Genomic DNA, 72,089 nt, shown 5'->3' with positions numbered 1-72,089 from the left:
TGACCTATCCAAGCAGTAAGTACAGTGATGCTTCTTTGTTCCAAAAAAATTAATTTAGTCTGCAGAGATCACGGAGTGATGTTGCATGTATCTGCATGGCACAGACTTGGTCTTCAATGATGATGCCTTGGCATTCGAAGTACAAATTTTACTCGTAGGTGCAGTTTTTGACGCTAAGGAAGGCCGTTTTTTTTTTTTTTGTCCGCTGAGATTAGAAGCCTGCGCCCAACCTACAAGAAATCAATAAAGAATGAATAAGAGTAAGGAACGGCAGCAAGAATAAGTTGTCATGCTGAATTGTTTTGAAACGTCAATACTTTGCCAGCAACGGGTGCGTGACTTACACTTCAGTGCCCAAAAAAATCATCCCTAACCAAACAACTTGAATAAAATTTTTGATGTGCGCTATGCAGTTACCCATGCTTCAATATGTATGGTTGCATCAATTACCGATACAGATTTTATTTCAACTGTCAATGTCAACAGAGCATACGCAAACACAGTTCCGTCGCTGATTTTTTTTTTACACCATGTCGCCAAAAGTGTGCAGCTTAGAGGATGTCAAATGCAGGCTATGTGTGATGTGGCATGATTGAGCGAGACAGGCTTAAAGTAGGCTTTTCTATATATTACATATCTTAATACAAATACTATATGATAGTAACCAAATATAGGCGTGCGCAGGACTCCCCTTCAGGAGGGGCCTTCTTAGGTTATCAAGGAGGGGGGGGGGGGACAGCCAGATCCTGCTCCCCCACGTACACGCCTATGATAATACCAACAGCATATGACATCTCTATTAAGGCCGCTAAATTTATCTCAACCTCGAATTTCGGTTATCCCAATATTTCATAAATAAAAAGATAACGTAGCATTTTAACATTTTTCAGCGACTCTCTTTCTCGTGCAAATTTATTCCCGTAGCTTCCTACATCTCCACCCTTATTCACCAGGAACACAACGCACACTCATATTGCAGGAGTAATAACATATTTGTGCTCACTTCTAGTATTATTATTACGTGTGTTGAACGTCCTATACTCGGCTGCATTGCTGGCATCAAGAAATTAGCTTCTTACAAAATGGTACCGTACCTTAGTGAGCAAACCTGTCATTTGATCTATTAGCGAATTGACACGACATGTCAGGGAACGTTACAGAATTACTTACCCACGGATTCAGTTTCCAGAGACGAGGCTCAGAAGGGCTTTCCTGTAGTCACCCGAGGTGTCACTCTGCGTTGCCGAAATAGTACAAGTGTCAATATTTCCTAAAATGTGGCTTTAGGCCGCGATTGCGTGAAATAGGTGCACAATAGTTCTCTGCCGCAATAAATAAAGTCAAGTCAAATTTTATTTACAACATGCACGAAGTACAATGTGGAAGGCAACACTACCAAGAAAGCTGTGCCCATGCAGCTTGACGAGGCCAGAAGGCCACCACCAAGCAACAGCAGCAGTGCACACATGGGCACTAAAAACAATACTTTTCGTTGTTGCAAATGTATACGTGTAAATAAATGGGTACGCACTCTGAACAAGTTATAATTAAACGTATGAAAAGTGAATAATGTGACCACTAAGAAAGTATTGTTCTGCTACGATGTAAAGATGAATATGAAGAAAAGCAGCGGTAAAAAAAGATAAAGAAGAGACAAAAGAAAATAGAGCATGCATGCGATGAATACATTGTAAAAACATTGATACAAGGTAAATGTGCAAGCTTTACGCATAAATTTGAAATTTATCAAAGAGAAAGACATCACGTAAGTGCTTGCGTGGTAGTGACGTTTCTGTACTTGCGCACTTCTGTAATTGAACTGTTTGGGCACATTGTAGCTCAAGACTTGAGTGCAGTAGTTTGTTCGATGGTGCTTTATGAACCACTTTTTGGGAGCTCGTGTTAGTCGGGTGTGTGTCGCTCTACGAGGGCTAACAAATTCTTTAGAAACTGCGCGGTTTTTTTTTTCTGTCGGGAAGCCTACCCACATGGGCGAGAGTTTTTCAATGTATTGGTAATAAATAAAATACTTACAGTACAAAGCCAGCTCTTATGATGAGATGGTGTATATATAGACGCAAAAATATTGCCTGTTTTTTTGTTGTTGTTGTTTCGCCTTATTTGAAATCTGCAGCCTTTTCTGCACCAGAATCAGGCATTTGTTTTTCTGAGTGTGTTTTTTTTTCTCTGAAAATGATATATTTCAGAACTTGTGCTGTGGCCTACAATGCCCCCAATCTTACGTAGCAACAAAGTTCTTGCAGTTGAGACATTGTAGCCGTATGGAGAGGTTACAGTTTACAAGCGGGAGTGCATTTGGCACGTTCAGAAAATAATGGGCTCAGAACTTCAAAAATGAAAGAAGGCAGAGGCATGAAACTTTATGTCGAGAAATCTATATATCGCCGGGGATGTCTTAGGGGTGTCATCATTGGCAGGCTCGAAACCTTTCGCCCATTAAAAAAAGAGAGCCAGCTTGGAGGACATCTGAAAAGCTCTACTGGCACCATATTTTCACGTGACACGAAAGGATGCCAATCCATCCAATGGCCTTTGCTCGATGCATGGACGCCGAAACTTGGAGTAAATTCAACAAAACCCAGTTAAATGGTGAACCATTTGTTCTTCGTGAAAAACACTTTCCAGCATCTCGTACTGAGGCTGTTAAGTTAAAATATCTGGAACAAGCTCATCCCGAATTTCTTGCTTAATGCATCCGTGGGAAAGCTGAAAACCCTAACGTGTCGTCGAATCGTCTGGCAGCCCGCTCCGAAAATAGTTTTCTTCGGACAACGAACAATAAAAATATGCGCTCATGATGCTGTGCTCACTTTTAATGATGGCAATATAGTATATGTGAATATGATGAACCATTATCTCATCTATTTTTAGTGCCTAGGTGAACGCTCTCTTCAGGCCGTCCAGCGTGCACTCTGCCTTGACATCAGGTCAAGTAAACATGCTACTGCGTCAGTGCGTTTAAGTGTGTACAAGCGTGTTTAAGAAGACACCCCAACATGGGACCAACCGTAGTATAGAAGGCAGAACGATTTTTCCCGAGGCGGCTCCAACACCTTTGCTGTTACCTACTCTGCACAGATGACGTGTTCTATAGTATTAGAAGCGGTGGCGTCCACAATACACCCACCTGTATGAAGCTTTCGAGCGTAGCCTTGTAGTTTCTGTGGAATTCCTCCTTGATAGGGATCATGTCGACTTCACACCGGGAAACTATTATTCTAATGAGCGCCCTATCGTTAGTTCCAAAACCCTGCAAAAATAAAGCGAGTGAACACACGTTAACGTTTTCACTAGTACAGCTTAACAATGAAAGTATCTGTTATGTATTGGTATCTACACAAACACCTTGATTTTCCTACATATCTCTCTCATATACACACTCAGAGATGATGGAGCAACTGCCGTGTACACGTTTATAACGCCGCGTACATCTCGCGGAAGCAGCACAGTTGTGGCACAGTTGAAAAGATATTTTTATTGTTTTTACCTTATCTTGACTCTCATGAGAAAGCAAGCTCATGATTGCTAATGAATAAGGCTCTTCAAACGTCCATTGTTATTTCATGGCTTCCACAGTACTATACAGTTTCTTAGTTAATTCATCATTGATTCTCCCACTTTTTAAACAAATTATTACTTCTCAGTGCCTCTGAGAGGCCTAAGAATATTCACTATTGCTGAGTGTGAAAGCAGCGGGCGGCTGGTTTTTTTTAGTAAATGCAGTAATACAATAGAAAAAAAGATTACACTAACGAAATTAGCAGATGTATGGTAGTTAGTCATGGGTCCTGGATGTGGAGAACAGTTTTTTCCACCTGAAGTCTCACGTTAGCAGGAGTGCTTTACCAAGCTGAGGCGTGTCAAAGAGGAGAGATGCGCAATGGCGCAATCATTGAGGTGGTAGCCTTATAGGCAAAGCTTTTTTATATATATTTTCCCGGGGCCTTAAGCAATTCACTGCGGTACAGCCAAGACAGCTACTTACTCATGAAGACGCAGTATATGGGAGTTAAAAAGTCGCAGAGACGCTGTTATTTCGGCAAAGCACTTCGTGTTATGACTAAACTCCCCACCCCTTTCCTCCACTTTTTAAGGAGCCCGGCATGCTATTCCTCATTCAACGGCTGCTGATAAGTATGCACAGTCACAAAAAAATCAGTTTTTTTTTTTTTTGTTAGCCCTTCATAACGTTTACCATGGTGCAACCTCAGTATCAGAGCAAACGAGCAGGTTTTGTTTAGGTCTTTCTGGGAAACGAAAAGTCATCATGAAAATGTATGCGAGAATGATATATGAACCTGTCCGTAACGCTAGTTAAAATTCCGACACAAATGATCTTGCGATGGCTGCAAACGTTCATGTAATTAGCACTGAAACACTGTAGCGACATACCTCGTAGTCACCGCCTTAACGCGTTAAAGTATGAGGCGTGTGCTGAAGAGGCACCTGCGGACCTCTCTATCGCGCTGCTCTGTTGGCAGCGCGCACTGTACCAGTGAGGTACTCTAGTTTCCCAACGCCGAGGTTGAATGATCCATGTGCGAGTGAAAGCGTGCGAGGGATGCCGATGATCGCGGCTCAAGCGGAGAAGAGACGTACCCCGGCTGTTTCCGTCACACGAAAGGCGCATGGAGGCCGGGGCGAATCCAGCCTCTCATTTTAGGGGGGGGGGGTGCGCTTAAAGTAACACCAGAAAGCATGGAGTAGTCATTCTTTTTAGTTCTTTTACTAGCAGAAAAACTTTATCATAACATACCTACTATTGATGTGTGCTCAAAGGAATCCCACTCATTTGTCCTAATTGGCGATAGCTGGTGCATGGCAAGCACTGAAGAGAGGGGGAGGGAGGAAGGGCGATCGCCCCTACCGCCCCCCTTCAAGACCCGCCACTGCATGGAGTGGTCCCGGTTGAGAGACTGTAACATAAACAGCGTATACTGTTGCGGTTCGAAGGAAGGTCACTGCTGATGGTATCCCACCGCTGCCAACCAGTTGTTGCGCGTCGCGGCGACCGCAGTCTGCGGGTAGCGGGGCCGATCGCCGTCGCTCCGTCGAGCCAAGGACCAGGGGAGAGCTTTGAGCAAACTTAACTGGTTTATTTACATCTTTACAGTGAGTTGTCGAGATGACAGAAGAGAAGAGAAGAACTAGTGGTTTCACAAACCACGAGCGTGGTGGTTAAACTTTACATAGTTCAGAGCCAGGTTCTGAGCGACGTCCAGCACTCTGCCGCGTCGTTTTATGCCCTGTCAGGCTGCTCCTCGACGAGTCGACCACCAATCACGCACACACAGGTGAGGGGGGGGCGAGCATGCAAGGTACACGTGAACACTGCACTGTGGTGGCACCAGCAGGGCTCTTCCTTGTCGTGTGTGTGCCGTTAGTCGAGAGTGCCCACGATCCTGGCCGCATACTTCAAAGGGTCCGCCGATTTTGTTCGCTAAATTAGCGGGGCGATCCGCGGCAGCCGCCGTGGTCTCCCCCAGGAAGACGCCATCCCTGTTGTCCTCTTTGTGGCGTCGCCACGTCTTGGCGACACTACGTCTCGTCCTCCGGGACAATGCCTGGCGGGCATAGGCAGTCAGCCGGTCGGCTACTCGACAATGGATTAAAGAAGCGCCGCTCTTTCGAGAGGTGCCAGGTTCGTGGAATCCTCCGGGGAGAGCCCTTTGACCAGCGCCGTCGTCGTCTGCCGGTTAACGCGCTAACGATGCGTGGCTGGCCCAGGCGGGAGATAGAGGGGCGGCTCCAAAACCCTCTTTGGCAACATTCCACCCCGTTGGCGCCGCTGTCAATCTGCGGGCGCCGCCTCGTGGGGCCGGCCTCTGTTGCTTCCTCCGTCCAGCCGTGGCGAGACTGTCCTTTGTGGCACTAATCCGGCGTGGCAAATGACCCGCTGGGTCAAGGCATAGCTTGATCGCTACAGCTCCTCCGCCGACGAGAAGATCTCGGACGTCGGGTAGTATCAGCTGCTCGACGGGAGAGATCACAGTAACCGCAGTCTCCCAACACCATTTAAACCACAAAGACCAGCCGCTAGAACCAGCAAGCGCCGGCAATGAGTTTTCGGCAACCAGGCCGGTCTTTCAAATGTGCCACAATGCACCTACGCTTTTTTTTGTTCTTTTAAATGGCAACCACACTAATACTCTTGCCCATAGCTAAAAATTTCGATTACTCCAAATACCCCTTAAAATCATTACGGAAAACGTCCCTCAACGTTCCGTATAACACGACGCTCAGCTAAAGAATTCAACTGATCCCTGAGCACATACCAAAATAACAAAGGGTAATGCAATTTCGTATACTAACACGCTTATTTGCTGAATGTAGTTTCATGTCAGCCCATGGTTTTAAAGAACGCACAAGACTTTGCTGTGCGCTCTAGCACGACATCTTACTCTCACCCAAAGAGCGCTAGCATACCCACACGCACCTAACCATAGGCGATATCTCTCTCACCTAGGTATCCTTAAACCCTCATCTGAACGTGAATTTTCTCAAGGAACAAACGCAAGGAACAATCACACTTGAGGTACACGTCAGGAGTGCGTAACAAAACAGGCGTTAATTTTGCGCTAAAACTCCTGTACCGAATGTTTCTCCCCATGAGCATTTCGAAAATTGCTTTTGTTTAGTTTTATTCTAAAACCTTCCCAAACATTGCTCATTTACTCTATTGAAGACGGCATGCGATGCCGTCTAAAGGGCACGAAGCATAGAAACTCCTGCTCCGCTCGACCCACGTTACCACGCTTTCCAATTTAGCGGGCAAACCACACTTCATTTACGATTTTTGTTTTCTCAAAGAAAAACTAATTTCGAAGCAGTCGGTTGACCGACGCGGGTCACTGCTTCCGCATAACGCTTAACACTTCAACTCGAAATTTTGACAAAGCTTACACGCAAACAAAATCTAGAGAGAAGAAAAAAGTATCCAAGCAAACTAGCTGTGGAGATGACACAGGAACACCACTTTAAAACCTAATATAATCAAACAAGTATGTTTCCAAAAAAACTCCTGTGTCCGACTCTCCCGTCTATAGCGGTCGCTCCCCTTTCAGCCGTACACGCGGCGGTCGTGGTCTTTGATTCTGAAAACGCGTGAGACAACAACGTGCACGAGCAACAAGCTGAACTGCAGCGTTACGCCTCATTTGCAATTTTGGCGGGCTTCTGTCAGTTCGGCGTAGGGGACCGGAGCGATGCGTGGGACAGAGTGGCCATGCCTTCTTTGGGCTATCTCGCGTGTGGTGCTTAGCTATTGTGGCTTTTCCTTTTATTCTAGGACCCCTTCTACAATCCCGTTCCCGCAAAGCTTTAAATCTCCTGCGTACATTCCGTCGCGGGGATGCGCGCTGGGGCCTACCCTTCTGCCGCTGGCGCCTTTCTTTCCGTCACAAAGGCCTCTTCGCTGAACTGGCCGATGAGCTACCCTCTTTTCTTTCTCCCCGATGCTTGCTTCTTCCTTCTTGCCTTCGCTTTGTCGCGCGCGTACCTTTCACTCCTCTACGGCGACGTCTACGACTGACGTTTTCTGCACCGTTAGGAAATTGGCCTCGGGTTGCGTCATCGGTAGTTTTACAGCTCAAGGGTGCTTCTGCACCACCTGCCACAGTGTTTCGGCACTTTGATTTCTTGGCTCTGTCTCCTTGTCTGGCCGATTCACCTGTGCTAACGCTGTACTCAGGTGTGCCCTGAAACGTTCTGTGGATAGAACGGAAAGACAAGCGCTCTCCACGCAATTCCATTCGCGAACCCGCTTTCCTCTTACTTTTCGTCCGGTTGCTCGGACGCATGCAATGTAATTTTGACGCTGCTGCAAAGCTCTTATTTGCTACGCTGACAGGTTTTGCGCCTTCTTTTACACGCGTAGTACTGTTCGTCCTTCTCGCGGATTTGCGACGTCTCTTTCGTCTGCGCCGCTCTTTGCGTGTCGTTTCCGAGCCTCCCGATCGCATCTCACACTCGTGAACCCTCTCACAGCTTTTGTCAGCTGTCTCAGTCGCGCGGTCTAAATGATTTTCGACCTGGTCATCTTTATTCTCACCCTCTAGACCGGCGGACTGGTTAACACACTTAGGAACAATGCAGCTGTTTCCCTTCGAAAAATCTTGCTCGCATTCCTGAGAGCTGTCTGCAACTGCACTGATACCATTTTCTACGCTCGCTGCTTCTGAGCCTTCTCCGGTGTTCTTGCCTACTTCGACCTCATTTGCAAGATCCACCGCCGCGACAAACACAGTTGAGGTCTGTGCCAGATTCTCTACAGCTATTCTAGCTGTTTCGCTAACAGTTAACTGGCACAGTACCTCGTCGCACTCGCTCTGGCTTTCGTCGGCCTCTCTACTCACTGCAGCATCTTTAGCAGCACTTAAACTCGATTCGCCTTTGAATCCGCTGCTATGTTCACACGTGCTAGCCTTCTCTAAAGCTCTGGGCTGCACCTCGCACTTCTTGTGCTCTACACTTTCGGATGGCTGAATCTTCCACCGCGTTTCCTCGACATTTTGTTCCGACAGTTCAATATCTAGGCTGAGTGCTCGCTCAAGCTCTTCACCTCGCTCCCGTTTTTCTATCTCCCATTTGCGCTCACTAGTCACCTTGGTGCTATGAGAGACACGCGGACCTCTCTCAGGCTTGGTTTTAATACCAGCACACCGTCGCGCGTTCTTCAACGGAGCGTTCGTGAGCTTGTACTCCATTTGCTTTCTGTCAGCTCTGATGCCGAAGCACCGCAGTAAGGCTGCCTTAGCTACATTGTAACTGTTGAACTCCTCCTCGGAAAGGTACCCTATTCTACCCATTAAGTCGCACGGAAGGACACTCAATAAGGCGATAGACCAATAGTCTTCGTCGAGCCCTGGGTCTGTGCAAACATTCTCGTAAGAGGCTAGGTAACTCTCTATATCCTCGCCCTCTTCGAATGGATGGATCCTCGAATTTACTTGAGACCATCTAAGGCACTGTATTGATCTTCTTGTCTCTTCCAGTTTTACCTTAAGGCTTTCCTTCCACTGCTCTCTCTCTTGCTCTCGCCTTTCCTGACGCTCCTGTTCCTCACGCCTTTCCTGACGCTCCCGTTCCTCACGCCTTTCCTCGCGCCTTTCCTGACGCTTTTTCTCGCGCTCCTGTTCCTCACGCCTTTCCTGACGCTCCTGTTCCTGTTGCTTTTGAATCTCGTTCCACGTTTCTTTAATTTCTTCACTGGTCAGATTCAAGCCCTCGATAGCGCCAACAATTGCGTGTTTCTTCATCCCCGTATCTACTTCTGCTCCTAGCTCCTCCCCCAGAATCAGGAGCTGATTCTTCAACAAACGCTTCCAATCCATGACAGAGAACTAGTGTGGTGCAGCTCACTTTCTACCCAGAAGTTCTGTAAACAACTGCTTCTGTGGTAGCCTCTACCAGCGAAAAGATTGCACTTCTATCTTATCAGCCTGGCAACCAAAAAACCAAAGCCAGCACTCACCAGTCCACAGCTGCCAGTCTCCATGATCTCGGCGTGTTGTTCATTCTCCGTCCTCCAGGCTTACATCCAACCGCTTGCCATTCAGTTGTTATGGATGGAAGAGGAAGTTGCTGCTGATGGCATCCCACCGCTGCCAACCAGTTGCTGCGGTTCGAAGGAAGGTCACTGCTGATGGTATCCCACCGCTGCCAACCAGTTGTTGCGCGTCGCGGCGACCGCAGTCTGCGGGTAGCTGGGCCGATCGCCGTCGCTCCGTCGAGCCAAGGACCAGGGGAGAGCTTTGAGCAAACTTAACGGGTTTATTTACATCTTTACAGTGAGTTGTCGAGATGACAGAAGAGAAGAGAAGAACTAGTGGTTTCACAAACCACGAGCGTGGTGGTTAAACTTTACATAGTTCAGAGCCAGGTTCAGAGCGACGTCCAGCACTCTGCCGCGTCGTTTTATGCCCTGTCGGGCTCCTCCTCGACGAGTCGACCACCAATCACGCACACACAGGTGAGGGGGGGGGCGAGCATGCAAGGTACACGTGAACACTGCACTGTGGTGTCACCAGCAGGGCTCTTCCTTGTCGTGTGTGTGCCGTTAGTCGAGAGTGCTCACGATCCTGGCCGCATACTTCAAAGGGTCCGCCGATTTTGTTCGCTCAATTAGCGGGGCGATCCGCGGCAGCCGCCGCGGTCTCCCCCAGGAAGACGCCATCCCTGTTGTCCTCTTTGTGGCGTCGCGGCGTCTTGGCGACACTACGTCTCGTCCTCCGGGACAATGCCTGGCGGGCATAGGCAGTCAGCCGATCGGCTACTCGACAATGGATTAAAGAAGTGCCGCTCTTTCGAGAGGTGCCAGGTTCGTGGAATCCTCCGGGGAGAGCCCTTTGACCAGTGCCGTCGTTGTCTGCCGGTTAACGCGCTAACGATGCGTGGCTGGCCCAGGCGGGAGATAGAGCGGCGGCTCCGAAACCCTCTTTGGCAACATTCCACCTCGTTGGCGCCGCTGTCAATCTGTGGGCGCCGTCTCGTGGGGCCGGCCTCTGTTGCTTCCTCCGTCCAGCCGTGGCAAGACTGTCCTTTGTGGCACTAATCCGGCGTGGCAAATGACCCGCTGGGTCAAGGCATAGCTTTATCGCTACAATACTTTGACCAGACGGGCGTTGCTGCCTACGAGCGCTCGCGCTGCGTCTTCACAGGAATCATCAGACGACTCTTATCAGTGTACGTTTTGCGTTGAAGTCATGGAGAGCACGAATGGTGCTTCGCTGGCTGGCAACAGCCGCGTTTCCTTACGCCAGGGCTTTATCGCTATAGCTATTAGACGAAAACACTCGGCGCGCTTTTGTTGTCACCATGGCCGTCGGTGTCGGCACCACCGTGAGGTTCCGCATAAAATACCAATTCACTAAAATCCCTAGATATCTCTTTGAAAAGTACCGCTGTTCTTTTAACCGAGCCACCACGCCATGCGCTCTCCTCCCCCGCCTCTCGAGCCGGCACTTTAGAAAGGTCACGAACATCTGGTGTGTTATCAGCGTGACATAGCATCCTTGATGCGAAGGTGGCGACATGCAGCACCCGCACCTATGTTCTCACGGCGGCTGTTCGGGGGAGGATATGACATGTCGAGAGAGGAGGCTCAGCTTCTTGAGTGAGCATATGGAACAGGAAAGCGCCGGAGTGGAGGAGAGTGTTGCTACTTTTCATATTAAGGGGATCTACAAGTTACGACGACGTCCCGCACGTCGTACTACATTCTAAGTGCGAGTTAAACCGATCCTGAAACGGTTTTGACAATTTTTTACAAACACATTGGGCCGGTAGACCAAGTCCCAAGGGTAATTTAGAGACTGATTTGAGCTCTCGGTGTAAACTGTGTAATTTATTACAACGCTTCAGAGTTGCCAATCGCTCCAGATCACTGCAGATTGCTGCGACTCGGCCAAACGCGTTTTCAACCGTCCATACACCAAGCGACACGCTCTGCCCCACTGACGTCATCACTTCCAGCTGATCTGATTGGTAGTGGAACAGGCAGCACAGACTGCCGGTATCGGATCAGCGGCGGGATTTACGCGTATGCGGTCTCACGCCACATCGTGACGCAGGTGCCGTGAAGGCGGAGCTTAGCCCCGAGCGCTCGAAGGAAGAGTTGAGGGCAGTTGAGGGTGAAAGACGGGATGGAGGAGGAAGGTTTTAGTACTCGTAGCTTCGTTAATAATGGCTGTTTTGATTGAGCTCTGGTGCCGATAATTTGCTCCAGTAGTGGTCTAATTGAAAACTGAATGTGAATGTGGACCCTCTAAAGGCTGCGAGCGCTGCCAACGAATGCTTATCGCGTAGCGAAAAAAAAAAAGGCGCTGGCAGCCTGTCATCGAGTTCACGGCCTACCGAGGAGGCGGAAGTAGGGAAGCTGCAAATGTGCGGCAGAAACTCCGCACTTTGCTCCGCCTGGTGCAGTGGCACGTGCTTTACCTTTACAGCAAACAGCTTATAGCTTTGTAATGCGTGCTGGGGCCACCGGCTCATTTGGGATGAAGTGACAGGCAGCGTGAAAGTTGGTTCGCTCGTTGCAACAGTCGCGTTTCCTTACGCTGGTGGTTTGTTGGCTTGCGCTGCAGGGCGCATGCTAAAGGACTAAGCTGTTAACCTTACTTCATACTACGTTCGAATTTAATTGTTTCACTCGCGATCACTGCTCTCCCCTATATTATCGAAACTGAAACTTTGTTTTACAGCGGCTTTAGCAGCGGTGCATTCGAGGCACGGCGTCGCCACGAAGTAGGTGCTTGACGCGTGTCCGAATAAAATACCTAGGAGGCAACAGTGAAAATTGATGATGTGGCTTCGGTTTCACATAGGAACGGACGAAGTTCTAAGAAATTGTTTTTGTCACTTTGATGAGTGAAACAAGTCGGCCTTTTGCAAGTCCTGTGACGCAAGGTAGAATGGGGAATGACTAACCTTCATACTTCGGTACAACTTTTCAGCAAAGTAGGCCGGGATGTTGTACACACACTTGACTGCAAAACAAAGAAAGAAAAAAGCAAAGACGTGCGCTTTATAAAGTGCTCCTACACCAACATAGGTTCTTTTTTATGGCATTCATTATAGCAGTGTAGGCACCGAAACCAGAGTTAGTTGAGTTATGGTGAATGGGTTAAGGGAACTTAATGTAAAATGTAAACTGAATCAAATCACATAAAAATAAGGTTAATTTCGAATGACTGAAATAAGAATACGTGTTAATTAACAATGTACGTGCAAGCAAATCAAATTTGAGTTTAGAGTGAAGTATTGAAAGGCATCAGCATTGCCAAAACTTCAAATTGAACTAATGGGAAATGAGGAATAGAATATTGAAGTGAATGAAGGGGAATAAAATGTGTAGCGCCCATGGCGATGGTTAAGCGACCGAAGAAGTAGTGGGCAGTAGAAATGCAGCAGACTTAGAAAGCCAAGGTAACTTATTAGAGCGTCATAATAGTGTGGCTTTCACCTGTGCACTTGACACCAACTTAGCTAAAAATAATTTTCTTTATTCTTTGCGGCCCTTCTCATAGCAACATCTATAAGTCCGACGCGTACACATATATATAGATGTTGACGACTCACCGATGGCGAGAAAACCCTTGCGCAGGTCTCCGCTCATTTCTTTATTGATTGCCTCGATGATGGTTTGGTTTGTAATTGCGTTGTACTCGCGAAAGATGAGCAGCAGTTGGTCGTAGCTCTCGTTGGCCAGGATCTGGTTGAACACCGACTCGTCGGTGCCCCAACGCTGGACTCCAGCTTGCTGCAAATGCTGCCGGACCACGAAGTGAGGAGAACGGTTATTTGCGAAAAAAAAACAGATTTTGCGTGCCGTGAGGCGACGCCTCTTGTGTTCTAGGCAGCGCACTGAGAAACTAATTAAAATGCGATGGAGGCAGGATGTTCTACAAATGTCAAATTATTTGCCAACATGCGCTTATGGGCAGTAAAGAGAAGAGCCTTCGGTGCCTTTAAGTTTGCAAAAACGTTTTTCTTATACTTTGTTCGCTGATGTCGCAACGTGACAACCAAATATTTCAAACTGGGTACCTGCGATTCTACAAAGTTTTATGCTCTCCCTTTCGTGACTGCAGCACTCGTGTCCTTCATTTGACAGTGCAGTGCGCGCCACCTGCACTGTATACACTCCTGAAGGCTCGTTGTCAAAGTTCATGCCTGCATTCCTTGCGCTGTGAAATGCAATAGCATAATAACTGATAACATACCATAACAAAAAACATAATGCAATTATGAGACGTCACAGTGGAGTGCTGCGAATAATTTCGATCATTTGGGGCTCTTTAACGCGCACGTAAATCTAAATGCACAGGCCTCGAGCATTTACAACTCCGTCGAAAATGCGGCTGTCATGGCAGGGATTCGATCGGGCAGTGAAATATTGAATTAATATTGCTCTCAATGATCATTGCTAGTGTAGAGTATTGTACCCCGTGTTTGCCTTCAGAACGTCGCTATTGGAGATGAAAAAGCTTCAGCGCAGAAGTATATAAAGCTTCAATTAAAATACTGAACCACAAGCACTAAGAACTCAGAAGCACTTTTTTTTGCAAAAATAGTGATTAACAACGCAAACGACAGGAGGGAATAGAAGAGACGAAACACGAGCGCTCTGTCTCATCTCTTCTATTCCCTCATGTCGTTTGCGCTGTTAAGCACTCCTTATCATGTCATACCAACACACCCAATCCTACTGTTTATTTTTTGCAACTTATCTGTGCGTAAGCTTCTTCACATGCGGGAAATTCACGGGGCTGAGTGGTAATGTCACGTGCGATGTCACAATACAGCTACAATTTGAAATTTCAAAAAAAGGTTTCTTCCACCGTTCCCTAAGTACCGCTATTTTGCCAGTGTACAGTGTCAATTTTTATTAAAAGGAGCACGGGAGTGCATGGCCTGCGCGCTCCGGCGGCTGCTGGATTACGAGCCCCTCCTCCTTCAAGGTGATTACGCGAGAGCTGGTAATCGCCTTGAAAGCGGAGGGGGTCGCAATCTCGCTGCTGGCTCCATATCAGCAACGAATGGTTGTTTTGCTCGTCGCGAGATAACGCGAAAAGAGACTGTGGTTGATATCACTACCGCTTGAACGCGCTGCCAGCAGCCGCCGGAGCGTGCAAGCCACGCGTCACCGTGTTCCCTTCCGTAAAAAATGGACACTATACATCTATGGCTAGCCCGTGTTACCAATGCAGCTCCGTGTCACGGTTCTACTTTGCCAGCACTTTTTTGCCAGCATCCTTGCGGCCAGAACCAGAGTCGACAGAGATGTAATGCTCAACCAGTGACGTCATCCATGACGTTCCGGCTTAGGGCACGTGTCTATTTTGCATATTAAGGTGACCAAAGTTACGCCACTGCGCTTTTTAGGATATTAAAACGTGCTACGGGTAATCGTACCACTGGCAGGTGCGCAACCAACCATTCGACGCAATATTATTGCAGTATCGATGCGTGTCTGAGAAATATCAGGTAGCCTGCATAATAAATGCGTCCTCATAATTTAGGCATCGGAAAACATGAGCATGGCACCAAAAGCAGCCAGAAGAATGTGGGATATCAAAACGTTGTATTCTTACCAGAGCATCATTCCTCGCACGAACGGGGTCTGGAGGACTGCCTTCTTGACGACTCGCCTGTAAAGGAAGCGACCAGCTCGTATATACATTAGACTGTCGCACGACGATACTAAATGACTTGTACAGATAGTTGGAGGCATCAAAACCTTCATACAGTTGAAAAACTTTGCGCCCTTTAACTTCACCCTTATTCTACTCGTAACCAGTCTTGGAACTCACGTTACACATGGAGACCAGAAGTCTTCGGAAGTGACCCGAGGTTTCGCTTCTGATGTCGTCCTCCAGGTCTCTTGAGAATACTGCATAGTACAGCGGCGCAATCCTTAACTTAAGTATGGCAGGGCACCATATTTACTATTGACCGCTGGTGAACAGCCGCAAAAAACGGGAATACTGTAATATTTAGCCGCATGAAATATAATGTGACGGTCACGGCATGTTGCGCGCATACTCTCCACTACGCACAGTAAATGGCTTAAACTTAACCTACCTCTCCGACTTCTCCCACAATGATTCATATTGCTAATTTCGGGCTGTCGATATGCGGCTAGTAGTTCTCCGATTACGCATATACGAAGGCTAGCGTTGTGCGTTTAGTTCAAACTTGTAATCAGTAACAATATGAGTATTTTGGTAATTATTCAACTAAATTTGACTCTGTAACTCTTCACTATAACTTGGTTACTTATTTCTGTTATCACTTACAGGTAGCCGGTAACTATATATGAAGTACAAATTCATTTAGTGGTCGCATTTATTTCAGTTCATTTGTTACACCTTAAGCGCCAAAACGCATTACATAAGGGGGGGGGGGGCATACACAGGTTTTTAAACAGTAAAATACATTAATTGGTAACAAATCAAATCAAACAAAATAAAGAGAACGAATAAACGTAGAATTGCGTATGTACACAAGGAAAAACTCAGCATCCCTTAGGCGCATATTAGAAAAAATAGGAGATGCCCAGGTTTCGCAAAGTAACATAACTGTAATTAGGAACAAAAACAAAACAAAAGAGAAACAAATGTAATGTTGTGTACACAAGACAATTCATCATTCTATCGTAGGCACTTATTGCTGCACAATAAGGCAGGTTAGTTTTTCGCAAAATTTTTCTTGATCTGAACAGGAAGAAGTAATGGCGTTAGGTACAGCGTGTTCCATAAGGTGATTGCGTGTGGAAAAAAGGAGTTATTTATCGTAGCTGTCCGACCACTTATGTGTGCAATGGTAAATGTGTGAGCCTATCTCGATGATGTTCGTACAGGTGGCGCCAACAACAGCAGTGTGCCCGTAATCACGGAACTCTGCGCCTTCATATGCTAGCATGTTTCATCCGAAGTACCTTCGAATCTGTTTGTTATCAATGACAGGATGAGTGGCCTGACTTGTCCGCACGGCATTTGGCATTTCACAATGCTTTCGCTTTTATCTGTCGCCATCGCATAGCCCGTAATGTCTGTTTTGCAAATTGGCCACCCGTGCACCAGCCTTTGCGACGTCAATCGAAGTTGTTTGTGCCACAGACATACATGACACGGAGAACATGCAGTCCACGACACAGCGTAAGCCCACCCGTACGTTTTACGAGAAGCCGGTACGAGACGCTGATGCATACGTAACTGCAACTGCAACAGTTTTTGCTTTTTTTTACGAGCTCCTCGTACATATGGTAGGAGTTCATTTGTATTTCTTAAAGGCCCCGCACACGTATAGCGTAAGATTCAAGGTAATAGGGAGTTTTAGAATACCGCACCGCGAGCTTTTGCGGTGCGGTCGCTGCCACTGCGCATGCGTCGTAACGCGAGTCGGCGTTCGCGGACCACACGTAGAAAATCCGAAATTGCGTGTGGTGATGGCGGCCCGCATGTGGCCCGCAAGCGCTGGTTTCGAGGCTACGGTGTCGCTGTGCGTTGTGGTTCGCAGCAGGCCAAACGCTGTTTTAAAACTCATATGGCGCCCGCTACGCCCGCTACACCCACAGCGCTTGCAAACGGTATTCTAAAACTCCCTATTAAGCTCTTGCGTGTGGGGCCCATGGTGCGAGCTGTGTGGCAATAAGGGCACAAAAATAGTAAATAAGCCAAAGTACAAGTTTGGTTTGTGGGTATAACCCCAGTTTAAGCAGTTCTCTTTGAATCGATCTCATGTCAGATAAGGTAATAAAAAGTTCGGCTAGTTGGTGTTGGTTCATCTTATAATAACGTTTTGAGATTAAAAAAGAACGACGCAAACGTCTAAGTGTACATGGACAGCGCTGACTCTCAAAGAACATTGAATGCGCGAAGCGCAAACACTTAAGTGCGTGTGCATGTTCCAGAGGAATAGAAAAAAAAACGAAAGAAAAGGAAAATTGAAGGAAAGGCTATCTGGTCACTCCTCGGGCGTGTGTTAAAGAAAGCCGATTTCTTTACAGTTTAAGGATGTCGAAAGCTGGCTTGCGCGTTTCTCGCTGCTCTAGCGAGTATAACATATGTTTCCTATATTATAGTTGTGTTGCTGGCGCTGCGTTAGTCCAAGATGATGATTTACCTCGACTTGCACAGTAGAAAACGCACAAAACGAAAGTAAATCAATTGATCACGCACGTTCGTCACAAGACATACTGTGTGACTTCATGGCACAGCAGCGAAGCACACAATTCACAGCTGATGCAGCTCGTGTACGGACCAAGCGAGAGCTTATTTCCGCACGACGTCACATAAACTGACTGCTGTCGCTACGAATTGTGCCGTTAGGACGGGAAACGCTATAGGAGATACTGACACGCTTCGTCTTTTTCTGTAAGAGGCTTTTTGGACGCCCTTCAAAGTGCCCTATTACGAATCGATGCCGTTCATGAACCGACAAGTATATATAGCGCAGTGATGACACAAATGCTGTGATTACGATCGGCCAAGTTTTGAAGCCTGCATGGTGTACCGTGACTTTCTGGGTACGTATACTTTTTCTCTCAATAGCTCACTTTCGTGGTAGTTTTGCTTGATCCTCCTTATATCGTCGTTGCTGCGCGTGCACAGGATCTCCACGAGGCAGTCTTCGTCAGTGCCCAGACCTTTCATGGCGGCGCGCAGCTCTCGGGCCAGGTACTCGTGCATGGGATACAGTAGGCCCACCATTATGAGCTCCAAGTTGCTACGAAGCTCAGATTTGATGTCCCTGATCAGGTCCTGCGACGTGACGCATTTGGAAAAAAAAAGATAGTCTTGCATAATGAATCGTAGCTCGGGTTTGAGTCCAGAGACGAGCTAAGGGCTGCGTAGACATGTTCTGCGTGAGCGCATAACAGCGTGAACAACCACTGTTGCGCTTCCACGTTCTGCCGCTTCGATGAATCATATTGTGAGGCCAATATCTAATTATGTATATATTTGAGCAGGCACTGGCACAACTTGAATGCAATCGCTAACGAACAAAGGTATAACGAGTGTAACACCTGTGTTGCATATGAAAGCGAAAGTGTGGCGGCATTCGAGTAAAACAATCGATCCGAAAGGTGTACAGTACTTACCGATTGAAACAGGACAATTAAGGGCTAATGAACGCACGCACTTTTGTTTCCAGCGTCTTCAGTTCGGGTCACATTGGCGTGATCTTGATTTGAACATGTAGATAAGAGCCAACATTATTTTTTCAGACCGTTGTGACATGACATGGTTGCCTAAAGCAATCGTGCGTAAAGTCGTTATACTAAAAGCTTCCTGTCGCGTTTTGATCCGCGAGCACTCTACAAGTCTGGCAATAAATGAAGCATTTGAACTCTATTCGAGCACTTTTGTCTTCATATCTTCAAAGGTGTGAAAACTGTTGTTCGACTTCATGTGCTTCTGCGACTACACAATTTTGGCATCTGCGCTCCTGCCACGCAATATCACCTTTGGTAATACGACTTCTTGCCCAACTTTTCTAAGCAGTGTCAAGCACTGGCGTACAACTCTGCACAGATGCCTGACTGTCAAGCAGAATACCTGGGTTCGAATGCCTGGATTCGATTCAATGAATCGGCGAAACATACACACCCAAGGCTTCAGCCTTAAAACGCATGCACATGAAAGAATGCCAAAAGCACTTACTCGGCCAAACATCTGCTTGTATGTGGTAACAATCTCAAGCCTCTGCTCGGAAGTCCGTGTGCAGAGGATGTTGATGATGGCGTCTTCATCTGTACCTAATAAGAAAAGGATGTGGGATCAGACAGTAATGAAGGGCTGCTCGCGGAAATTTTGATCTGTGTTTCAGGTACACTGCAAGCGGTGCTGATGAATACTGATGTGAGCATACCCCATCCTTTCATAGCTTTCCTCAGTGCCTGGGCGTCTTGCTTTGCATCAAAATTTCGGTACGGCCTCAGTGTTCCTTGCTGGCGAAAGCAAAAAAAAAATAACAAGTCAAACATGAAATGTTCCAATTATTGGTAATAAACTTTTCTAAATGGCAAAATTGCTACGGAGTGCGTCATCGGCTGCAATTGAATAACTCCGCTTCCTCAGAAAAAAAGCTTTTGAAGAAATTACACCGATCTCCCACTAAAGTGAATCATGTGGGGATGCGAAGCAGTGCTGGTGTTCACGTGTGTTTTATTTTTATGTTTCTGTTTGTTTCGCTTGTATGTGGAGTTGCGTATATGTTGTGTACCGCTTATATTACCCCCTCGTATTTGGGTGAATTACCTTGTGTGTGCCGTAAAGTGAACACCCAGCGCTGCTAAGAGAGTGCAACGGCGCGAGAGCACGCAGCCCTACATGCGAGCGAACAGCTGTGGCGGAAACATAAACGGGAGAGGAGCAACGAAGCGGAGGCAGCGCTCTGCCACCTCCTCCCACACCTCTGTACCCTCTCCATTGCCCCACTCTCCCTCTCTTCGCTTGAGCGCAAAGAAAGTGGAGAGGGGGACAGTTGGCGCATGCGCAGTGAGGGAGCGGCTGGTCGCCGACGGACGAACACAGCCCTGAGCATAAGCGACTTCGCATCTAAAATCTCCAGGCATACCACTCATCGAAGCTACATGTGGTTTCTCTGTTTTGTATCTTTTCAAAGTCACATGACCATACTCACTTTGAGCAATGCAGCTTATGTGCAACCTCTAGAACCTTTAAAATGTTTGCTACATGATCTACCATTACGTCGTCATCACCCTGTATTTCTCGATCGCTTCTCTTTCGCACGATTCACCTGTGCCAGACATTTAAGCTCTGCTGACGCAACAGAATAGTTACTTTATATGGTGGTAGTGTGTCAATAAGTATATGGTCTCTGTAACCGAACACAGCTTCTAAAACAGGGGAACGCAAACGTGCGCCTCATTCGAGATTTTGTCCCAATGGGTGGTGGAAATGAAGTAATAATATTCGCTGGGGTACTTACGTTGAACCTGTTGCCTCCTCCCGCTCCACTTGGCGCTCCGTCATAGCTGGAAGACTGAGAATAAAATAAATGTTAAATATTCACAACATTGAGTACTCCAGCGATGACAAGGAGCGGTACGAAATATGAATAAAGGACTACCGTATGAGGATTTTCGAACGACGGAGTGAAAGCTGTCAGGAAAAAGTGTTTGAATATTGTGACGAATGTTCCTGTTCACTCACATACTTGCATCAGTATACCCGTTCGTCTTTTATGGAGGACTGACTTGGCATCTATATAACTCTCTTTAAAATTTGGAATGGAATTTGAAGGTCTGTTTTTTTATTTGTTAGATAAAAGCGTAATTAGAACAGACAAGAAAGCCGAGGACGGTATAGGGGATGCTATTTGTAGTAATTATGATGCAATCGTGAAGGAAGTAGAAATGACGAAAATATATCTTGCCTCTGGCAGGCATCGCACCCGCGACCTTCGAAAAACGCGTCCGATATGCTTTCCGCCTACTAGCAACACGTGTTTCGTCACGCCAGCATCCAGAAAAAGAGTACTCCATACTCGCGGTCATGGGTACTAGCGGCCCTGACACTCCCAGGTTTCAATGCACACACATACCCCATGAAGTGGACGGATGTATGGCCGCCAATGTAGCTCAATAAGTAGAACACCGAACGTGTTATTCGAAGGTCGCGGGCGCGATTCCTGCCAGCGGCAAGTTATCTTTTTGTCCGATTCCCTTTTAAATCATGATTACTAGAAATAACATCTCTTATACTACCCTACGTTATCGTTTCTTTAAGTATACATATTAACTACTTTATTGGAAATCATTTACTCCCTTCCGGGGAGTTCTCTTGTGAGTCAGGAATAACCGAAATGAGTGACGGGTACACATAAGTTGACTTCTTTTTTGCTTAGAGTGAATATATGAACCTAAATGTGGGAACTTCAAAGCTCCGCTCACATCCAACACTGTGCATCTCTATAGCTACCTCGGCTTCCGTGCTATTTGCATTGCGATTGTATAAAAGTCTGGTACATACTATTTATGTGTCGCCATGACAATATAGCCTTGAGAGACACCTACAAAATTATTTTGCCCGTGGTATGTTCTTGAACATGAGCCTCAAACATGGTATACGAGCACTGGCTCTTGCATTCTGCCTCATTTAAATGTGGCCGCCGGGAACACTACCAGAACACAGTACGTCGAAAGGCACTATAGCTACTGCGTGAACCGCCATACTAACAATAGTGAATGTTCAATGCTTTAGTAAGTTTAACAGAGTCTATCGCCTACCTATGTGAAGTATTTGTGCAGATTTGTATCACACACTGCCCACGGAGCAAAATAAGCTCATGGAAATGGTCAATTGAAAAAAATTGTAATACCAATAAATGTGAACAAGCATTCTGAAGACTGGTGAATTATGTTTTTTAACGGATTGCCGACTGTTGGGTGAAATATTTGAGGAGGATTTCTCTATGCATCCTGTTATCAGTTCACCGCCCCCAACGCCTCCGAACAATTAACTAGCTCGACTGCGTATTTTCTACAAACTTGCCTTGTATTCTTTAAAAACTAAGCATGAAATTTCCGGTTGATCGGCACTCTCATCATTCAGCGTCGTTTAATTCCCGCTCGGACAATCTTCTGTCACTTGTGGGCTGTGAAACAGACGCAAGTTGGCCGAATGTTGATTTTATACAAAGCTTGCAGACTGCCTTGTATTTGTAAAGAACCGAAAACTAATACTCTGCTTTTTGTAGGAAAGAAGGTGAACATCACCCAGGAATGCTATTGCTTCAACGAAACTAAATGATAACTGCGCAAACTTATGGCGCTAAAACCTGCCACTGCTGTACAGAACACTTTATGTGAACGTTTTCCTGGGAGAGGTGGTGCCTACTTTCACTAAACACTTTATTAATGGCGTAATGCTTGCAACATGACAAAAGAAATATAGAATAGATAAAAGAGCTCTATAACTCTTCTCTCGCTTTGTTTTTTCATCATATTTCGAGCAATGCGCCAGGAAAATCTGCGTGCTCACCGGTCCGGGGCCGTAACTGGTGTTTGATCCACCGCGGCTGGGGCCTCCGTCGTAACTGCCGCTGCGATCGCTGGCGTAACCGCCGTCCCGTCCACCCCTATCACTATAACCGGTCCCGTGTCCACTGTAGCCGCCTTGGGGAGGTGGTGGATAGGCGCCAGAGGCTGGTGGTGCGTTGTACGGCCCTGGCGGGTATTCGCTAGATGACTGCCGGCTCGGTGGTCTTCCGTATGGTGGAGGCGGCGGTCCGAAGGATGTATTAGAACCAGAGCTGTAAGGGGACGGTGGAGGAGGACCGTATTGATCCGCAGAGGGTCCATAGCCTCTGTCAGGTTGAGGCATGCCTCCGGGCTGTGGCATACCGCCTGGTTGTGGCATACCGCCTGGTTGTGGCATACCACCACCATAACCCGGCCCATTCCGTGGAGGGCCGCTCGGTGGTTGATCGTATCCTAGAAATCGGAGAAATATCGCGCCCTACTGAATGGCGGGGGCGTGTCAAAGTCTTGAGGCTGCCTACAATAAAGCATGAAGCACAGCGCGGTTCTGGCGAGCCAAGGAGCGATGTGCACCCCGCCGCGGTGGTCTAGTGGCTAAGGTACTCGGCTGCTGACCCGCTGGTCGCGGGTTCGATTCCCGGCTGCGGCGGCTGCATTTCCGATGGAGGCGGAAATGTTGTAGGCCCGTGTGCTCAGATTTGGGCGCACGTTAAAGAACCCCAGGTGGTCGAAATTTCCGGAGCCCTCCACTACGGCGTCTCTCATAATCATATGGTGGTTTTGGGACGTTAAACCCCACAAATCAATCAATAAATCAAGGAGCGATGTGCAAATAAATAAGGACAACAATCATTTTCGGCGCTTTATATACCATAACCTCGACATGATTATGAGGGATGCCGTAGGGCTCCAGAAATTTCGGAAAACCTTGCGTCCTTTAGCCGGTACCTAGATATACGTACGCAGGCTTCTAGCCTGTCGGCTCTATCAAAATGCTGTCACCGCGGAGAGGATTCCATCCTATGGCCATCAGATCATCAGTCGAGTACCATGACCACTAGACCGCCTTGGCGCCTATGCGCAAAGAGATCCTAAGTGGAGGTTAATCATAAGTGTTCTAAGGCGTTTATTTGACTAACCAGTATTACTTTAAAACTTCTATGAGTCAGTTTCACAACTGACTTTGAGGCTGTCCATCGTGCTGGAGCAGTGGTGACGATGGTCGGCTTCAGACCCAAAAGTCACGGGCTTGATCCCGGCCACGGCGGTCGCATCTTCAAGGAGGCTAAATGGTATAGGTGATCGTGTACTCTGCATTGTCAGTGCTCTTTAAAAAAACCCAGATGCTCAGAATTTCTGGAGCCCTGTAGTATAGACTGCCTCAACCACATTAGGGTTTGGACACATTGTACCCCATGACATTCACGCGATGGCGTCAAAGAGTTCGTCCTACAAAATTTTTGGCGTCACCATTGTCATCGTTGGTAGTGAGCAATAAAATCATCATCTTGTCCATGACCAAAAATACGGAAATATGTGAATAAAACAAATAACAATTTCCAGGTCTGAGTGAGGAATGAACTCAGGCTGTCTATGTAGCAAGCAAGTGTTCTACCACAAACGCACAATATTTGTTGAAATTGCTATGAAAAAAAAACACTATATGAGTTTCATGTAGTAAAAGCAGTCTTCATAGGCGCCAGGCATCGAAAGACGTGATTTCAGCAATGAGCGGCTGTTTTAAAGGCCCACTCATTATTAAGTGCTCAGGCATATTTATTCATCATGAGAAGCAGAACCATCAACTAAGTGAAAAGCTGCGTATATAGGTTCGCGTGTTGCTCTACAAAAAAAAATAATTTTGGCGTAGTGCGCACTTAACAACTGCGCTTACAGTAGGCATTTAACAATACAATGATACTTTGAAACAGCCAATTTTGTGTGCTCAGCCATTCGTTTCCTTATGTAAACCAGGGGACATAGCATTATGTAAACTGTTTCGTTATATAAACCAGGCGGCATAGGAATACGGCTGGTGCTATTAAATGTTGAAAATTTTTATATTTGAAACTTGAATTTTATCATGAAATAAGAGCACGTTACGAGGGTAGGTAAAAGATGTTCGAACAGCTTGGGGGGCCCTGACTACCTAGAACACTTGATAGTAAAGAAGCGTGCGGCTAAGTGAGTACAATCTACTGATACAACCTCCTATGTTTCATGCTAAAGACGCATTCGTTTAAACATGGTTACTTTTGAGCATAGTGTTTCCATGCTTCCAAACTGAGTCTCCGTAAATGCTACGTTTGTTACTACGTCCACTTGAATATACTGTATTAAAAGTACACACGCTTTGCCGAGAACGTATTCCCCCGGGAAGTGTTCAAATGGTGGTACGTAAGACTGCGTTGCCTCCCTCGTGTCCATGCACGCAACATCCTCTCAATGTATTCTATCGCATTGAAGTAGCTGCCGTGATACTTGCGTTGTAACAAGTGTCTCTTGATCATAAATTAGTGACAATCACAGCAAAGTGGCATTTTTCGACAGTCCCGATCTTCGGAATATATACCGGCTGCACAAAAAAAAAGGTGCTACGCAAACTCCCAGTTGTGACTCATGGAATAACCATCCCCACTGCATTGAAAATGAACTGTACTTGTTCGACAAGAGACCGCTGAGACGTGGGCTGGCTTAGTCCTCCGTCGGTCACTTTCGGGAAACAAAACTCGCGTCGAACTCACAAACTTCTTTTTCTTAAGCGTACCCGCCGTGCACGGTGGTCTAGTGGTTATGGTGCTCGACTGCTGACCCGCAGGGGGATCGACTCCCGACTGTGGCAACTACATTTTCAACAGAGGTGAAAATTCCTAAGGCTTGGTTGCTTAGATCTGTGTTTAAGAGACAAGAAGAGAGCAGTGTGGATCGGGGAACAAACCGGGATAAGGATATTATAGTTGAAATCAATAAGATGAAATGGACATTGGCTTGGCATGTAGCGCGTAGACAGGATAACCGCTGGTCATTAAGGGTAACTAACTGGATTCCCAGAGAAAGGAAGCGGGTTAGGGGGAGACAGAAGGTTAGGTGGGCAGATGAGATTAAGAAGTTTGTGGGTATAAATTGGCAGCAGCAAGCACAGGACCGAGTTGATTGGCGGAACACCGGATAGTTCTTTGTCCTGCAGTGGACGTAGTCAGGCTGATCTGATGATGATGAAAGACTCCAGGTGATCCAGAGCCTTCCACTGCGGCGTCATCGTATCCCGGTTTCGGGACCTGATACCCCAGCATTTTTATCTACTTTCAAAAGTTGTTTTTTCTATCGGTAAGCCGGCTTCGCTAAATATGTCGTACATTGTGGTTCGCTTGAACGACCTTTTGGCAATAGTTTTATCGAATGTTTGGATACATGTGCATCTCTCTCTTTCTCTCTCTCTCTCTCTCTGTGTGTGTGTGTGTGTGTGTGCGTGTGCGTGTGCGTGTGCGTGTGCGTGTGCGCGTGCGCGTGCGCGTGTGCGTGTGCGTGTGCGTGTGCGTGTGCGTGTGCGTGTGCGTGTGTGTGTGTGTGTGTGTGTGTGTGTCAAAGAAAAACTTTACAGTTAGGAAACCAAGAACTAGAAATTGTTTTTAAAGTCGACACAAAAACTTCAAGGACGCTTGAGCTCTGCCTTCAATGGTACAACGCCATAGCGTAATCGGGTCCCATTCGCAGCCCCTTAATTGCTATCCTGACTTCGGTTCTTGGTGTGCATACAGCTCTACCATGCCACAAGAAAAAGAACGTCAGTGCACCTGTTTACCTGTTTCGTGGTATATTGGAATGACTACTGCAGATACATTTGCCAAGTTTCCAGTATGCCACAAAACATTTGCACATTGGCCAAGCAACTACTTTGCTTCTGCAAGGCAGCACGCGTACCTGCGCAGCTGAACGCTTCATTGATGCTGTTTGTGATAATGGCGGCTAATTATGCTTGTGTGCATTGTAACTGGTGCGCTTTTTAACAAACCTTTTATTTAGCATTTAAATAACTCGACTCATAGTGTGAGTCTGTACTTCTGCCTCACAATATTAGAGGCAAGATCACACCTCGCGCTATAAACAGAAGCACATACATGAGTTAGGTCTACCACAGAGACATTGCTCGTCTACCACAGAGACGCAAGACTTCTGTGTTAGAAGCAGATCTCCTGGGATCTATTTCCGATTGAACCAAGGATTTCTTGAATTTCCTCATTAGCACCCCTCTCAAACTTTCTCTCAGGGACAATGATTTTCCGTTCACAGCCAACGATACCAAAACTGCAATTTTCATGAAAAGTGCTCTTTAACGCTCTCGTGTTAACACACGACGTAGTCGCAGTTCCTTTATTTCTGCGGCATTTTTTTCTTCTACGGCGCGGGTAAACTAAACGTAATCGCTGGTAATATTGCGATCAAATAAGAACGGGTATACCTCCTTGTGGACCGTATCCGCCTCCGGGGGCAGGCGGGTAACCTGGGGCTCCTCCTCCGGGTGGTGCGGGGTAGCCAGTGGAGTCGCTGCTGTAGCGACGTGGAGGTGGTGGTGGAGGGTAGCCTCCCTGCTGCTGGTTGCTGCCAGGGTAGCTCATCTCTCCAGCGGTACCACCCTACTTCCTCCACTGAGCCTCTGCACGAAGCATATATCCGCACTTCATGAGCACGAACGTCCTCCAGGGTGAGGTTACCGCTCGAAGAACCAGATGCCACAAACGGTGTGCATACGCGTCTCTTGACGATGCTTTGCGGTGATGACTACCATTACCAACAAACTTCTTACGATTCATGGAAAATCGTTCCTTGGTCTTTATTCACCGCAATACGTGGCTTAGTAGATGGCTAAAACCATTCACCTGCTGAGCACGAAGTCGCCGATTGCATTGGTACTGAGGTGATCAAATTACGAGGGCAGCTTAAAGAAACAAATTTCACGGTAAATTAGCTCTGTGTCCACATTAGCGGCCTTCATGCATCCGAACTGAACCACAAGCTAAGTGCAGCATCTCTGAAACAGTCACTGTGCACCTCTCGCACGTCAAACACATCTCCATAAATCGTTGCGCGTCCAAGACTTTTGTTGAAGCAATGCACTAGGCATAAGCTCAGAATGACGCTAAGCTTGCAACGACGCAGACGTATACTGAGACCAGCACACGATGGTTTCGACATTAAAAGCCTGAAGTCAGTGTTATAGCCGCAATCTCAAAAGCACCAATCTCGGCATTAGCCACTTCGTTTTTCTGTTCATGGCTTGATAGAACTGAAAGATCGACGTAGCCTGTACTCACCGGAGAAGAGCAAATTTGCGGCCGGTTTCCGGCGGATGATGGCGGCCGAATTTCACTGGCACCACGCCCAGCGCGCGCTACGTGCCACGCGTGTGCCCCTGACAGTTGTAGCACCACTTGAAAAGCAAAGAAGAAAACAAAGTACAAGTATGCTATCTTTTCGAAATTGTCGATACGATGCCGAAGTGTGTTCTTTTTTACAGTTCACTTGCTGTTTCGTTTTTGTGTGCTATGCTTTCTTTAATTGTGAGAAGCACCCCCAAATGAATCGTAAAACAATCAAACATGATCAGAACACCGAAATGTAGAACGAGACTAACATGAGACGAAGAAGAAGAGCCAAGTAATGCGATCTAATTTTTCGAGATGATGATGATAATAAGGGCCTAAACGAATGGCTCTCACCCACTCTCGGGGATTGGCCAAGAAACGATTATTTAGAGAGTGGTTCACATAAACATTATTTTTCTTTTTCTTCTCATTTTTTTGAAATGATTGCTAAGGTTATCGAAATCAAGCATATTCAAAAACCTTTGTCTTCCTGTTTTTTTCCTGCGAAATAAACTACTACTTTATTTCAAAACTATCTATTGCTAAACATTTTGACATCTTAAACAAACTCTTGCACACCGCAAGGCACCGCTCCTTTAATGGCTGACCACCCATGGTGCTTCGCACCAAGTTAAAAGGGTCAATCAATCAATTTAGGCTACCAGACTGGGTTATAGCCACATAAGCTTTTAGGAGGCTGTCACGGCAGTTTGATACGGCAAAAGAAAACAGTTCAATATTCACAGTAACTAAATTCAGTTTGTTTTTTGGTAATTTCCTTTGCGATCCAAGTGGTGTACAGTTGTTAGGAGGTGTGTTCTTTATTTTTGTTACCCTTCTATTTGTTTTTTTTCAGTAATGAGTTACTGAAAAACTACACTTCGAAACCCGCCTTCAAGGACCCATTCACCTTTATACAAACTTTATTGTGCCCGGCAATCACCAGACATTTCAACCCCGCTTGCACGGCGAAAAGCCCTCACTGTCAGGGAAATCTCTGTGACACTTTCCACGTGGTTTGAGCGTGCCAAAGCCAAAAACACTCTTAACCCCACCCCTATAGTTAACGCTTTCTGGGAGTACTGGGAGGCAGCTCGCTTCTAACGGGCCATGGTGGAGCGGGCCACGGCCGATGCCAATGGGCTCCCGTAGAGGGGAACCCACCAAGTATTTACACGAGTCGGCCCCTTAAGGACCTCAACCCGCGCTCCCTGTCTATTTATGAATAAATGTTTCCCAGTCAGTCAGTCCGAGGACCTGGAAAATCAACGACGCCTCGCTGCCCGGGCCAAAGAGGCAGCAAGGGCTAGAAGATGCTGTTTCGAAAATTTACGTTTATTCCTCACAATCATTGTATAAAGCAATATTATTTGGTAAAGCTATATAATTTCCTAAGTAAAGCACTGCCCAATTCATTAAAGTAAGCAATATAGAAGAACAACAAACCTATAAAACGATGCGGCTTTATTTGCTGCATTTACTATGGTATGTGTCTTCCCTGAAACATTGTCGGTCAGCATCGGCACGACAACGTATTCAGCGTCGCCAGGTATGGCTATACTGTGCCAATTTGTCTACTTTTTAAGACTGATGGTGGCAAAAGAGATGTCTTGGCTACTTGGCTGAGTCAAATTATGTTGACAAAGGCGTGGTTCCGACTCCCAGGCAACATTGAACTGGGAGCTTGTCACACAAAAAAAAGAAAAAAATGTTTTAGGGGCAAAGCTCCTACAACCATGGGTTTCTCCTTCTTCTGTGACTGGTTCGTGACAGCCTAGTTTATGAACGACTGATCAGGCGGCGCCAGTGTGAGAAACAGACCACACAGATAGATTCAAGATTTACCGACAAGAACCTCCGAAGCTTCGCCCCACTCATCATCATTCACTCCGTGGATATGCCGTGATTTTTTTTTTAAGTGGCTATTATCTGCGGAAAACTGTTGCATGAGGCTGAATTGCTGTCCACTACAATTGGAAGTGAAGAGCCTAATCTAACGCTCTCAACTTATCACCATAAATAAATTTCTAAATATACTTAGACCGATCCCCCGTACTATTAATAGGCAGCGAAGTTATGCGAAACATGTGGAGGGAAGGCGACTGTAGTGTAATTTTTTTGTTGCTATTGTTAAGCGAAACGTTACAAAATGATGCTCGCTATACGCCGCCTCGTGGTTCTCATGAGTATACTGCACACTACTGCCAAGCAGAGTTATGGTCGACAGCGACGTGCTTTTTTACTGATAAGGTCATATGGGACATGTCTGCTCAAGTCATGTTGTCCGTGATGTCAAGATGCAAACAGACTGTCCCGAATCGTTGTTAGCACCGAATGTTGGACAGGAAGATCTTAGTTTTTTGCGACTCAAACTTGTTGTCTTCTGATGTCACTAAGGCATTGGCGTAGGCTCTGCCATAATACGAGTCCGAGTAGACCAGTTCTGGATATGCCAGAAACAAAAATCGTGCGCACTGCATAGGCGAATAGAAAGAACACGCTCAGCGAAAACCTATTTGCGCGCCTTAGTACTTTGCGCGTGTGTTTGCGGGTGGGCGCAACTGCAATGTATATCGAATTACTGCGAATGCATGCATTCAGTTAGCGAGCGAAACAACATTTCTTATGAACGTGATCAGTGCATGAATAATTTTGAGAAAGTACCATACAATGAAGCATATAGTGGAGCCAGGGTGACGCTACTACAATATTCGCAAACGAAAATCCATCGTAGAGCGAGAATAAAAGCGCTGCCAGGCATCATTTTAATTACTGAGGCTGCTGGGCAAGGCGCCCTCGAATTTTCATGCTGCTCCATATTGTCAGGGGCTTCGGCAACATAAATAAATCAGTTCGATTCATGGCACTCTCTTGTTTACGCCCGCGGAAACTATGGCCTCCGGCGGATGCGAGCCGATGAAGAGTGGCGGCTGGTCAGGCACACCTTAGTTTCCTTGGACAATGGTGAGTAGGGCCTTCCTGTAGTTGCCCGACGTGTCTGACTGCAAAAAACAAAACAAATTGTGAGCTGTAACTTGGTGTGGTGTATTGTTCCTCTGAATTGATGCACATAAGTTTAAACGTCAGCAGGGCGGACATTACAGTAACAAAAGCTAACCAAAAAATCTTTTATGCCATCCTCCGCGCCGTTGTCCGCTGACATATTTTTATCAGTACTCCCTTTATGCATGAACCTCATCAATTGTGACAGTGTGATGGCTGCGCAATGTCATAGTGGACACTGAATATTTAGCAACTAAACTAAAGCGTCAAAAACCCCGATAAGATTAGGACGCACCTGAACACCTGAAAGCACTTGAAAAATTGCAAATATCTGGAGCCTGCGATCTTGCGAATTTTCTGTGTCTCCATTTTCAATCGATTGCGTCACTACAGTGCCTCGCTCAATCTTTTCTCTTATGCCATTTATACGGTTTTATATTGGAATACATATTTCCATGGATGATACATTGAAGATAGAATACTTTGAAGGTATAGTTGTATAGTAGTGAGATACTTCTGCATGTTTGCGTGCCAACACAGCCCATTCACCGCTTACCCACTCTCCCCGTCCTCCCGTATTTCAAAATTATTGAATTGTTCACATTATGATGAACTTCATTATTCGATGGAACTGTCCGTCAGAAAAATGGGTTATTAGGTGACCTTTACGGCCTCTTCTCTTTCCCACAACCACGGTCACGGAAACAAGCACGTACTACAACAATGACAGTGAAGTATCACGACTCCGGAAATTCATACTTAAAGACAGATCCATTCTTTTTGTGAAAATTGAAATAAACAATACATAATTTTATTTTGCTGTTAGGTGACGCGTGTGTTTGGTTAAATATTGTAAAGTGTGAGAATTTTAAGTGTCTGTGCATTCAACCGTGCGTAATTCGTTTTACTCACTTTACAGGGAAAAAAGTCAAAGCATATCCTCGCAATGATGATGAGTGGGGCGAAGCGTGCATCTGTCCGTGCATCCGCACAGACGGATGGACAGAGGCATGGACGGACGGATGGACGGAAGCATGGATGAACTGACAGACGCATGGACGGACGCACGGACGGATGGACGAACAGACAGATGGACAGACAGATGGAAGCACGGACGGATAGATGGATTGATGGACAGAAACGCGGAAGAACGCATGGACTGACAGACAGACGGACGCATGGACGGACGGATAGAAGCATGGACGGAATCACGTATGGACGGATGGACGCATGGACAGAAGAACGGAAGCAAGGACAATGAACGCACGGACAGGTGGATGGACAGACAGGCGGACGCACGGGCGGAAGCATGAACGTATGGATGGAAGCATCGATGGATGAACGGAAGCATGGACGGACGAACGGACGGGTGAATGGACACATGGCCCACTCATCATCATTCACTCCGTGGATATGCTGTGAAAACCCCTTATGTCATCCAGTTGTATTATTCCCATGGACATATTCACAAAACGCCATCTATTCGGCAACTTATAAACTAGAGGTGGCTACATACTACTGCTACTACGACTTACAGAGGAGGGAACGACCCACAGCCTAAGGAGCTTCACCCCTGAAAAACTCCGCAATGTCTTGTTATAAATTACGCATACCTACCAGCGACAGCAATCTGCGATTGTCTCAACAACGGTTGCATGAAAATACGTGTGAATGTTTTTGTATTTTTGCTTTCGCGATACGAAAGAGAAATATAGTTTGAAAGTCGTGCCTTGTTTTCACCAGCTGTGGGTGACTGGGGCCCTCATGAAGCGGTGATTATGCTAGAGTTAAAGATGGGTCGCTCAGGAGTGAGCCAGATCTTTTCAGAGACTGTGATCCGCGGCTCAGTGAAAGTTAGCTGCGGTTCTTCGCGAGACGGCTCACCGTGAAGCCAACTGACCCGCTGCCACTACCCGCTCGCGGCTTTCCGCCTGAGCCGGTGAACACCTACTGAGCCGACTCGGCGGCTCATCGGTTCCGCGAGGGCCAATGAACGAACTGAACGACGGATCTCTCGCTCACTCTGAGCGGAGGATTCCTAGGCTTTCGCTCTCTCACTGACCCGGCGGATCCGTACCGTACTTACTCGCACCGCTTCGTTTCGTTCGCTTTCCGTGGGATGGATGGGTCTAAGTGAGTGTGGCTTTCTCGCCATCTATTGGCGTTGAGAGCAAAGATCTACTTAAAACATGCCCTCCAAGAGGGCGGGTTCGCGGCGGGTTTCTCTCAACACGCTGTGGGCTCACCATCTTGGAGGCCGTGTGAAAGGTATTTGTGTTGCTCGCTTGTATCTTCTTTAGAGTGTGTATGTTCTTTAGAAGGGTAGAGGTTTGGGCCAGTTGGTGATGCACATAGTTGAAGGAAAGAAGCGCAATGAACGGGACATCAAAAGAACAGGCACACTGACAAAGTGATTTGTCCTGTGTGCTTCTTCTTTTGTTGTCCTAGTTCACTGCGGTACATTTCTTCAAGTATCTGTTAATGTTTTGTTAACTTGTTAGTCGCTTGGGGTTGTGCCACACCACGTTTGATGAAAATGTTGATTTTCGGAAACGATGACAATAAAACGAGGCCAAAGACATACTGTGTAGAGTGCAATTCATTCTGTTGTTTTCTGTCAGACGCACGCGTTGCTGCAAGGATTACTGAATATATCATTGCAAAATGCGTGAATTGAAACACGCGAAAGAGGGCGTAGCGCGAGCAAGCGGATGCATTATGAAGGAGAGTCGCGCATATCGCAGCACGTGCGAGTGGGCTCCTAAAAAATGGCAACATATCCACGAAGTGAATGATGGAGAGTGAGGCGAAGCATCCGTCCGTCCATGCGTCCGTCTGTATGACCATTCATGCGTCCATCCGCCCGTCCATCCACCCGTCAATGCGTGCGTCTGTTCGTGCATCCGCACGTCCATCTGTGCGTCCGTCCTTGCGTTCGTCCATGCGTGCATCCCTGCGTTCGTCCATGCATCCGCCCCTGCGTCCGTTCATGCGTCCATCCATGCATCTGTCTGTGTATCCGTTGGTCCATCTATTCAACACTCCAAGTACCACCATCTCGCATCTTTTCATCATATATTCCCCATATAGAAGCACCGCCATCCAGCGGACATTCCACGGACTAAACGAGAGATGGCATACGCACACTTTCTTACGGCTCGCGCTTCGTGTCTCTTTCCCACCTTTAACCACGTCGAGTTCATGGTATACCATGAACTCGACGTGGTATATATATATATACTAGTTCACTGTATTCATCGCACTGTGGCCCAACGCTCGCTAAACCTTTCTAAAACCAAGGAGGTTATGCCCAGCGAGTATAACGTAATAACCCTTTCTTGTCAGATAGTGCTCAATGTACATGCCAATGGCTGCTAATGGGGAATGAGATTGATTGATGATTGATTGATATGTGGGGTTTAACGTCCCAAAACCACCATATGATTATGAGAGACGCCGTAGTGGAGGGCTCGGGAAATTTTGACCACCTGGGGTTCTTTAACGTGCGCCCAAATCTGAGCACACGGGCTATACAACATTTCCGCCTCCATCGGAAATGCAGCCGCCGCAGCCGGGAATCGAACCCGCGCCCTGCGGGTCAGCAGCCGAGTACCTTAGCCACTAGACCACCGCGGCGGGGCAATGGGGAATGAGAGACAAGAGAATTCGGATTTTACTTTCTTACGGCTTGCGCTTTGTATCTACTTCCCACATTTAACCACCTCGTGTTCAAGGTATATACTACTTCACTGTATTCATGGCACTGCGGCTCAACGCTCGCTAAACCTTTCTTGATTGATTGATATGTGTTGTTTAACGTCCCAAAACCACCATATGATTATGAGAGACGCTGTAGTGGAGGGCTCCGGAAATTTCGACTACCTGGGGTTCTTTAACGTGCACCCAAATCTGAGCACACGGGCTTACAACATTTCCGCCTCCATCGGAAATGCATCGCTAAACCTTTCTAAAACCAAGGATGTTACGCCCAGCGAGTATAACGTAGCAACCCCTTCTTGTCAGATAGTGCTCAATGTACATACCAATGGCTGCTAATGGGGAATAAAGACAGGAGAATTCGGCTTTTAGTTAACGCGCACGCTGCGAATTTTTTATTGTTCAACAACGCACAAGAGAAATCTCCCACCGGCACCACATTGCAGGTCAAAACGTAATACTGGTTACACACTACGACTACGACTATGACTATTACGAGGGATGAACGGGTGCGCCGCTTTAAGGAGCTTCGCCCCTAAAAAAAAATAATGCGCATGGGCATGCGACAAGAAACGTAAAAAATGGTGGGCGAGAGAGAGCTACCGAATCATACGTGACTAGTACTAGTTTTGCCATGACGACGCACAGCGTATGCGCGGCTTTTGATGCCCTTTGCAACAACTCCGCATCCGCCTCGAGAGAGTAATAAATGAAGGGTTATACGGCGCTGCCAGCACTGACGTCGTCAATTAGGATGTCTTGTGGGAAGTACACGGAGTAACCGACCCCTGGTGAACCGGTGAGCTGTTGAACGGAGCCGGTTCACTTTAGTGCGCTGAGCCGTTCGGAGCCGCTCACTGAAGTGAGCTGCTTTGCCAACCTATAGCAAGAGTTCTATGACCACCACACCATTTTCTAGTTTTTTAAACGATAGTTTTTCTTGGGGACCTTCGACGCAAACATTTTTGTCTGTCTGTGCATTTATCTGTTTGTCCACTCTTAAAGGTACCTCAAACAACATCAAACGATATTCCAAACGGTGGACTCCATCCGCAGCACCCACCAATATCGCTCAACATTCAGCGTTCATACTCGTGCAATTGTCAAATAAAAAGCAATAATTGCGCATATCTGAGGCACAACAACAACACGTCAATGTTTTGTATGTGTGTCTTTACACTAGAGCAGGTATATGCAAGTAATTCTAAGGACCGCAGCATTTATCTTACTGCGCTGATAATGCAACGCTTGCGCGAAAAAGCAAGGGTTTCCAACGCCTTTCTTAGACGACGCGGTGGCGGCACCTATCCATCGCCTTGCGTTCTACACCTTATCACCTCCAAGATGGGGACGCGCACCGCGCGCTTTATTTTCCAAGATAACTGCAAGATAGCGCTAGTATTTCACGTGTTACGTGTCTTGATGCACTCGTTCGCCTCCGCTGCACGCTCGAGGCACTCTGACGCAGCACCTCTAGAATACCATTCACCGATTTTCTTGCGCACAACATCGAATAAACGTTTTCTTCATTCTCTCCAGACGCAAGACTATCGTCTTTCGACGACATTTGCAGTGTAACATGCAGATACGGGGCCAAATTTTTGAACTGTAGATTGGCGGGGAAAGTTATTTGAAGAAAAAAGAAAGGCGACAGGCTATATGCATACTCGGCGAAATACCCATAACTTGTCGTGTCCATAGTGCTTTCACTCTATTTTTTTGCTTCTATCTCAATTTCACTTAGAACTGTCCAGTGAATTAGAATTTCAAAAATACTACACCTTCACACACCCCTACTTTTGAAAAGAATGCCGACCTTTGTGGATACATCAAGCAGCGCGCATACTGCAGAATATATCGAGTGAATAAGATCCTGTGACAAATAATAAAGTGTTAGATTCTGTCATTTATGTCGTAGTTCACATGCGATATTTTTAGCACAAGTATGGGGCGTCCGTGACAGTGCACCTGTTACATGTACACGGTAGGGTACACGTGTCGCACTGTGCTTGTAAACAGAGTACGATAGTTGCCAACGCATTCGTCAGCTGACAAGATGTATCCATGTTAATATCTGCGGTTTTGCGTCCCCAACTGACAATATGGCTGTGAGAAACGCCAACCATCTGTTGTTATTTAACGTGCACTGACATCACACAGTACACAGGCCTCTGGCATTTCGCCTTCAACTAAACTTTGCCGACGCGACCGTTATCAAACTCGCGACCTTCGGGTCAGCAGCCGAGCACCATAACGACTGCTCTACGCGGCGCACAATGCATTTCTATGTTATCAGTGTCAGTATTAACGTCAACACCATAAATGCTGTGTCAGCTACATCATCGTAGGATGATGTAGGTGCTTTAGCGTGGCTGCAGGAGCCATTCTCACTATATAACACATGTGAAGCACATTGTTGGTGACAGTCTGTTCATCCCTAACATGCCTAATATTTACATATGGTATTGGGCAAAACTTTTCATGAACGGGTCGGTCTTTATGCGATCTACCATCACCCGCCATACGATGCAAGTGCGCACCTATTTTCTAGCCTCTGATGTCCCATGGAGCTTATATTTAAATGTTACTTATTTGGCATTAAAAGGATTTAATTTTACAGTACACCTTGTTGATTAGAACTCGAGGAGACTCTAAAATTGTTCGAATTAATCGGAGTTTGAGTTATTGGGCGAACGCTAGAATGTACATGGCGTCACACTGCGCAGGCAGAAACTAAAGACGCCAGCTCTGGATTCGTTATCGTGATCTAAGAGCTACTACATGCTTCTGGTAGTTGATTCCGTTAACGTCATGGAGTTTTCAACGGAGAACATAATTCATCAGTGAATGATACTTCAGAAACAAAGGCTGGAATACATTCTTTTGAGCAGTTAACCTTAATGTTAAAATATTTGAGGCTATTTGTGCTTCAAAGCATGTTTATTTTTACGGTAGACTTAATGCAATAAAAATTAAACATGTTCGGGGTCCCTCCTGCGTGTTCTTTGAACCAGAATAAGTTTAGTTGAAGAACAACAATCAGTAATTTTCAATGTACCCACCCCATAACCATCGTATGTAGCTTGGCCAAAAGCTCCAGCACAGCTGCCAAAATCTCATTTGCTGAGAAATGCTGCTATTTTGTTGTTTTGCATCTGAATTAAATTTAGTTCGGTTCGGTTTTGCAACGTATTGTTATCACCGAGTTCTGCGTGCATGAAACGATGACAACCGGGAGTTTCAAGTTTGAATCAACCATTGTGAATACCGACCTGTTCGAATTATCGGAAGATTTTCCCATAGAAATACACAGGGCTGTGGTGAAGATAGAGAATTGGAACTAGCTGTAAGTTCGAATTAACGAGCTTTTACCGTATTACGTACTGAATCCGCAACGCTGCTAGGAGCAACGCCTACCGACACCTGAGTGATGCCGCCCTCCAGTCCCACACATGCATATGACACGCCTATATACCTCTCTTTTTTCTACCGCCTATATATCCCCTCTGAAATGCCTGTAGGCCTTGAGGGTACAAATAAATAAAAAAAAATCGCAGCATTACGACTATACACCTTCTGCGGTGACACAGAAGAGTTTACTTCATTCATTATGCCGGCATTTTTTTTTCACTCAAGTTTTTTTTTTCAACGTTATTCGTGTCTCCTTAATCGTGCGCAAGTTGTTCAAACCTATACATACCTGAATGGCGGTTGAGAGCGTCATCTTGTACTTGTCGAGGTACTCTTCCTTGATTAGCTCAAGGTCCCTTTCACACCTCGACAGTATCACTCGCTTGAGCACCCTGTCATTGGTGCCAAGTCCCTGCAGTTGGTAAAATGGAAGGAAAAGCCTATTAAAGACTAAAAGCTAATGAAGGCTCCTCTTTATATTATGAAGATTTAGAGAGACTTCTAAGAATTTTACACGGTCCCAATTAATTTGTAACTCTGCACTATGACGGTATACTTAATACTATGCAGCCTTGTTTGGAATGACATCACTGGACCAAAATACAGCTCTACATCAAATAATTTTATGTTATGTCAGAATGCTGTTTTGAATAAAATTGTCACAGCTGGACCCCCTAACGTCATTTACGCAGAGAAATTGCCAGGTTGGTGGTCCTTGGCGGCACAAATCTCTTTTCGTAGATACTTTCGCGAATCTGTTAAAATGTTAGAATTTTTTAATTCATCATTTGAGGACACGCATCTTAGCCTTCCTGCCTTTCATACACATTTAATACCCCCTATATATTCTCGTTATTCTTATTTGAAAAAAGAAGTTTTCTTTGAATTATTTTTTGCCCCACTTGAACTCGTGTGAAGTGGAGGCCGACATGCAGTGAAATCATATCTTCTTAGGGCTTGTTTTTAAAAAATTTAGCGGTATGAAAATAACAAAAAGAAACTTACCCTGATAGAGTTGTGCAGCTTCTCAGCAAAATATAAGGGGGGGTAGTAGACACATTTCACTGAAAAAAAAAGGAAAGTAAAGAAGCGGCCCAAATGTTGTAATACGGTCCATATGTCACAGCACAGAGCACTCGATTCAAACACTTGCCTTCTGGCTGCAAAAAACAAACTTCTAATACCATTTCTACAAAAAATGAAATCTGGTGAAGCAAGCACCGACAGTATTAACTATTACCGAATCTTTTAGACTACTAGCTGTGATGATGAATTAGGCTCCTAGAAGAAAGGGTGCTTTCAAGTTCGTTTTGTGGTGCTGACAACGGGCTTAGTTGCAAGGATGAGCTCGCACGATGCCAAGCCCCCAGGAACCAAGCCTCTGCAAGATGATGTGTCACACGCGGGACACAGCCATGCGTCTATTATTTGAATATGGCGGTGACACGTTTGGTATTCACTTGCGGTGCATTCAAGTGTACTGCACTCGCAGTCTCGTCATTAAGGACTCATTGCAGAAGAATGACACCGGAAAAATGGAAAAATGGGAGCAGTCACATAGCGTGCTGCCGTGCATACAAAAAGTTATTGCACTATATCTATTCGCGAGACATAAAAGCCAATACTGATGCTGGACATATAAGCGAAGACTAATATTCTCAGCAGCTGCACTTACGAGTGGAGACCTTTCGTGAGCTCGGACCAAGACATTTAACGGATGTGGGCTGCGCTTGCAGTTCCGAAGGTGAGATGCCCTTCGAGTGTTTTGGAGCAGGAGCTGGAGCTTTTCTACGTGAACTCCGCGTGTTTCTGAGCTGGAGCTTTTCAAAGTGAACAAGTCGAATATGTGCCCAGGGCTTGATTTTCACCAGGCAAATGCAATACACACCGCCACAGCAGACAAAAGCGATTGATCTAATGCAATGTGACCGAAGTTGAGATGCTTTGCGTGCTCTCACATTGTTAGGGAGGTTTAGAATAACGTTCGCTGGTGCTGCTGCGGGCGTTGCGGGCGTAGTAGGTGTCATATGAGTTTTAGAATAACGTTTGCCCCTCTTAGGTAAAACATTAGAAACTTTAGCCCCCCCACCCCACCCCCCGAAAACTTAAATGCACGGAAGCTACCCACAGCCTTGAGACAAACGCTTTGCGGGCCTCGTGGGACTCACGGGCTGCACGGTATTTCAACTTTTCTGCGGGTGGACCGCAAGCACGAACGGTGGCTCGCGTTACGACGCATGCGCAGTGGCATTGACCGCACCACAAGGGCTTGCGTTGTGCTATTCTAAAGCTCCCTGTTAATTGTTTGCCGTCGGCACCGTCGCATCTGAGCGCCATCGATGAGCGAAACGTGCATCGCCAATGGCGGCTCTCTTAATTGCTGTTTAGTCTACACAGTCACTCGAATCCTCCGGCGCCTCATACTTTGACGTAAGGCTGAGGCATTACTCTCGCATCTACTGTAAAAATCGGCACTCTCTTCGTTTATCATTACCTTGGCCCGAGATAGTTGGGACACACTGCATACATCTATATGTACTCACCGATAGCGAGAAATGCCCTGCGGAGGTCTCCGCTCATCTCGCTTTTGATGGCTTCGATGATGGTGTGGTTGGCGAGTGCGTTGTACTCGCGGAACACGAGGCGCAGCTGCTCGTAGCTCTGGGCGGCTATGATGCGGTTGAACGCCGACACGTCTGTGCCCCAACGAAGAACGCCTGCCCGATGTAATTCCTGGGAACAGCAGCACGCATGGCATGACTTACGTTCTCCAAAACGACGTATAATAGCATGGGCGTGAGAAGTCAACGCGGTGACTTATACGCGAAATACTTACAGCGCCTAAAGAAAGAGCGGGAGCACCCAGAATGAAACATGCTCTTAAGGCTGGTAACGTCTTTCATGCTGTGATTTTTTTTCATTTTCCCTTTTGCAGCGCTGTGCTTCAGGTATGCTAAAATTGCATAGGACTTGTCCATTCTTCGGCACTGTATAAGCCTCACGTGTCCTCTTACCTTCTCTGAGCCCCAATTTTTTGTGGGGTTTAACGTCCTAAAACTACAATATTGTTACGCATGCCTTGGAAGAAAACGAAGATGGGTAAACATGCTGGTTGCCCCAAGCTGGAGGAAGAAAGAAGACGACGAGACTGCGATCATCAACCTGTTGGCCGCTCCGGCGCTTCTCTTCGCGACCAAAATAAACGGCCCCCTTCAGCCGTATACGTCCTGGTCCTCCTTGTGCGTAACAGATTGGTGGAAGCGTGCTGGGTAAGACAAGCCCAAAGACGGGAGCATCACTACCTGGACTACGCCGCAGCCGCCGCCTTGCCGGACTCCCGCCTGCGCCGATCGTAATGGCCCAAGATCAGCCATCTAACGCTTCAAGGCCAACTCCAATGGGTTCCGTGCCCTACTACCGAGTCCCGCCAACCTTCGGAGGAAAATCGGGAGAGGATGTCGACGCGTGGCTCGTCCAGTACAAGCGAGTCAGCAAATCCAACGGCTGGGATGCCGCCGCTAAGCTCAGCAATGCGGTCTTTTGCCTTACGGATACTGCGCTCGTGTGGTACGAAAACCACGAGGACACACTGACGACGTGGGACGTTTTTGTTGCAGAGCTGAAAGCGGGTTTCGGCGACTCGAGCGTCAAAAGGAAGCGGGCAGAGCAGACATTGTCTCAACGCGCGCAGCTTCCAGGTGAGACATGTACCACGTATATAGAGGATGTGCTGAAGCTCTGCAAGGTGGTCAATGATCAGATGTCAGAAGACGACAAAGTAGGGCATTTGCTGAAAGGCATAGCCGAAGATGTATATAATTTTCTAATCGGAAAAGAGCACCTGAGCTCGGTGTCCGACGTGATTCGGCATTGCCGAACTTTCGAACAGCTGAAAATGCGCAGGATTGCTCCAAAGTTCGGCCGGCTCACAAATGTTACAACGGTTGCCAGCATCGACACCAGCACCTGCCCAGACCTGTCCTCGACGATTCGAGAGATTGTTCGCGAAGAACTTTTTCGCTATAGAGAACAGACGCATTCAGCAGTTGATCACCATTCTGTAAACGACCAACATTCGGTATATGTGCCACGTGAGGCAGTGACTGCGCCGCCGCCTTCTACGACCCCTTGGCAATCGATGGTTAGTGCAGCAGCTGTTGAGTACAGCGCACCCCCACAGCCAAGGAGAGAACCACGGTTGCCAGCTCCACGCCATGACCGACGCCCCCAGCGTCCGTCTTCTTCGCGACGCCCGGTCTATCCCTATGATATACGGAACGAACCGACTCACTCCGCCAGAGAAGACGATGTTCGATTCATCGACGAACAAAGAGAGTTTCGACCTCTCACAGTTTGCTACTCCTGTGGTGTACCAGGACATATTTCGCGATTTTGCAACCGTCGACGTGTAGCCCCACGGTATGGCTATCCACCACACTTTGCACGGCCTTCCGAACGACTTCGCGATGACCCACGAGCAACGTACTACGGCCCACCACAACACTTCACACGATCGTCTGACCGACCGTACGACGACCCTAATGCAACACACCTGCTGCCTCGCGACGACTACTGGACACGCAGCTTCCGGAACCACTCCCCTACATCTGACAGGAGCTTGACGCCTCCACCGCCTCGTGTTCCCCGTTCTCCTTCACCACGGCGCCGCAACACGTCTCCTTTGCCACAGGAAAACTAGCAAGCGCGGCCGATGGAGGTGAGGTCGCCGGAGACGTGCTAATATCAGAAATACCTCCTGTGTTGATGCTCAAGAACAAAGTACGTGTTTTTGTTGACGGTGTGCCTGTGATGGCTTTGGTGGATACGGGGGCAACCATTTCGGTCATGAGTGCGTGTTTTAAAGATACCTTGGGGCGGAAGGTATTATTTAGGTGGAATGAAGCTGCGAAGTTTTGCGGAGTGAGTGGTGAGGCACTGCATCCTGTTGGTGTGTGTCAAGCTAACGTATTTCTCGGAGGCCGCGTTATCCCAACGGAGTTCGTGATTATTCCGCAGGCGACACATCATGTTATTTTTTGGTATGGACTTTTTGAGGGAGTGTGGTGCGACTGTCGATTGCCGCACAGGGACAATAGTCTTGAGTGATCACGTTCCGCCAGCACTCTTGGAAAACCCTGTGCATGATGAGACGGCATTGTGTGTCTGTGGCGACACTATCATACCACCGTTATCAACCGTTCGTGTACCTGTTGGTTGCAGCGACAGCTATTCCGCCAACTTTGATGCCAACATAGAACCAGTGTACACCAACTGCATGAAAAAGAATGTGTTGATCCCACATTGTGTGGTGTCGATCAGACGTGGACGCGCTGGTTTATGGACTGTCAATTGCTCTACAGAACCCGTGATGTTACCAGATGGTCTAAAGTTAGCCGTCGTGAGTGGACAACACGAGGCCTTACTGGTGACCGAGCTTAGAGATGCGCCGGAAGAGCATCGTAGTCACAGTTTCGAAACGGCTCTTCTGTCAATGGTGAATAAGTCGCTGAGCAGAAGTGAACGCCGAACATTGGCCAATGTACTTTCGAAGCACGTCTCTGCATTCGACTTTGCGCAGAAAGACAAAGCGCCCCTAATCCCTGCTTCTCGGACATGTCACACTATCAACACGGGTTTGGCCAATCCGATTAGACAAAAACCATACCGTGTTTCGCCATCCGAGCGGCGGATTATTAATGAGCAGGTGAACGAAGTGATTAAAAACGGTATCATTCAAGAGTCGGTAAGTCCATGGGCAGCTCCAGTAATTCTCGTTAAAAAGAAAGACAGATCCTGGAGATTTTGCGTCGATTATCGCCGATTGAATGCTGTAACAAAAAAAGACGTGTACCCACTTCCACGTATTGATGATGCCATAGACTGTCTGCATTCGGCCTCTTACTTTTCCTCTGTAGACTTAAGATCGGGCTACTGGCAAATTCCCATGCATCCTGAAGATAAAGAAAAGACAGCCTTTGTAACACCTGACGGCCTTTTTGAATTCAACGTGATGCCATTTGGACTGTGCAACGCGCCGGCGACGTTCGAGCGATTTATGGACACTGTTCTTCGTGGCTTGAAGTGGAGCATTTGCATGTGCTATCTCGACGACGTCGTCATCTTTGGCCGCACCTTCAGCGAACACAATTCACGTCTGGATACTGTACTGACTTGCATAAGAAACGCTGGCCTTGTTCTTAACTCAAAGAAATGCCACTTCGGAGACCGACAAACTCTTGTTCTCGGGCACCTAGTGGATCAGGAGGGCATCCGCCCAGATCCCCAGAAGACAGAAGCCGTTGAAGCATTCAATGTGCCGCGCTCTGTGAAGGAGCTCCGCAGTTTTGTGGGGCTTTGCTCCTATTTTCGCAGCTTTATACCTAAATTTGCCGATTTCGCGTATCCGCTGACATGTTTGCTACGGAAGAATACTCCCTTCGAGTGGACTCCGGAGTGCGACTCCTCTTTTCGTCAACTGAAGTTCCTCCTGACGTCGCGGCCAGTTCTTCAACACTTCAACCCATCAGCTCCAACCGAACTGCACACAGATGCCAGCGGCATAGGAATTGGTGCCGTCCTAGTTCAACGCTATGGTAACCGCGAGCACGTGATTGCATACGCAAGTCGCTCCTTGAGTAGGCCCGAGCAGAATTATACTGTCACAGAACAAGAATGCCTCGCGGTAGTATTTGCGATTCGGTCTTACTTATACGGACGCCCTTTTACAGTCGTCACCGACCACCCCTCATTGTGTTGGCTCGTCAACCTTCGGGATCCTTGCGGCCGTCTAGCGCGCTGGGCACTTCGGCTCCAAGAGTATAACTTCATAGTCTCGTACAAAAGTGGTCGACGACACGCCGACGCAGATTGCCTTTCGCGCATGCCACTGAGCACTACAGAGTGTGACGCCGATGACCTCGATAACCTCGTAGCTTCTGTGTCACCAAAGTTTCCCGACCTCAGTACTTTCAAAGATGAACAGCGAAAGGACACCAGGCTATCATCGCTTTGCACAGCTCCTACGGCATGCCATTTCTGTGTACGCAACGGACTCCTATATAAGAAGAACTTTTCCAGCACTGGCGCACGTTTCCTCCTGGTAGTGCCAGAAACCCTTCGGACAGCGATTTTAGGTGTGATGCACGACGATCCTACGTCCGGACATTTAGGTTCTGCGCGGACGCTTTACCGTGCTAAGGAACGCTTTTATTGGCCAGGAATGCGACAGTCAATCGAGGCGTATGTGGCCAGCTGCACACAGTGTCAACGCCACAAACGCCCGTCTACTGCTCCGGCTGGTCTTCTACAGCCCTTGCCACCTCTAAGCACACCTTTCCAACAGGTGGGCATTGACCTCATGGGCCCTTTTTCAAAGTCGGCTAAGGGCAATCGCTGGATAATTGTATGTGTCGATTACCTCACGCGCTACTGCGAGACGGCGGCCATACCAACCGCAACTGCCAGCGACGTCTCTGTGTTCCTGCTGCAGCACGTTATCCTCCGACATGGCCCACCTCAGGTGATCATCAGTGATCGTGGGCGACAATTTACGGCAGACATAGTAGAAGAGCTGCTTCGATTGAGTGAGTCCCGCCTTCGTCACTCGTCGCCATACCATCCGCAAACAAACGGGCTCACGGAGCGCACCAACCGAACAATTGTAAACATGCTCTCTATGTATGTGGCATCCGACCACAAGAACTGGGATGACGTGCTACCATTTATAACGTACGCGTTCAACACCGCTAAGCACGAGACAACAGGCTATAGCCCCTTTTTCTTGATGTACGCACGACCGCCACGGCACACACTCGACACAGTTTTACCATTCTCGGCGCACGAGGACCTCTCGGTCACCGAAATCCTCTGCCTTGCAGAAGAGGCGCGTCGTATTGCTCGTCTACGCACTTTGGCATCACAGGAAAAATCGAAGGTACGCTATGACGTCCGCCACCGGCCTGTAACTTACCACCCAGGCGACTTAGTGTGGCTGTGGACTCCGGTACGAAGACGCGGGTTATGCCAAAAGTTCTTGGCCACATACGACGGACCGTTTGTCGTTCTCGACAAAATCACGGAAGTCACATACACAATAGCTCGCCTCATCAGAAGTGGTAGAAGAGCCGCTAAAACCCAAGCAGTCCATGTCGCTCGACTGAAGTTGTACACACCAAGGTGAATCGGTTACCTCGCCCGGCGGGCTTCGTCTGCGAAGGGAGGAATGTTACGCATGCCTTGGAAGAAAACGAAGATGGGTAAACATGCTGGTTGCCCCAAGCTGGAGGAAGAAAGAAGACGACGAGACTGCGATCATCAACCTGTTGGCCGCTCCGGCGCTTCTCTTCGCGACCAAAATAAACGGCCCCCTTCAGCCGTATACGTCCTGGTCCTCCTTGTGCGTAACAATATAATTAAGACGTCGTAGTGTAGTGCCCTGAAAATTTAGACCAACTGGCGTCCTTTGACGTGCGTCCAAATATGAGCAAATGGGCCTCCAGCATTTTTTTCTCCATCGAAAATGCAGCCGCCGCAGTCGGGATTTGATCCCGTGACCAATGGGTCAGCAGCATAGTACCTTAGCCACTATACCACCATGGTGGGGCATTCACTGAGACCTATTAAATCCCATTTCACGCCCTACAATTCCTCGAATATTAGAGCTAGACTAGCCTCACTAGATAGCGTTCTAGCGTTAAACGTAGCCGAGTTCAGGTTCCAATGGTGGCATGTCCAGACTCAGATATTCTCAGAAACCTCCACTGCGTAGCAGGTCTGACCACCGCCATGACAGTTGCTTCGCAGCCACTGGGGAGCGAGGGCCAAGGTTTAATTGCTGTGTTCATATGGAAGTAACATTTCTCAATTCGTAAATAACCCTGTACAGCTAGGCACTGGCGTAAAGACCGCAGAAACAAAAACGGATGCAGGACTCACACTAGCGTCACTGCGTGCACGGGCAGAATCCAAAGGGATGTTTTCTTCCCGCTGCGCCTGGAAAACACAGTTTGAATTTTTTAATCCGAAAGTGTTTTGTGCCGCGGTCAACCGAAATTTCACTGACCTCATTCTGTGGTCTTAGGAAAATTCCCACAAACAGATGACCAATAAAAGTAAGAAGCAAAAGTTCGTAGATTTGGGTGACCTAAAAATTCATCCCGTGTCTTCTCGGTGCTCAGCGCTCTACCCACTGCGCCACCGACGTACACTGTCAATTCTTATGAAAGGGAACACGCGAGCGCGTTGCCTGCGCACTCCGGCAGCTGCTTGTAGCGTGTTCTAGCCGGAGCGAGAACAACCGCAGCCTCTCTTTGCGTCACCTAGGAGGCGAGCAAAGCAAACAGTCATTGATTATATGAAACCAATGGCAAGATTGCTGCCCCTCCCCCTTCTAGGTGATTACGCAAGAGTGGTAACGTGTAACTTCGTTTATTCAATGTCATTAAATTGTCGCTTTCTACTTGCAGTGTAGCTCTGACTGGCACAACTGATAGTGTTGTCGTTCGCTTTGGCATGATCTCTTCATTTTCCTAAGTGAGTGTGTGCCTTCCTTTTCTGCAAGAAACGATAACCGTGCTGCGTGTATCCAACAGGAAAGTGTCTGACACATTATGTCACTACAGTTATGATGTATCATATGAAAATTTTCATGTTTTTTGGCCCACAAACTGAATTTCGGTGTACATTGCTTTCCTACGAGAACGTTGTGACATTGATTATAGTGACTGTCTGTAAACTGGTATGTAATCAGTTATTATGGCCAGAATACGGCACATAAGCTCAGCCCACCAGAACAACCAATGCATGGTGAGTTTGACTCTGTTATTCAGTAATCGTGACTCTAAGTAAACGCAGCGAACAAAATCTACAACTGAAAAAGGCTAGCACGCCTAATAAGTATGTTAACATAATGGATCATTATAGATTCCTATACGAAGAAATTAAGGAAGAACGTTTTCACAACAGAACTTGTCTGTAAACACTGAACTCTGTATTTTTTTGTGTCGTAGTTTGTCGCACCAATTTCGCACACTTACATTGCACATCGACACCAACAGACGCCGAAAATTACCAGACGTGTCGCCAATGACGTCCCTCTCAAGGTCTTTCTGAAATACTGAAAGAAAGAAAGTAACTTATTTTAGGGTGGCTCAATAGAAGTATAAAGCCACAGAACTAATTGATGTCTTAATAATAAACCAACAAAACAATGACACTGTATAGAGTTAAAACATAGTTTTCTCAAACAGTTACCCGTGAAGAAACATTAATCAATGAGCACCAGTGTCAGCTAATTAGAATATGATTTCAGTAATTTGTGCAAATACAGTGGAAGGGAATCGGTATAAGTTTTTTTCCATCTTTTACTCGCGAGCACACACCTGCTACTCGGCGCAAGAAAAAAAAACGCTGACATTTTGTTTACATATTCTTTTCGTGGTAGGTAACAACAATAAATGTATGTTATACAGGAGCAACGTCGGGAATGAGTGGTTTGTGGCCAAGAATTGTCAATCAAAAAAGCACAGAAGATTGATGTCTGATGTCCTAAAATGTGGGCTGCAACACAATGCTCGCGAAGCAAAGGTTTCAAGACTTGCTCAGAAGTGACGAGGTAAGAACAGCTTTTCAACGGAACACCCCTCCAATCGCTTGAGCCAGCTTTCGACACACCGGCAACACCGCGCAGACTTGGAGTCCTCCTGACCAGATGTGTTGTAGCTCTCATGGAACTCTGTGAGCCCAAATTATGTTTTTATTATCTTGTGGCCATCAGTTAAAGATGCATGCATCAGCAAATTTTATTGAAGGCTCATAGAAAATCAGGTAAGGTTCCTGGCCTTTTTCATGAGGAGGGAAGCCAGGACTGCACAAGGATGATATAAATACCATCTGCAATCATTTAGAAAAAGGGTGACACTCTTGGCACTGGATACGCCCGTGCAGTCCATGTCCACCGTAAGACCAGGCCATAACGCGGGCTAGCAGAAATCGCCTAAGACATGGCCGTATGGAGAATAACGTCATTTCCCTAGGAAAAAAATTACAAGTATCGTTCAACGTCAGGAGGTGAGTGGTAAGTACCAACGCTGAATTTAACTAGCTGTTTTAGAGAAGTACATATTTATTACTCTAATGGTGAGAATGAACTTGACGTTAGGTCAACTGCATATAAGGAATCTAAATTTTTATGTATCCATTCAAAGTATACCAAGTTAATGTAGTAATCAAACAAGCAACCCTATCACTTTTTCAACTGAACAAACGTATACGTAGATTACGGATTGTTGTTTGAGAATATCACGAGTATAATATGCCGAAGTTTTATTTCTGTCGGCAATATTAACGTCCTCGTTAGGCTTGATAAACTGAAGCAGTAGTTTTGTGAAGGTGAGTCAACTGATTACAACGACCCGTAACTCCAGGTTTAACACACCAAACCTCAAAATTTCACGCAAAAAAAGTGGCATTTAACGATTGTCACTTTAATCATCAACACGAGTTCCTCTTTCAAAACTCGTCAGGCAAACGCGATAAAATACATAAATGAGTTTTTATTTTGTGCATGAACTGTATACACGTGTTTACAAAAGTGTCTAAACACCCTTAAGAATAAATCAAAAGGAATATTTCCGGACTGCTTTCATAATTACTTTTCCTGTAGTGAAATCAGTATTCAGTTTACTAAAGGCATCAATTACGGCAATAGTAAATAAATTCTATTAACGTTTTTTTATTAGTGGAGTCAGATCGTCGTGCCACATGAAAGAACGTCGTGCCACATGTCCTTTCTGCGAAAAGTTTATTGCCCCTCTGAAACTTCTAGAAAGTGGCCCCTGATAGCTACTGCGGAGCAATGAGATTCGACTTTTCTTAACCGGCATTATGGAATTGCCGGAATAATTACAAGTACAGCCCACACACCCGAGAAGCGAAGACTTTCGATGGTTCTCGCTCATACTGGACATGGCGGAAAATTATGAGAGTTGCGCTACTCCGCGTCCCGTTTTCGCCGGCGCAAGTCATATTATACACCACTCTGGTAATATTGCCAGCGGCTGGTTTCTGACAAATCTCAAAGCGGCTGTGCGCTCTTCAAAAAAAGAGCTTTATTTCTCACATGTGACTCGATCGCTCGTCCCCGCTAATGAAACGTTCATTAATTGAGTTACTTTCATCACTGCGGTGACTCATCTCTTCAGTTATGCTAGGATTCCGCACCTACGGAAAAGGTAATCACGACGATAGCAAACAAACGTCCGGCATTTCTTGAAGCGACCTCTGTTCTGCATTGCAAAACGGCCCCTTCTTGATATGGCCGTAGGGTTCGCAATCACAAGCCTTCTTTGTGTTTGATCATAATCCTTCAATATTATTTGAAAATATTGAATAACTATAGTTTGACAAATATAGCTCAGTTAATTGGACCTCAGGATTTGTGAAGCTTTCACCTGTATACGCGCTCAGTAAGAAAGAAGCGCATGGCAGTAAAAAAAAAAACATTACAGCCATAGGTTCGTCTTCGCTGCATTGAAAACAGGGGTCTATGAAATGCTGTCACTCACTCCGCTGGTAGTGATCCTTGATGAGCCTGATGTCTTGGTTGCTGTGCGTGCAAAGTATTTCGATTAGGCACTCCTCATCAGTGCCCAGACCAGCGATGGCCTTGCGTAGCTCGCGAGCTAGGTACTCGTGCAGAGGATAGAGCAGCCCCACTATGATGTCCTCGAGGTTGGTGCGCAGAGCAGACTTCACGTCCGCTACTATGTCCTGGAATGATCAGGCGAAGGCCACCGTTATTTTCTTTTACTTTTTTTCAGTACAGCTTGCCGATGCTACCGGCAAGTGAATTAATATACACAAGTGCACGAAGAAGTAAACCGAGAGCGAAATTTTCTGTGCTGCGTGAAGGGACTTACACGACCGAATGATTGCTTGTAGAATCTGACGATCTCCTGCCGCTGGTCGTCCGATCGCGCGCACAGGATTTCGATGACTGTAGCATGGTCCGTGGCTGCAATGAGAAAAATAAACTGCTGAGCGAGTTCATTTAGGAACACATCATAGACCCCAGAAGAACCATAGGATAGGGGAAGACGGGCATAGTGTACAATTAAACACGTAATATACACGTAATATATTGCATGCATACAGTGCATGCATACACAGTGCAACAAAGCTAAGAAAAAAATGTAGACCATCTTTCCGAAGGAAACCACGATAGAATGCCGAGCAGCAGCGGTGCGCACGCCGTTGACCCGGCTGAAACGGGTGTCAACGAGACTGTTGGGAAAACGGTTTGAACCGAAAATTCGGTGTAGCCTTTACTCCAGTGAACATTGCTTTGAAAAGCGAAGACACGGCAGGCAGGTTAGGTTTCGTGCAAATTTCATCGCAGACAAACGAGCCGAAAAAGTGTTTCCACTCGACGTGCAGTCGAGTGTAGCGGGCGGTGAAGAAGGTGAAGCGATAGAGAAGTGTGTTGCGAGCGTGCGGAGGAGCAACACCACCTAGGTGTGTTGGGAGGGGCCGGTAGCTGCTTTGGGTGAGCGAGAGAGTGCCGTCAACGTGCAGCTGTGAGTTGACCTACTCGGCAATGTTCCAACAAGTGCGGCGGGGGGAACGCAGTGTGGTGCGTTGGCATGGAGACACGAATGGACAGCGTTACACACTAAAGTGAAATCGCTGCTACGCATCTTAAATTCCTATTTATCAAACTACGCAGTTGCTGTCAGTCAGCTAGCTTCGTAACCGCGGAACCACCCTTCACATTATTCACTGGCTTTTCGAAAACTTCGCACTCGCAAGGGTGCGAGTCGCCGACGTTTGTAAACTTCAGCGGCGGATCGACATGGTTTATGCAGAAAGGCGGCCAGTGGTCGAGGCTATTGTGACGGAGTCGTGACAAGGACGAAGGTAATAGACTCGATGTTCAGATGAAACTCTTTATTCGGCCGAACTTGCGGTCGCTAAATGAAGTCATATTACAGCTACACACTAGCACTGAGAGCAGCGAACAGAGCGTAGGCCGTCGATCAACTGACAAGCGGCGAAGAACGTCGGCATTCATACATGTGCCCGTCGAATGTTCCAGCCTCATCACTGGTCGTCGTGCAAGCTATGGAATAATCTGGAGTGTTTGTGTCTTGCACCCAATCTCAATGGAACAATCTAAAATAATCGCGAACATTCTAGAACAGTGAGGTGCAGTTTGCGTGGAGAATTCCTGACAGATTTTGTGAGCGGAAACCGCAACAAAAGTGAAAATAAGAAACGGGCATGGCGTTGCCCCTCTGAAAAAAAAACACATTGTCCTCCTGCTTAAAAAAGAACATGGGGGAAAAATGCATGAATAATAATAATAATGAGAACAAAGCAAGACAGTATAATAATAAATTCACACTACTGGAGAAATAACAACAAAGAATACAGTCCTAAAGTTTGTTAACGTGCGCGAAATAGCTTTAGGCGTTTCACGCGGACGACTTAATGAACGAATTAAGGTGGCCCACCCAGGGTTCGTGACGCCGTCGGGGACAATCTCGTAGTAGAGTGTGCCGAGATGTCGAACTACTTTGTACGGTCCAAAGTACCGTCGCAGAAGTTTTCATTGAGGCTTCGTCGGCGTACTGGCGTTCATACCCAAACGCGGTCGCCTGGCTGGTATTACACGAAGCTTCGTCGAAAATTGTAACCGCGGTGGTCGGTCGTCCACTGATTTTCGATGCGCAGGCGGGCGAGCTGACGAGCTTATTCAGCGCTCTGAAGGTAGATGGTGACATCGAGATTTTCTGCATGGCGTCGAGCGTTGTGGAAAAGTTCCTTTCAAAGACCAACTGGCATGGCTTCATCTGCGTCGTTTCTTGGATGGCCATGTTGTACGCGAAAGTCATGAACGTGCGGAAGGATGGCATTCCATGTCTTGTGTTCAACGTCGACGTACATGGCCAGCACGTTGACGATTGTCTTGTTTAGACGCTCGGTGAGGCCGTTGGTCTGAGGGTGGTACGCTGTCGTCCGGCGGTGGTTTGTTGGGCTGTGTGCGAATATCGCCTGAGTAACTCTGCGGTGAAGTCATACTTCTGTCGGTAATGAGGACCTCTGAGGCATCATGACGCTGAACGATGTTCTCGACGAAGGACTTCGCACGTCAAAATTTGCATATCACAAGGCCTCACAATCACTACCAATTACTGCGAAGAAGGAATCCAGATTCCTTCCGATTCCTATACCGGTACTTATGAATTCCAGATTCCTATACCAATTCCTATGACGGAGAGATCAGGCATGTTTGTTTTGTTGCTGTTGTTTATCCCTCTGGTCAATTTACCAAAACACAGACCTCCAAGTCATTTTTTTTTCGTGTCCTTCCCATGCGACGCTACAGCAGCCATTCTCTCGAATATATGAACAAAGCCTAAAGTGCCTGCATAGCATGGTCTTCCTGTTTCCTCTCCAAACAAGTAACAACGAACTTACGCGCCACTTATCCAAATTGACCATTGGTTGATTGTATTGCAGTAAGTTACTCATTTTCTGCACTTACTCCATCCTTTGAGTGCTTTCCTGAGCGCCTCGACATCCTGCTGAACATTGAAGTTTCTGTATGGTTTGATGGTCCCCTGCACAGACAACAACGGGCAATTAGTTTTACGGCTTGGTTGTAGGAATTAGAGGAAAACAACCCCTCATATACAATACATGCATGAAGGAGTTCAATCAAAGGAGATGCATCAATCAATGCGATGTCATCACAGGTTTTCTCGTAAATGACAGTGCGTGAATATTTACACGTGTTAGTAGGGGCAGAAGAAGTTAGTTGCTTTTTTAACCAAGTAAAAAGCCATTCGCTACGAGTGCCTGTTGCTCGTTTCCTCAGGCAAAAATATGTTGTAGATAACTACCTTCACATTAACGAATGGTATAAATCACTTAGCGTTTTACAAAATTTTGTTACAAAGCTTACATCACAGAGTGAAGTAGTTAAGGTGTTCAATGTTTTTTAATGTAAATTTCAGCGTAACCGTTACATAGAGCGCTGTGTTCGTCTAACTATATACGCAGCACAAGTGCAGATGTGTACACATTTGTGTTCTGGTGTTTCTCGTTCTTCTTATATCTAGTTCTGTGCTCTGATGTTCTCAAAAGCTATGTGCTATATCATTCCTGCCTGGTTTCTACTTTGACGCCATTTATGTTGTGCACACGTATAATCGTCCCTTGACACTTTGACTCCTGCTAAGGAGAGTGTTTCACGCACAGCGAAGTCGGTATGAATATAACCTAGAACCTCAAGAAGCGATGATGAACATTCCCAGCAACGCATGTCCTAAGAACGTTGTCTAGAACCATGGCAGCAAAGACTTAGACAAAGCAAACATCATGCTACGTACAGACACGTATGCTCTGGATTTCACTTACCTGCTAAGTGGCAGTACGTATACTTCCTCCTCTCCATCAATGTTATGAAACGAGCAATGTCCTCAGGCAAAAAAAAATCTACAAATACGAACAACCACTATTCAAAAGCTGCGTCGCAGGGAAAACTTCAGCAACAATAAACGACAGGTCGCGTTTTGTCATAACTTGTATGGCTAGCTTTCAATCCTGCTTACATCTTCCGAGATTCAAGAGCTGCCCAAAAGAAAAGTGCGATGGCTCATAGCAAAATAAAAGGAACAGGATTGTGGTTTTTATCAATTCGCTGCAGCAATACTTCGATTTCCAAATTCCTTTCAGCTGATGTCCACTTCACTGTTCTATTTAGAAGGAGATACTCTAATTCAAGTGAATTAATAAATGCTCAGGATCGTGCCCCGCACACAGCCAGTGGTCTCACCCTTCCTGGGGGATAGCAACTGGTTCCAGCTTGCGAGCCGCCGTAGCAGCCGGACGAAGCCCCGTAACCAATGATTCCACCGGATGGCGAAGCGTATGGCGCACCGCTGTCGGCAGAACCATATCTAAGGGTCGAACAACCGGCGGAACGGCTGCTCGAACTGTAACCACGAGTGGGGTAGCGGCCGTCAACAGGCAACTGGTAACCAGGACGCGAAGTGTGGGGAGGAACAGAACTTGATGATGGGTAGGCGCCCGTGGTATAGCCAAGTGACGTTGACGATGCTGACGGAATCAACCTCACTGGCATCGGCATCTGAGGCAAGGAGGGCGCCCTGTGCGGGGAAGGTGGCCCTCCAGGGAAGGGGGGCGCTCCTTGCGGTAAGGGAGGCGCTACAGGCATGGAAGACAGAGGGGGTGATCCGGTCCCAGGCATGGCCAGTGAGGGCGTCCTGTGTGGATACACTCCTGACCGAGGATAGTATTCGTCTCCTAGGCTTGGGACCATTGTTGGCGAAGGCCCTGGAAAGAGACAAAGATAACTCATCTATTGACTTTTTATGCGTCTTTTTTATTTGTGCATTGATATGTCGTGCAAGATGTGGTGAAACGCTTGTACACAGATGTCACTGTTCCCAGCAAATTTTCATTTGGATATATTTATATACAATCTCTGCTTTTCAATGTGTACTAGGGTGCATTGCATAGCACGGTTCACTGAACTAGTTCATTGCTTCCTTTGAGCTCATTGATATGACCCTTCTGCCACTTTGTAGTGAAGTTCCTGTCAAGCCACATAGCCTTTAGCTTAGCTTTATTTGGTTGTACGTCTTTTTAGAAATAAAACGGTTCAATCATTCATTCAATCATTCGAATCTTTTGATTTCAACGAAGGAAATAAAGAGGTGACTGTTTGTAGGTCTTGTGGTTCCATCCCACGAATTTTCCTTAGAGAGGGTGCGCCTGCGTGCATGGTACTATTGGGAACAGAGACAGTATGATATAGGTATTGATTGGTGATTTATTGATATGTGGGGTTTACCGTCCCCAAATCACCATACGGTATACGTATGACGAGCTTACCGTTGGACCTGTAAGATTATCGGTCACCGGAAAGCGTCGATCATGAGGGAACAACATTCAAAAACAGAATTACTTGCTGATTACCTAAGATACATGCTAATAGGCGCAACATTACAGAGCGAACCCGGACATGACTATCTTTGTGTGAGAATTGATATCCAAATAAAGGAAAAATTATGAATTATGCAAAGTAGTTTCATGTGCGCAACCACATAATCAAGATTGCAATAGCGCGTTAGTTAATGCGTTGCCACTCAAGTTTGTTATGAAGGCAGAAAATTAATTTTCGCACCTTAAAGTGACAACACGCCCATCCAGCGGCTTCACCCTTTCTGGAAAGCAGCAGGTGGTTCCAGCATCTGGGTTTTCATGTCTATAGTTTTCGTGAAATAACTATTACCTCACCCGTCTGGTCACATGTGTATGGCTACTTTCCTGGTACACAAAGCACAACACATCTGCCCACGAAGAACCCAAATTTATTTTAATCATACGCACACAGATTTGTGTCATTGAGAAACAGTGCCACTATCTAAGCTCCACCGTGGACTCTTGAACCTCCTTATTCGCCAAAGTTTTGTTACGATAGGTTTTCATCCATGTCGATGAAGAATTTGTTAGTCATCAATGCCGAAGATGTTTCCTCTCCTCTGCACATACATACATAAAAATACATCCCTAGCACTGTCTTTAACTACTTGCCTAGCATACTTCATAAGTTCATTTGAGTATACATAAAAAGCGTTACTGCAACATAAGGAGGAGAAAAGAAAGAAGTGAAATAGCGCGACTGAAAAAAAGGAGGTATTATTCTGAAAAAGATATCGGACTCCACACAGCTAGACTACAACTTTTTTAACAGCTGCGAAGAGTACTTATGAAGCTCTGTCTTGGAAACACAAAAATGTAACACTGCGCGATGCTGAAAAAAAAAAGCGGTACTCCCTTAAAATGCTGAAAGGAGTCCATAATCAGTCAAGACGTCAAGGTGCTATAGAAACAGAAGGGCAGTACTGAGTACTAGATAAAGAAGCTGCCTCGCTCTCTTAATAAGTGTGCAACGAAAAAAAGGGACAGTTTGGCCACCAGGGCGAAGCAGAGAATGCGATAGTGATATATTGGAATGTCGGAAATTGGAACGAAGAGAAGCTAGCAGCTCATTGCTTTAGCATGAGACCTGCCGATAATTCAAACAAAACGCTGACTTGAAAAAAAAGGTGGTCACTGCACCGAGCAAAATGACCTTCATGGTGCCTATGGCTACAACGTGAGAAAACGCAACATGCACAGAGGTGTGAGCCGTTGGTTGATCTATTGGTCAAAATGTGCACATTATGTCTACAGCCCTTTTTCCCCTACTCCTCTATTTGCCTTTCACGTGGCGGAGACGACAGGCTCGTTTCACCTCTGCTTGACCCACTTTCGTCGGCAACACTAGCGCTGTTTCGTTCCCTGCTAGAAAATACGGCAAGCGACGTCATTTTACTGGTTTGGACTTCACGGGGAATATGACGGTGACGCCGACCCGAAAACACTACGCCTAATGTGCCCATATTGATGCTATCGGAATAAAACGCGTGCTTTCGCCTGTGTCATCCCGTTGCAAACAGCATATTGAAGTCCTTCGCGTCGTAACATTACAGGGTGCAATCTGATCCGTAGCCAGCATCCCGTACCCATCTGCAACCGGTAAAGACGTACTTGTAGAAAGAGCTTGCCTTTCACTTCTTTGATACGTACAGAAGCGGTGTCATCACACAATAATTAATAATAATAATAATAATAATATGGGGAAGTTAACAACCCAAAAAAATGAGATGATTATGAGAGACGCCGAAGTGGAAGGCTCCAAAAATTTCGGCCATCTGATGTTCTTTAACGTGCACTGACATCACAGAGTACATGCGACTCAAGCATCACTGCATATGAAGAAGACTCATGAATAACAGCGACCTTACTTTAAAAGTTGAATTGATAGAATAAAAACAGTGGGCACTGCATTATTCCAAAATACATTCCATCCCAAAACTGCGAACTACATTCACATCCATTTGGATGACTCCAGCACAATATTAACCCGCACCAGACGCTGGAAGACAAGAAGAGCTCACAAGGGACACTGATTGTTTGATTTTTTTTTACTATACTACAAGGAATCACTGTACACAGTTGAAAATGAAGGCTCGGATAGCAAGGATAGAGAAGTATACGGGAGCCTATGTAGGAAAAGGTGTGGAATAAACGAGAGCGTAATCAAGCCCGCGCCGTCGCTTCCAAACGATAGCACGAAATCATGACGCTATCAGTTCCTTCAAAGACCCTTCGCAACAACAACAAAAAATGAAGCATCAAAAGACGCCAAGACACCGCTAGCGTGCCAATTTTCCCCCTCAGGAAAGCCGCGAACAACGAGCGGTCTCGAATCAAGCGCGGGGAAATGTCTCGAAACATCATGAAAGGTTACATGATGCAACGCCGGGGATGCCACCGCGAGTGTAACCAGTGCAAAAAAAATGTAGTCCTTTGCAAAGCTCTCAATGCGTTACGCGCCGAAGAATGATGCGGAATGTTCGCGAAACAATGCAGGTGAAAGCGGATACTAGCGTGAGTCAACGGAGGGTCTTTCATGATAGTGAAAGGTGGTGAAGCTAGTGAAGAAGTTATGCTGATCAAGTGAGTCATGTAGTGCGCTCAGTCGATCTTGAATACTCATTTGATGACGCCGATAGATAAGTATTGGAGCGCGTCACCGAGTAGACCAACGACGGAAGATGATGACGATCAACGCTGGAATGGTGTGGGTGTTTCCTGAAAGTGAAATATTCAAGATACGTTTCAAGAATTGTGGACTTGACGCGTTTATTTATTACACGGTTTTTTAAAATAGTTCGTGATGCATAATCTTGCATTTGTCGATTTGTTTGTTCTCCTTGCTTTACACACCATTTAATATATATTCTGAAATGTAACTAACGTCTGCCGAGTGTTGCATGTTTGTGTGTTGCTTGTACTACAATAACTAATAATACATCTTTGTGCCATCAACTCTTGGCTCTGGCTCGATCTTTGGACCACAACTGGTGATCGCTGCTGCACTGAAAAGACTAACACTAAGTTGCCCGAGCTTTCGTGGAGCGTTTCTGGTGGCTGATACGTCAGCCCTTGGAATCTGCCCGGTGAATGCCTCACCATAGACGGGATCATGGTGATTGCCTGTTGTATGTCAATATGCGTTCTTTAAAGCAGTAAGGGTTGATTTGGTTGATATTTGAGGTTTAACGTCCGAAAACCACCATATGATTATGAAAGACGCCGGAGTGGAGGACTCCGGAAATTTCGACCACGTGGGGTTATTTCAAGTGCACCCAAAACAGAGCACACGGGCCTACAGCATTTTCGCCTCCATCGAAAATGCAGCCACCGCCACCACCGCCGGGATTCGATCCCGCGACCTGCGGGTCAGCAGTCGAGTACCTTAGCAACTAGACCACCACGGCATATATATATATATATATATATATATATATATATATATATATATATATATATATATATATATTAAACTGAATATTTTTGAAAAATCAGCTCAAGCACAGAGCATAGGTTGCTTTTTTTTTTGAGCTGCAGGTTATTCGAGAAGGCGTATTTTATGTGCTGGCAGTAATAATTGACTTTTCGCCAATTTCAAGGGGTTGAGTATTTTAGAAGTAATCTTAGGATGACGCCAGTATTGGCGTTGATTGGATTACAATTTCATTGCCACAAAAATTGCATGAGCCCGTCAAGAACTAGCGGAGTCGCGAAGATTCATCACACGTTTTAAGTGATTTCCCCTGTCGTCTTGACGAGGGCGTTGGAAGATACACAGAGAGAGTTGTCACGGGGGAAAGAAGCTTTGCCAGCGAGTGCGTGGCATGACCCTGGGCACGCTTGATGAAACGCGATTCCTCTGCTCCGTTGCGATTCTCGTGCGCGAGGGTGGCCACTACAAGGCGGCTTTTGTGGAATGTTAGCTGACTGTGGAGCGCGGTGACGGCACGCGGCGGCCACCAGCAGCAAGAAGGGCATCTGATCTAAATGCCCTCTTAAGAAACGTGTAAACGGCCCGCCGCGGTGGTGCAGTGGCTAAGGTACTCGGCTGCTGACCCGCAGGTCGCGGGATCGAATCTCGGCTGCGGCGGCTGCATTTCCGATGGAGGCGGAAATGTTGTAGGCCCGTGTGCTCAGATTTGTGTGCACGTTAAAGAACCCCAGGTGGCCGGCATTTTCGAAGCCCTCCAATACGGCGTCTCTCATAATCATATGGTGGTTTTAGGACGTTTATCCCCACATATCAATCAAAAGACACATAAACGAGGAATGCGAGGGGTGCATGAATTGCCGAAACCAGCCTCCTGGCTACGCCTATGGCGGTTATTGTAGATCGTCGTCTGACGGGAGCTGAAGTGCATTCCATCCCCAACGACGAGACAGGCAACACGGTGAGCTGCAGCGCCATCAGGTGAATGGCCCGCCAGGCAGAGCCCAATCACGTGCACAGATGACGTAATTTGAATGCCGTTTATACGACGCCGATGTGTGGTAGCGGCTTGTCCACACAGTACGTCAGGTAATGCCATCAAATTCGAACTCCAGAATCATGTTAGCATGCATACACACCCACCTGCGGCTGATGAGGAGGGCAAGTCTACGAAGCCTGCTGGCGGCGGACGGGATGCACCCTGCTGCCCTTCGGCATCCACGAAAGGCACCGATCCTATGTCTCCCGGTGGGTAGGAGGTCGAGGATGCCGGGAAGGGTGGCGGGTAAGGCAGGTTTGAGCCCCTGCCGCCAGTGTTCGAGGTGTCCATTGCGCCGGTTCCCACCAACCAACACTGCACCTCTTGACTGGCCTGTGACATGCAGAACAGCGCCGATATGTAACCGCCACAGACACCGCTGGGATGCGCGCCGGGTTCACTGCAGCGTAATTTCTATGGCACGCCTTTCCGCTGCGCCCTACAGCTGCCGGGAAAGATTATGTGATTGGATATCTGCATTTCCGCTGCGCTGGCTATATTAACACGTAAATAAGTCGCTTTCATGAAAGGTAAACAAGGGCTCAGTGTACAAGAGCTCACAGCTTCAGTATCAACCAACTCAAGAAGAATTGTGTAGAAAAATATTTTTGATCTTATGTTGACCACTCCCATGCAGGGTATGTAATGCGGTCGTGTAATACGAGGTGACTGTCAAAGGCCGTGGTATTCTAAACCTATAGGCAGATTGCCCGAATGTCTCTTTGAAATCTTGCCACGATGCTCGTGTAGTTTTGCGTGAATGCCCGAACGTTCTCGATTGGTGCCAGTGTGTCTCATTTGAAGTGTCTGGATAACGGTGCTGGCATTCAGCCTAAGGTCGCTTGAACGCCGCGGACAAGTGGAGCAAAAAGCATTTCATACTTGACCAGTACATTTACAGCGTGACTGGTACCCCAGTTACATGCGTGTGAATTCCCCAGCTTGTCAATACGACACCCATTATATCAGACAATCGAATTATTCGGATTCGTTCTTTGGTCCAGCCAGCATGATTCTCCCGGCCAGCATAGTAAACATTGTTCAATGGCATTGAAATTTTGCTAATTTGGACATGTAACCCGGTTAATTTAGACGATCCTTGGAGTACACCAAGCGTGAACCACGCACAAGTGGGCGGCCTGATTGAGTGAAAACGGCGTTCGCAGAAAACCGCATTAAGGTGGCACCGTCATCGTGGCCATCGCCATTGGCGTGAACTACATCGTAACGAGGTAACGACCTTTCGGGTTACTGCATTTCGACTTAGTTAAGACAGGGAGGTATCGAGCCATCACACTATGACCGAAGCCACGAGTGGTGAAGATTGCGGCTTTTACATCACTCTTGTACATTGTAAGTACTCACATCATTTGCGCATTCATCAAGATGAAAGTGAAGTGTTTTGATGCGATAGACGTTTGTTTATTGTTTTCTTGAGACTTTCGAAAATTCGGAATCAGGATAATTCGGACATATAATTTCCCAATTAACGAGCTTTCATTTTATTCACCAAAAAAGCTATAGCCACTTTTCTTGCGTTCGATCATGCGTGGCTGTCTGAAGGCCTGCATTGTTGTGTGAAACTGCGAATTCAGACATTTAATGGGCTCACGGTGAAGCGCGATTGAGGCATATGTCACCGCCACCGTGCAAAAATACTTTCTTGTACTGTGGTCATCCCATAATATATTTCTATAATCGATTCGCGAATGGCCCATACTTGATCAAACAATGCACTCGCATGGAACGATTGACAGTTGAGTTAAAATGTGGGGACTCGTCGTAGATTCATTACACATGAGATGGATAAAAAACACAAACGCCAACAATGAACTGTAGTAGAAAAACAGGCAGATGTAAAACGTATCTTTGCATGCAATGGATTGGCAGTGCCGCCTACCAATCTGGCACCCATGCCAGTCTGCGCGAGAGATAGCTGTTTAAGCAAGCAATACTTTATTTATACAAGGTAAAGTGATGGTTATCTCCAGGGGCGTAACAGGGTGGGAGAAGGGGGGTCGAATTTATCTAAAATGTTTCATTTTTGCTTGCGAATATAGACGCACTCATGCAAACGCACGCACGAACATACATCAGGTATTGTATAGTCCTCCGAAAAATAATTGTGGCTGCAACCCTAGTTCTCTCACGCGAACATTGCCACTAATAAAGATATGAGAAGCCTAAACCATAAGGTGTCTTCCTTAATTCGCGTGTCTGTATGAAAGTGAGCAATCATCGAATTTCTACACCCCTTCAGAATGGCGATAACCCAACGAAAGCTTTCACAGCAATCCTCCCGCTGATGGCAGAGAAACCACATGACCTTTCAGTTGATAGTCGGCGTGTGTGTTACCTCTGTTGTGTCCGTCTCTACACGCTCTGCTTTCTTTTACGATGCACTTGTGCAATTTCTTAGTTGCTATGACCGCGAGTAGCTTAGCGCAAGGTCTACAGCTTCGAGTGCTGGCCACTTTCTTCTAGATCAGAGAGAGTGTTTGTTTACTGCGCTACTCAGTAATAGGCAAGAGCCTCAACAAGGTCAATAGCTAGGGGAGTTGGTACACTACATGATCGTCGATGAAAAAACCAGCAAGGATCAACGGACACGGCAAAAGAAGGTGAGAAGACAAAGCGGGAACTAATGGTTATATCACCTTCTTTGTTGGTGCCTGGCGTCCTTGTTGTTTTTTTTGTTTCTTTTTTTTCGTCCAAATTTCAAGAATGTCATACGGTGAAATTTTACCTAGAACTCCCCGTTACGGCTTACCTCATAGGTCGCCACATTAGGGTGGCACGCCGCATAGTTTAATCTTACAACGTAATATGTCTAACAGTAATATTGCATATACTGTATCGACACACAAACCTTGCATCCATCGACACGACCATCAACGGGCTGGACATTGAAAATTAGGTAAGGATATTTTGTCCTGTATTTTCTGTTTGAAGGTGGTTCCAAAAATTTCTATTCTAGTTCGTTTGAAATCAAACCTTTGAAAATGCGATACGTTATTCACCTAGAGATACCTTCCCGCCAAAATTTCACTCCAGTATGTCTTACTGATCAAAAAAGTAAGAAGCTTAAGCGTGTTTTTTTTTAAGTCGTTCACCACTGCTCACTTAATTGCATGTTGTATACATACTAAACCATATGTATCTGCGTAATCATTGTACGTAAACGTCCAAGTACTAAATTATATAGGAAGACAATTAGAGCACTTATTTTACAATGTGATAAAGTGGTCATTCTTTTAAAACTTACAGTTTAGTAACATAAAGTGACTTTTGCATCAATGGCTTGGCTCTGACTACTTCATGGGGGTCAAAACTTACTTTGTAGGTTGCTTCAGTAAAACAATTTAAATGAAGGACGACATAAGCCATGCTGAATTGAAATAGTTTGAGCTGCTCAAGACAAACAGGGTCAGCGAGAGTCGCACAGTAGACTTGTTGGTAGTCTATCAGAAGCAACTGGTCACAGCATGAACTCGACTCAAGAGAGACACACGCAGTGGTGCGAGAATAAGTCTGGTTTTGGTAGTCATTTGCCTTTTTGTCGAGCGTAAATGAACGGGGTGACATTCAGGATAGAGTTATACGGGGTCTAACCGAAGAGGTTGAAAGCCTTGCACATCGTCCAATTCACTCGCAAAAGATATAGCTTTCATTTAAAAAAAAAAAGCAGATAATTCAAAACGATGACAGGAAAGTTCGCCGGGGCGCGAACGCTACAACATGCATGAACGAAAAAAAAAAACTCATCCAAAATGAGCGCAATCCAAGCACCGTTAACCGCTGCATTGAGCCACCACGGCCGCCGCTTGATACACCCTATACCGCGTAGTTTACAAGCTATCAACCTTAAGTTTACACGCGTACAGCGCATCACAGTTGCGCAGCGAAATATTCACTTTATTGACGCAGGGGTGGAACGCGCCTTGCACCGATAGATACAGTTGTGAAAATCTCGGGCTGCGTGTAATGCGGGCGTATGAAGGCCAAAACGAAGAAGTGTAGGAGCAATGAGAACCGCCGCGTTTTTCAACCAACCCTCTTTGAAAGATCTCAACGTCAAATATCAAAGCCTTACCGCAGACCAATTTTGGTTACGATGCCCAGCAGCGCGGCTGTGTTTGATGCCTATGCCACTGCAACGCGCGCAGTACCCTGCGCGAGCAGCTAGCTACTTGCAAATAGCGAAAATTTGTGAAACATAGCTTTGTTAAAATTTATTTTACATTACCAAAACATTTTTTCAGTGCATGGCTTTCGTATTGCAACAATTTCTGGCATACACAATAAATGCGGTTCATCACAGTATAGTGACGTTCAATAGACATCGTCTTTCTTGTCTTCGAAGAATGCAAAGTTAGCTCGTGATTAGCCTACAATGGGACCTTACAGCGGGGCACACGATGTCAGCGAAAAAGAATCACCATTTCCATCAATTATCCGCGGCCTGTCTCGGCAAAAGGTTGAACAGAAGCGGGAGTTTGACTCCTTTGACGGCGGTAAAATTAAATTCTGTGGCCAGGGCAGGATGATCAGTAATTTCTTATTTATACGTGCAAATCATGTGCGCCAGTATTTTCAAAAGTAGACTATGTTCATATATGATGAATGGTACAATTGTTCGTGGTGTATGGATAACTATACACCGGAACTGCACAATGTGTAGCCTCGGTTGCTGTGCTATGAGTATACAATATACATAGAAAGGAGGACAAGGCTGGCATCTCGTGCACAAAATTCAAGGGCAAGTTACGTTCCAAAAGGAATTGTCCATCCGTATTTGTGTTTTTAAACAATTTATTTGATGAACCTCTCTTTGAAACTTGCGTTTAGTATCAGAGCGTGTTGATAGACCAGAAAACAATATATATATATATAAAATAAGGAAAAGAAGTGTATACCTAAGGACTCGTTTTTCCGTGTTTTAACACAATATTAGTTATATATATATATATATATATATATATATATATATATATATATATATATATATATATATATATATATATAAATATATATAATTTTTTGTTTTCGCACCAGTGTCAATAATGAAAAAACCCGAATTAGCTAAGGAAAAAGAACTATGATAAACGCGCATATAGATGTGACACAGACGCGTGCATAACCTGGGTATCTGCAGTATTTTTCATGGACCCCGCAGTTTTGCTTCAACTGTGCTCGGTGCAGGAATCAGATATACAGGACCTTTCCAACTACACTTTTCAGTAGAACCATGCTAACGTAGCCCCATTGCTGACACACTTCTCAGCATGCTTATTCGTTGCAAATATTGCCGAGTTCATATAGGAGGCAGGTATTCATTTTTGAAGTATGCTCAGATCGTCAATAAAACTTATCCGTATACTTCTTTACGGGCTTTCACTTGAAGGCTAACAAAAAAGGTTCAATTTAAATTGAGCATGAAGCAGCGAGTCATGCAAAAGAAAATTGTAGGTAGATGCAACCGTAAGTTACAAGAAGAGAGCACAGTGGGTCATGGAATAAATGCTCGTTAAGATCGTCTTATTTAGAAATAAAGAGTAAACGGGCATTGACAGGGCATGTAACGAGAAGACAGGATAACCACCGCTCGTTAAAGTTAACGGACGGCATTCCAAGAGAAGGCAAGCGTGCCATGAAAAGGCAGAAGATGACGTGGGCACATGAGCACATGAAGTTTGCAGGGATAACATGGCCGCACGCGGAGAGCAGAAGTCTGGCAAAATCACGCGTATCTACGCCTGTGAAAACGACCTGAGCAATATCGCCGAGACAAAATTCTGCCTGAATTTTTTTTCTCTTGTCATGTCACCAAATATTTTCGCAACACCCTTTTTCGTGGATCACAACACGCTGGGCGACCCATAGCGTGATGTGATATCGAGTGGTAGGCAGACGACCCGTATGGTAAACATTTTTGATCACGAAAATACCTGATAAATCAATCCATAAACATACCACTGTTCCTGTGTTTACCATACCATAACTGTCTGCGCACTTCTTGATTCAATGAGTGGCACAAGCGCCCCCCCCCCCCCCCGCAGTGGTCTAGTGGCTAAGGTACTCGGCTGCTGACCCGCAGGTCGCGGGATCGAATCCCGGCTGTGGCGGCTGCATTTCCGATGGAGGCGGAAATGTTGTAGGCCCATGTGCTCAGATTTGGGTGCATGTTAAAGAACCCCAGGTAGTCGAAATTTCCGGAGCACTCCACTACGGCGTCTCTCATAATCATATAGTGGTTTTGGAACGTTAAAGCCCACATATCAATCATCAATCAAGGCTGCACAAGCTTAGCTACTTTTTCGGCCACTCAATTTCTACATAATCAACTTTAAGAGAATGGAGTCAACCTGAACCCTGATATTATGCTTTAACTTCGTTCATTCCACTCATTTTGGGTTTTCTTCACGTCCATGTTTGAACGTGTTATCTTCACTTCAAACTTCACCTGTTACGTATTGAATTCCGAATGCCCGCGACAAAGGAAGACCAATACTTCTAGTTTTCATATGGTGTAGGGAAGCGTTTACCCGACCGCAAAAACATCGTGAGCATTTACCTGAGGATGCATCAGCATAAAGGCCAGGGTCACCACACTTGCTAGGCCATCTCACTTGACTTGGAGTCCTTGAAAGTGTTCGCGTGTACCTTTACAATAAATGTACGTGGAGCTTTTCCATTCAAAGTCGTCGATATAGTGCCAGGTCGAAGACCAACCAATACATCCCGCTGCCACGTATGCATAAGTATAGCAAAATAACCAAAGATCTGGGCCCCAAGAAGCAGCGAATGTATCCACTTATATGAAGCGCTGACGCTGGCTACAAAGACGCATAGTAAATTAGCGATATTGTTTTCTTCTTTTGTGTCTCTCGTAAGAAATGGCATCGGCTCGCTTTGAACTTCAAAAAAATCTAAATGCACGATTGCATGAAGAGCGCAGTTTCTGATTGCGTAGACATATTCTAACAATTGTGTGGTATCAGTGAAGTGCAATATGTGATAGAGGCCGTGAAAAACGTGGTTCAGCCGCAGTAGCGATCACTGCAACGAAGGTAGAAAGGAATGTGTGGCCCCTATCAGAATACGCACTTCTTGGCGCATGGACTTTCAGATTTCGCTGTACTAAACTCTTGATGGACTACCTGGCAGCACACTATTTTTATCACGCGTGACTCTCAATGATGGTAGGCGTAGGATGATCAGTTTGGTTTTTTTGAAGTGTAGGTCACTACAATAGGTCTTATTACACGCGCAACCCTTGAAAGGTGTCGGCAGCGCACCGAGTAATCTCGTGGTTTTCTCGGTTCGTTTTTATCGCGATAACATTTTCCGAAATACTCCAAGCGAAAACTTGCTTTGGTCGTCGCCGTATTAGTCCGTACGAAGAACGAACAATTGCACTGAGCATTTAGGCTTGGCGGGAACGTCAGTGGTAGGTTCGCAGTCCCGCCCCGAGTAGCCGTAACGTAGTGCATGTTCCGAAAGATTAACACAGCACTGTGTATCTGCGAGCAGCAGGCCAAACCGAAAAAGTGTAGTTACCAACATCATTCCTCGTTTAGACCAAGATCTCCAGTTACGGCAAAGCAAGACCTTTAGCCCATGTGCTGTTAGGCATTTTCCTCTGAGAAAGACGTGAGCACTTTTGCGCCTCGGGACAGCTACTTTATTACTTTTGCTTGATTTGGCATCAGGCTCGGTTTCTATTCATCCACAAGTACCGACTAGCCGCGTCGGTCGGCTATTGATTTTGGAGACTGCAACGCGGTTTCCATTCATCCACAAGTACCGACTAGCTTCGTCGGCTGTCGATTTTTGAGACTGCACTCGACAAATGGCACGTTTGCGGGTATTCGTGTCGGTAGACCTGCGTCTCGTAGCCGACCAGGGTGTTAACGCTGGAAGTGCCGTAGCATGCTAGTGTACGTATCCACTTCCTCTTGTACAGATGCCGCCTGCAAAAAAGAAATTCATGTTTGCTCGCGTTTCGCGATGAACGGTTTTAAGACAAAATCCTGAGATACCTCAAACAAACAAAAAATGTCATCACCTTTGACACACTGGTGATACAGAAAGTAACCTCGTGACTAAATCATCATACGGTGGCATCATGAATTGACAGATCAACAAACTTTGTCACATTACGGCGCCCTTGACGCCACTTCAGGTGACGTTACATGATGATTTCACATGACATCGTTTCAAAATCAGGCGGTCTTAAAGATCAGATGAGGTGCCGAAAATATCCAAATTGCTCCGAGACTAGAGGCAGTGCGAAACCATGTTATGTGCAGAACGAGTTTGAATGAGAGTATAGGAAAGATCATCGCATCGACTGAGAATGAAAATAAGTTGGTCTTCGCCTTCGAGTCATCTTAGGCGAATGCATTAGGGGCAATACTGGGAGTTTTGATTTGGCTAAAGCCCTTATATATTCCGCTTTGTTTGACTTGGCTGGCATAGATGTCATCAGATAGTCTTATTACCACGCTAGTTGGCGGAAGTAAAAAAAAGCTTCCATCGAAACTCATTTCATTGATTGATACGAGGAATTTAACGTCCTAAAATCACGATATCATTATGAGATACGCCGTACAGTAGAGGGCACCGGAAATTTCAACTACGTGTAGTATTAAAGGTGCACACAAATCTGAGAAAACAAGCCTACCGCATTTTCGCCTCCATCGAAAATGCAGCCGCCGCAGCCAGGATTCGATCCTGCAGCGTGTGGGTCAGCAGCCGAGTACCTTAGCCAAAATACCACCGCGGTGGGGCTTTCGTCGAGACAATTCAGTGCAAGTGAAGCCCGCGAAACGTATTCGCCGTAGTTGAAACACTTTTGCTTCTGGTTTAAGATCAACAAAGGATTATGAATGCCAACTGGTCTAGTTGGGTCTGGTTCACGGCAAACAGCGTATGACAGGGCGCTAACACATGCGAAACATAGGACATGCGTATAGAGAAGTGCCACGAGCGCTTTATCGTGACCGAAATGTTAATGGTGTCAACGCTCTATGTTGTCTGTGCAATTACGTATTGAGTCCATTTTCGTGCCATATAATGTGCGCAGGACGAACACAGACGTACCAGACCGAAGCTGAAAGAGCCCTGTGCTTCTTTTAATGCCCGCCCTAGTTTTCATGTCTTCTCCTAATGAATAAAATGCGAATATTTGCCAGAATAAAGATTCAATTTGATACAATGGCACAAAGCTAATGACTCACCAAGCGAAGTACCATGATGGAACTTACTCAAGCAGTAATTTGGTCGACCGACGTAGGTGTTCTGCGGTGAAACGCACCGACATACCCACGACTCGGTCGCTGGCTGGCGAATGGCCCACGGATTTCTTGGCGTTTCACCTGCAAATGGAATAAAAAACAGGTAAAACAAACACGTCAATCGAAAACGCGCGAGTAATATTGATTTGCTTGTCTTTTATTTCCCTTTAGACTGCATTACGAGCACCCTTAGGCACGATATAAATTTTACATAAATTCCTACACTCACTTCAGTTAATTGCAGACTAGGGGTGATATGAAAAGTATACTAAGCAGCACAAAAACAATAACCAACCCATTCATTTGCGCTTGATCACTTTTTCTTCATTTCGATCTTGTTACGCGAAGCATCCCGCGTATGTGTTTGCACTGTATTCGCACTTTTCTAGCTGTTTGAACTCCCAGGCGAAGTACCATGATGGAACGTACTCAAGCTGTAATTTCGTCGACCGACGTAGGCGTGCTGCGGTGAAACGCACCGAGATGCCCACGAATCGGTCGCTGACTGGCGAATGGCCCACGGATTTCTTGGCGTTTCGCCTGCAAATGGAATAAAAAAGAGGCAAAACAAACACGTCAATCAAAAACGCGCGAGTAATATTGATTTGCTTGTCTTTTAATTCCCTCTAGACTGCATTACGAGCACCCTTAGGCACGATATAAATGTTACATAAATTCCTACAATCATTTCAGTTAATTGCAGACTAGGGGTGATATGAAAAGTATGCTAAGCAGCACAAAAACGATAACCAACCCATTCATTTGCGCTTGATCACTTTTTCTTCATTTCGATCTTGTTACGCGAAGCATCCCGCGTATGTGTTTGCACTGTATTCGCACCTTTCTAGCTGTTTGAACTCCCAGGCGAAGTACCCTGATGGAACGTACTCAAGCTGTAATTTGGTTGACCAACGTAGGCGTTCTGCGGTGAACCGCACCGAGATGCCAACGACTCGGTCGCTGACTGGCGAATGGTCCGCGGATTTCTTCGCGTTTCACCTGCAAATGAAAAAAAAAACAGGTAAAAAAACACGTCAATCAAAAACGTGCCACTTATATTGGTTTGGTTCTTTTTTAATGCCCTGTAGAATGTCTGACGAGCACACTTAGCCACGATATAATTGCCACAAGTATTCCTAAAGTTATTTGTGTTAATTGCAGACTAGGAGTGATGTGAAACGTATTTTCAGCAGCACAATACGATGGCCAACTCATTCATTTGCTCTTGATCACTTTTTCTTCATTTCGATCTTGTTACGCGAAGTATGTCGCGTGTGTGTTTGCACTGTGTTCGCACCTTTTTAGCTGTTTGAACTCCCAGGCGAGATACCATGATGGAACTTACTCAAGCAGTAATTTGGTCGACCGACGTAGGCGTTCTGCGGTGAACCGCACCGAGATGCCCACGACTCGGTCACTGAGTGGCGAATCGTCCATGAATTTCTTGGCGTTTCGCCTGCAAAGGAAAAAAAACAAGTAAAACAAACACGTCAATCAAAGACACGCCAGTGATATTGGCTTGGTTGTTTTTTAATGCCCTTTAGAATGTCTGACGAGCACAGTTAGCCACGATATAAATGTTATAAATATTCCTACAGTTATTTGCGTTAATTGCAGACTTGGAGTGATGTGAAACGTATTTTAAGCAGCACAATACGATGGCCAACTCATTCATTTGCTCTTGACCACATTTTCTTTATTTCGCTCTTGTTGCGCGAAGCATCCCGCGTGTGTGTTTGCACTGTGTTCACACCTTTTTAGCTGTTTGAACTCCCAGGCGAGATACCATGATGGAACTTACTCAAGCAGTAATTTGGTCGACCGACGTAGGCGTTCTGCGGTGAACCGCACCGAGATGCCCACGACTCGGTCGCTGACTGGCGAATGGTCCATGGATTTCTTGGCGTTTCGCCTGCGAATAAAAAAAAACAAGTAAAACAAACACGTCAATCAAAGACACGCCAGTGATATTGGCTTGGTTGTTTTTTAATGCCCTCTAGAATGTCTGACGAGCACAGTTAGCCACGATATAAATGTTACAAATATTGCTACAGGTATTTGCGTTAATTGCAGACTAGGAGTGATGTGAAACGTATTTTAAGCAGCATAATATGATGGCCAACTCATTCATTTGCTCTTGACCACATTTTCTTTATTTCGCTCTTGTTGCGCGAAGCATCCCGCGTGTGTGTTTGCACTGTGTTCGCACCTTTTTAGCTGTTTGAACTCCCAGGCGAGATACCATGATGGAACTTACTCAAGCAGTAATTTGGTCGACCGACGTAGG

At 46.2% G+C, this 72,089-nt stretch overlaps 2 protein-coding genes and 1 long non-coding RNA gene across 4 annotated transcripts in view; all 3 read right to left on the bottom strand.

Annotated features, from left to right (window-relative positions):
* LOC119162057 (annexin A4-like) overlaps positions 1-27,929 on the bottom strand; it is a 28,018-nt gene extending 89 nt beyond the window's left edge. Inside the window, exons 1-14 of the mRNA XM_075879659.1 lie at positions 27,844-27,929; positions 26,991-27,185; positions 22,533-22,984; positions 20,479-20,532; positions 19,396-19,474; positions 19,188-19,282; positions 18,080-18,284; positions 15,333-15,412; positions 15,114-15,170; positions 13,099-13,288; positions 12,448-12,506; positions 3,149-3,271; positions 1,171-1,235; positions 1-230 (exon numbers count right to left, since the gene is read on the bottom strand). The exon at positions 1-230 is cut by the window's left edge and continues 89 nt beyond it. Of these exons, the coding sequence (XP_075735774.1) occupies positions 1,179-1,235; positions 3,149-3,271; positions 12,448-12,506; positions 13,099-13,288; positions 15,114-15,170; positions 15,333-15,412; positions 18,080-18,284; positions 19,188-19,282; positions 19,396-19,474; positions 20,479-20,532; positions 22,533-22,984; positions 26,991-27,147 (1,608 nt within the window). The 5' untranslated portion in view covers positions 27,148-27,185; positions 27,844-27,929 and the 3' untranslated portion in view covers positions 1-230; positions 1,171-1,178. The remainder of the gene's footprint in view (positions 231-1,170; positions 1,236-3,148; positions 3,272-12,447; positions 12,507-13,098; positions 13,289-15,113; positions 15,171-15,332; positions 15,413-18,079; positions 18,285-19,187; positions 19,283-19,395; positions 19,475-20,478; positions 20,533-22,532; positions 22,985-26,990; positions 27,186-27,843) is intronic.
* A 2,707-nt stretch (positions 27,930-30,636) lies between these two features.
* Positions 30,637-64,651, bottom strand: LOC119162059 (annexin A13). 2 transcript variants are annotated; one of them, XM_075879658.1, is made up of 12 exons: positions 64,597-64,651; positions 60,608-60,836; positions 54,863-55,383; positions 53,570-53,645; positions 50,943-51,037; positions 50,589-50,793; positions 48,060-48,139; positions 46,960-47,016; positions 40,569-40,758; positions 39,031-39,089; positions 38,315-38,437; positions 30,637-30,896 (listed from the first exon to the last, which is right to left on the bottom strand). In XM_075879658.1, the coding sequence occupies exons 2-12, from the start codon at positions 60,792-60,794 to the stop codon at positions 30,840-30,842; spliced, it is 1,650 nt and encodes a 549-aa protein (XP_075735773.1). In that variant the 5' UTR covers positions 60,795-60,836; positions 64,597-64,651; the 3' UTR covers positions 30,637-30,839. The 2 variants fall into 2 exon arrangements, with proteins under 2 accessions (XP_075735773.1, XP_037270438.1); XM_037414541.2 differs by lacking the exon at positions 46,960-47,016.
* Positions 64,652-68,177: 3,526 nt separating this feature from the next.
* On the bottom strand, positions 68,178-70,337 carry LOC142777249 (uncharacterized). Its single transcript, XR_012887989.1, has 3 exons — positions 70,232-70,337; positions 69,773-69,883; positions 68,178-68,476 (listed from the first exon to the last, which is right to left on the bottom strand). It is a non-coding gene; the product is annotated as an uncharacterized LOC142777249 (long non-coding RNA).
* Between the last annotated feature and the right edge of the window lie 1,752 nt (positions 70,338-72,089).

This window comes from Rhipicephalus microplus, chromosome X (genome assembly GCF_043290135.1).
Source record: "Rhipicephalus microplus isolate Deutch F79 chromosome X, USDA_Rmic, whole genome shotgun sequence".
NCBI classification, from domain to species: Eukaryota; Metazoa; Arthropoda; class Arachnida; order Ixodida; family Ixodidae; genus Rhipicephalus; species Rhipicephalus microplus.
The sequence above is the reverse complement of the archived record's forward strand: the minus strand, read 5'-3'. Positions and strand labels throughout refer to the sequence as shown.

Bases quoted from the DNA above. Each gene is read 5' to 3' on its own strand.
- LOC119162059 (XM_075879658.1), bottom strand. From the start codon at position 60,794: ATGGACACCTCGAACACTGGCGGCAGGGGCTCAAACCTGCCTTACCCG. The intron at 51,038-53,569 runs GTAAGTGCAGAA...TTCTCATTGCAG, and splicing joins GAAAGCACTCAAAGGATGGA to CCACGGACCATGCTACAGTC. The intron at 48,140-50,588 runs GTGAGTGACAGC...TCTTTCTTTCAG, and splicing joins CAAGGATCACTACCAGCGGA to TATTTCAGAAAGACCTTGAG.